This window comes from Arachis hypogaea, chromosome 17 (genome assembly GCF_003086295.3).
Source record: "Arachis hypogaea cultivar Tifrunner chromosome 17, arahy.Tifrunner.gnm2.J5K5, whole genome shotgun sequence".
In the NCBI taxonomy this organism is placed as follows: Eukaryota; Viridiplantae; Streptophyta; class Magnoliopsida; order Fabales; family Fabaceae; genus Arachis; species Arachis hypogaea.
In genome coordinates, this window is record NC_092052.1 from 31,949,851 (window position 1) to 32,021,939 (window position 72,089).

Here is a 72,089-nt window from a genome sequence, read left to right on the forward strand (position 1 = left end):
GCTGCTACACTTTGTCCCATCGTCGCGCACAACCTATATTGCATTGATATGGATACAAGTATTAGATTCAATACATAATTTGATAAATTTATCTTTACTTCAACTATTAAAACACTGAGTATGTGTTGGCAATTTTGAAGTATGGATGGATGAAAGCGTACAACCTTACTTGCAGGCAAAATAGCCAAAGACAAGAGTGTCCCCAATGACATGAAGCACATGAAGGCTATGTAGGTTCCATCATTGACAGAAGCAGCTTCACTGCGATGGTAGTTCAATATAAAAGGAATCAAGCCACCAATTACACCCCCCATGTTGAATATGCTCCAGAAAATTGATATGTAAGTCCCTTTTCTGTTTGATGGAGGGTAAGATGTCATTATAGCACCTGTTTCATCACACACCCACAATAACTATCATATACAATATGATATGATGTGATATACACAATTTGATGAACAAATAATCACAAATTTAAGTTGTCACTGAAGGCATCAATATTTGATGGATATACGCAAACAGTATGGCAACTGTATGGAAAATGAATTGTCACAAATTTTAAAAAGGGCAAGGCAACAATATTTGAAACTAACCAAACAAGAATTTAATTTTGATGATGGTACATCCAATTACCTAATGTCATGTTAGTCAAAATAACTACTTGGTGAATGATTATACAACAGAAATTCTATGACTATGTTAAACACGTTTACCACTCCGAGTGCATAAAAAATAAACTCGATTAAGTACAAATAGTAGGACAGTTTTACGGGAAATTTAGTCACAAATGTAAGAAGTTTAAGGCAACTTCATTCGTGCATATACACAAACAGTACAACAATTCTGTGCAAAAAAAAATAAAATACAAAAAAATTGCCACAAATTTAAGTTCAAGGTAGAAGAAATATGCAACGCTTGAACCAATTAACTTATTTTAAATAAAACGACGTCATATTTACCCTTTTATCTCCAATTAGTTGTCACCCAACATTAACTACTTTCTCCACTAAAACAAACAAATCAAAAATTCAAAATTGATAAAAAAAAAAAAACAAAAAAAAAAACAAAAAGATTGGGGACCAACTTGATTTAAGTTCGAAATTGGCGGTGTACCTTGTGCAGCCCAAAGAAGACCAGCACCAATACCAAGGAGTGCACCAGCAACAACCGCAAAAGCTTGGTGCTTGTGATGGTTATAGTAGAGGAACGAACCCGCGTAAACAACATAGGTGGAACAACCTGCGAAGAGCGTAAGGTGAGGTCCAAGGATGTTGTAGATGCCACCGCCGAGGACGCCGAAGACGGCGAAGGCGGTGTAGAGTGCCGTGAGGGAGTTGTTGGAGGCAGTGTGGTCAACTTGGCCTCCACCACCCATCCCTGATAGTGCATTGAACATTCCAGGGCAACAGAAGCATACTACCCCAATCATCATTATCTGACCCAATGCTGAGTTGTACCTTACCATTGATGACGCTTTTGATTTTCTGCTTGATTCTTCATCAACATTGTTGAGAACCATCTTGCAGTTGGGATGAGAGGCTGTGCAACAACAAGGTTTGTGGAATTGTTTTGAGAAATCGGACGGTGATGATGATTATGATGGTGATCGTGATTGGGGAATTTAAGATAAGGAAGAGTGCAAGTGTGAAGACTACTACGGGTGTAGATTCTTTGATGCTATTGTTTTTTAATTTTGGTAAAAGGTTTTGCAATTATGGGAACATTGTAAGAGAGGGAATTAATATTCTTAATAATTAATTAATATATAGCCTAGAAATAAGGAATTCATTACCAAGTTTTCAAGTGCGGACCACCCAGCTGGATGCTGTTGGATTTGTAAACCTTAGATGCTTTTTTTTAGTGAAGAAAGAAGAAAGAAGAGAGAAGAAAATGTTAATAATTAGTCATGCATATCCTTTACCGAGTAAAAATTGGACTTTTAAATTTTAATCAGAGTTTCATGCATTTTTTATCTCTTTCTTAGTTTTATAATTGTTTTTATTAAAAATAAATAAATTAATTTATAATTAATATTATACGATATTAGTTAGAAAATACAACTTTAACACAAAATATATTATTTTTTTGAATGTTAATATAAGAGAAGTTCTAAATTTCCAACAATATTTTATATGATAAAATTTACTTAAAAAAATATAATAAATATCAACTAAATTCTAAAATTAAAACATAATCATAAATCAATACTAATAACACTAAATATGTATTAGTCTGAAAAATAAGGTTAAAGATATGGCTGAAAATAGGGTTGTTTGGGATTTGACTGTCGAATCAGGAGCTACTTTATATGACGAGGATAAGGACATTATAGTTATTCTCCAAACTCAAAATGAAGTATTGGCACAAAAAAGAAAGCAAGCAAAACAGAAAGAGAAAGCAAGAAAGAGTTGCCCAAAAAATTGAAATAAGGTGTGTAATAAAGTTTTTAAATGATTTTAGTTCGTGGAATACGAGGTGTTTAGGGGGTGTTGGAAAGTGAAAAATGGTAAAAAAATTTAAGCGTAAAAATAATGTAAATATATTAGGATTGATAGAGACAAAGAAGGAGGTGATTACTAAGTTTGATGTAGTGCAATTTTGGGTAATGATGCGGTGGGTTTAGAATTTGTGGGATCGGAAGGTGTGCTTGTGGAGGTTTATTAATAATGTGAGATGGTATGATGTTTAGGTTGAGTAATTGTTACAAAGGAGAGAGATTGTTGTGTATAGAAGGAGAATTGACAAATAATAATTTTCATTTGTGCGATTTGCTTAGTGTATGGTGTGCATACAAGGGAAGAGAAGCTTGCTGTGTGGGAATAGTTGAATTTTTTATCGGAAATATGTCAAGTTCCTCGTTGCTGCATGGGTGTCTTCAATGAGGTTGTGCAGTTGGAAGAAAGGAAAGGCGCTAGTGTGTCAGCATTATGGGATTCGTGGATATAGAGCTGAATGACTGTAAGTTTACGTGGTTCAGGGGTCAATTGTGCAGTCGAATTGATAGAATATTGGTGAGTTTGGTCTCATTGTTATCATTTGGAGCACTTGGTTGAAAAGGAATGACAGAATCTTCAGGAATCAAGAATCAGGTATTGCAATGGTAGTCAATAGGTCGATTAAGAGTTACAAAAAATGGAGTGATATTTGATCTTTTGGGTTGTTGATGACTTTTGTCGAAGATGATTAGGAATTAGTTTATTTTATCTATTTAGTACTTTTCTGTTGATGCTCCACCTTGTTGTGTTGAGCTTTTTGTTTAAAAAAAAAAACACTAAATATGTAAGTTACGTACAAATAGCACAAAATATTATGTATTAATCTAAAGTCTTATACTTCTTAAATACAAAATAATAATTTTGCAATATGTATCCTTATTGGGCTAGGTCGGGTGACCCGAGTTATGATCCAGATCCGATTAAGGTATTCTTTCGAGTATTTTTTTTTGTCCCCAGATCAAACTCGGCCCACTTCGAATCTGGGCCAACATGTGCAAAAATACTTCGGGTCCGAATGGGGTCTTTGAGACTGGCCCATGTACACCCTACATAAAAGATAAAGTTTCATAGGCAAAACTATCTAAATCCTACAAATCTATCAAAATTTCTTAAATTGTCCTCTAATCTAACCTAATTCCTCTCAAATTCTAATTGCACCTCATCTCTATTTTCCAATCCTCTTCACCAACACTCCTATCTTCGACAAACCCCTTTCTCTCCCTACAATCGTCGCCGCCTACCGTACCTCCTCCGAGAAGCCTCTGAGCTCCGCTACAATGTCCCGAATTCTAACAACAGCCGCAGCAACAACGGCTACTATTCATCATCTTCTACTGAATCGCCGAATCACACTCGCCAAATACGCCAATGGCGCAGAATTTTTTCACTTCCACTGCCGTTAGCAAAATGAAGAAGGCGTTAGGTTTTAAATCGTCGGGTTCGGAGTCCAGAAAGCGTTGTCTCTGATCTGGGTTTGAGTTCGCCTTCGATCATGTTCGAGACATGGGAAGCTAAGCTGAAGAGACTGTTAATAGAGTTAGATTTACCATGATGGTCTTCATGTGTTTCGGTGACAAGATTGAAGACCACAAATTCAAGAAAAGGAAAAGTTTCATTCTTATGTTGGCACTCACACTAAATAACATAGTTTTGTTTGTATTTCGGTCCCCACAAATTCAAACTCCTTCATCTTTGCCTATCATACCTTCTTTTCTTCTTTCATGGGTCATAGTTTTGTTTTGTGGCTTCATTATTTGGATGACTTTGACCTTTCCAAGGAATCCATTAAAAACTTGTTTACTTCCCTTTATAAGGAACACTAAATAACTCTTTCTCACTACCTCAAATGCTCCTGTCACTTGCAACTATAATAAACTCTGAAATTGATAGAAAATTGAAATGGCAGTAGTAGTGAAAAGGAAGAGAAGAGAAGAAATAAAAGATTGGGACATAAAAAATTTGGGGTGGTGAAGAAAATTGGAGAATAAAAATGAGGTGGGATTAAACTTTGAAAATAATTAGGTTAGATTAGAGGATAATTTAAGGATCTTTGATAGATTTTTAAGATTTGAATAGTTTCGTCTATAAAATTCTATCTTTTATGGTCACAAATTAATTTTAATTCTCCTATAATTAAATTTGTCAAAGTTATAATCTTTTACGATTAATTTTAATACCTTATTCAAAAATTTTTTTGTTTCTCACTGTATTTAAACTACACCCCCTCCAATTGAATATGGCGCCTTTTTTATTTTTTAATTTTTAATTGTGACTTTTGCTAAATCAATATATTGAAAAATAAAGACAATTGTATTCATTATTATTTATTTGGTTAAATTGTATCTCTTTAATATGCATGCAATTAACTACTTTAAAAATTAGTCACTCGTGATAAAATATATATTAAAAATATATAAAATAATTTATATATTTATACACAAATATATAATTAATAGTTAATTAAAAATTAATTTTTTGTGTTTACATGCTATTTTAAAAAACATAATAAACTAAAATTGTATATTTAATAAAAATATAATTTTATTATTCAAAATCAATATTAAGAATATATTTTTAAAACGGACAAACTAAACACATTTTTTTGTTTCATGCATTAGAAATGAAATATACTTTACATACCAATCATGTTTTGAAACATATGAAAATTTGGAAATGAAAATTATTTACAAAAATAAAAATAAAAATATTTTCACAAACAAATCAATTCTTCATATTTATTTATTGAAAACTGAAAAATCTTTATTATAAATATATAAGAAATATTTAAACATATGCATTTGATGTTGAGATAAGAGTAAACATTTAAATTTGGTCCCAAAGTAATTTAAGATCGGATATTTTGGTTTCTAATAAATTTTTATTATCTTAAATATTTTTGCTAATTATTTTCTTTAGATAAATTAATTTTACTGTCAATTTCAATCATATTTTTTATTTTTCAATATGAGAATTGAACAAATAAGTCATAATAAATTTTATTATAAGATAAATAAGTCTAAAAAATATCATTATAAAATAAATTAATCTTATTAAAAATAGCCGAAGACTAATTTATATATGAGGAAAATAATTTTTAAAGAATAAAATTTAATTTATTGAAAACAAAATATCCAATTTGAAATTATTTAGGAACTCTGAAAATAATTTCTTTATATCATTGTCACTTGATTCCATTACTTTGTCGACAGTGAGATTCCATAAATGATTGGCAAGTGATCAATCTCAATTTGAAGTGGTGAAGCATCAACAAGGGACCTATAACTCTCATTTTCACATCTTACTTTGCCTCAATCAAAGTAATGATGGTTTAAAGCGATTCCAGCCTGCTATAATTGAGCTGCTATTAACTCTATTATTATTATTATTATTATTATTATTATTATTATTATTATTATTATTATTATTATTGCTGCTATAATTGAGCTGCTATTAACTCTATTATTATTATTATTATTATTATTATTAGAAAAAATGATGTTTTTTGTTCCTTTTTTTCTATATACTTTTTTCTATAATATAAAAACAAAATTTTTATTTTTTTTTATTTTTTATCAATTACTTTTAGTGTTAAAAGTAATACTAATAATTTAGGAATAATGTTGTGACAAGGATAGGATAAAAATGGATGTCCACTTATATATGGACAACCTATTTTTTCTGTTCAAAGGAACAAATTCTTAGGATGAAACAAAATAAATGTGGTTTAAAAAATAAACTTCTGTATGCCTATAAAAGTATGATCTGAGACAAAAAATATACACAATAAAAATATAAAATATTCTTTCTCTCTCTTTCTGTACAAAATTTTTCTTCCTTCATATACTACAACATATAATATTAGTAGATATATTAATCATCATTATTATATTAAGATAGTAATCGTGGTGAATATTATTATTACAGCTATCTAACTATATTTCATTATTTTATATTATTACATCTTCCTTATTTATTTATTTTACAACACGGTATCAGAACGAGACTCTGATCAAATTTTAGAAAGACTCCAGGTAACAATTTTTATTATGTCGAAACTCTCTCATCTTGAATTTAATACTTTTGATATATCTGGAAATAACTATTTATCATGAATACTAGATGCTAAAATCCCTCTTGATTCAATGGATCTTGGAGATACCATTAAGGCTGAAAATAATACATCCCAAAAAGATAAAGTCAAAGCCATGATTTTCCTTCGTCGTCATCTTGACGAAGGATTGAAAAATGAATATCTCACATTAAAAGATCATGCAGATCTGTGGAAAGACCTTGAAGAAAGGTATAATCATCAAAAGACGGTGATACTTCCTCAAGCCCGATATGAATGGATGCACTTGCGTCTACAAGATTTTAAATCCATAAATGAATATAATTCAGCAATATTTCAAATCACCTCACGAATGAAATTATGTGGGAAAAAGATAACTGATAATGATATGTCAGAGAAAACTTTCTCGACCTTCCATGCCTCGAATGTGCTCATGCAACAGCAGTATCGAGAAAAAGGATATAAAAAATATTCCGAGTTAATTTCTTGCCTTCTTGTTGCTGAACACAACAATGAATTACTTTTAAGGAATTATGAAGTGCGCCCAGCTCGCGCCACCCTATTTCCTGAAGCAAATACGACAAGTCATTACCCTAGAAGAGGTAAATGGCAAGGTTTTAGTAACAAAAAAATATGGAAGGAAGAAGAATTATGTTCACAAGAAAGAATCTCACCAGAAATGGGATAAAGAAAGAAATTTTGGGCAAAATAAATCAACAGAGGATAAGTATTTCTGTTGTGGTAGAAAGGGCCATTGGTTGCATACCTGTCGTACCCCAAGGCACCTAGTCGATCTTTATCAAGCATCTTTGAAAAAGGATAACAAAGGAAAGGAAACAAATTTTGTTTCAAATGATGCTGAAAATCCCACCACTCATTATGATGTATCTGATTTCTTTGAAGATCCTGAAGGAAATATTGGCCATTTGATTAATGATGGAATAGTTTAATATGTGAGATTGTTAAGTATTTGTGTAAATAAATAATGTAAGAAACCTATTGTTAAGTTTCATTTTCTATGTATTTAAGTTTCAAGTATAATGTATATAAATAATGTTTAATAAAATATTTATGAATTTTAAAATTATTGAATGTGTAAAGATAATAATAATACAATTTTTAGTATATACTGTACTTTTTAGAAAAATATTTTCAATCAGGGAAATAATTTTACTGCGTAAATATTTCTACTCATTTTATAATTATTTGTCTTTGAAGAGAATGGTAAGGACATATAATGAAGATGTTTGTCTTGCGGATAGTGCAAGTTCGCACACCATTCTCAAAAGTAATATATATTTTATCCATCTTGTGCCAAAAGAAGAATATGTTAATACTATTATTGGCTCGGACAATGTGATGGAAAGCTCCGGAAGAGCTATAATTTTGTTTCCTAGAGGAACAAAATGGGTAATACTAAGTAGACAAAAAAAGCAGCCATAACTGCCATAATCATCATGGGGGAGAGATGGCCGAGTGGTTCAAGGCTTAGCATTGGAACTGCTATGTAGGCTGTTTGTTTACCAAGGGTTCGAAAGTAACTAGAAAAAACAAACGTATATTTGTAAAATACTCCTTTTCTATAGGGATCATCTAAAAAGCAAGGCGTTTTGACAATTAATTAATGCTAAATAAGGCAAGTTATGACTGTTTTTGGCTGATTTCTTTGGTTACCAAACATTTCCGTTCGGCAAAATGGATATCATATTGAAACAATGAACGAGAAAAATCATGAGTACTTATGTATCACAACTCATGATTTAAATAAAAAGGTTATATTAGAAAAGTTACCCTCACTTTCATCTGGATTATATTATACCAAAATTAGTGCAATTGAATCACATGCCATTGTAAACCAGAAGTTTACTAACCCAAATGAATTCATAACTTGGCATGATCGATTGAGTCATCCGGAAATAACCATAATACGGAGAATTATTGAAAACTCACATGAACATTCACTAAAGAACCAGAAGATTCTTAAATCTAGTGAATTTTGTTGTGCTGCATGTTCTCAGGAAAAATTAATTTTAAGGCAATCACCAGTAAAGATTGGATTTGAGTCCCCTGAATTCCTAGAAGGGATTCAAGGCGATATATGTGGACCTATTCATCCACCTTGTGGATCTTTTAGATATTTGATAGTCTTAATAGATGCATCTTCGAGATGGTCACATGTGTGCTTATTGTCTTCTCGCAACCTGGCGTTTGCGAGATTACTTGCTCAAATTATTCGATTAAAAGAACAATTTCTAGAAAATCTAATCAAAGCAATTCGTCTTGATAATGCTGGTGAATTTACTTTCCAAGCTTTTCATACTTATTGTATGGCTAATGGAATAAGTGTTAAACATCTAGTAGCTCATGTTCACACACAAAATGGGTTAGCAGAATCACTTATTAAACGCCTCCAATTAATTGCTAGACCCTTACTAATGAGAACAAATCTCCCAACCTCGGCTTGGGGGCATGCTATTTTACATGCCGTAGCACTTATTCGTTTGAGGCCAACGAGTTACCATTAGTTCTCTCCTATGCAATTAAATTTTGGCCAGCAGCCAAATGTTTCCCATTTAAGGATATTTGGGTGTGTGATATATGTTCCTATTGCACCACCTTCTCGCACCAAAATGGGACCCCAAAGAAAATTGGAGATATATGTTGGATATAATTCTCTCTCTATAGTGAGATATCTTGAGATACAAACTGGAGATGTGTTTAAAACCCGGTTTGCGGATTGTCATTTTGATGAATCAAAATTTCCAACGTTAGGGGGAGAGGATAAGCTTCTTGAAAAGGAACTTAATTGGAATGCATCATTCTTGATGCATTTAGATCCTCGATCAGGGCAATGTGAACTAGAAGTTCAAAAGATTATACATTTGCAAAAAATAGCAAATGAATTTCCTGATGCATTTTCTGATATGAAAAAGATTACTAAATCCAATATACCGGCTGAAAATGCTCCGATTCGAGTTGATGTCCTAGTCGGACAAATTGCCACCGAAGCAAATTCACGCCAGAAGCATGGCAGGCTTGTCGGTTCTAAAGACAAAAATCTTCATAAAAGAAAATAGGTAAATACTATTCCTGTTGAAAAAGACATAGTAAAGATACCTGCAGTTGTCCAAAATTCTGATATAGTTTTAACGTCAGAATATGTTCGGGTACCTGAAAATTGAGAAAATGACGAGATCTCGATAAATTATGTCTTTACAGGAGAGAAATAGGACCGAAATAAGATATTTGTCAATGAAATATTTGTATATAATGTGGCATTAAATATCATGCATGAAAGTAAGGATCTTGAGCCAAGATCAGTCGAAAAATGTCGACAAAGAAATTATTAGCCAAAATGGAAAGAAGCCATGAAGGCTGCGTTAGACTCACTTGCAAAACGTGAAGTCTTTAGACGTGTAGTCTGTACACCAGAAGATGTAAAACCTATTGGATACCGATGGGTATTTGTGAGAAAACGAAATGAGAAAAATGAAGTTGTACGCTACAAAGCCCGACTTGTGGCACAAGGTTTCTCACAAAGGCCTGGTATAGATTATGAAGAAATATATTCTCCTGTAGTGGATGCAATAACACGTTATTTGGTCAGTTTATCCGCATATCATAAATTACATATGCACCTAATGGATGTGGTAACAGCCTACTTATACGGCTCATTAGATCGTGATATCTATATGAAAGTCTCTAAAGGACTGAAGATGTCTAAACCATCCAATGAATATTTGCGGGGGTTATACTCAGTTAAATTGCAAAGATCTTTATATAGTCTATAGCAATCTAGACGAATGTGGTATAATCGTCTTACTGAGTATCTGGCCAAAAACAAATTCAAGAATGATGATATTTGTCTATGTGTTTTCATAAAGAAATCTGCATCTGAATTCATTATAATTACTGTGTATGTTGATGATTTAAATATCATTGGTATAATTGAAGTACCATATCTTAGTGCCATTGGAGCGCTAATGTATTTTGCTAACAATACACGACCCGATATTGCTGTGAATTTACTAGCAAGATATAGTTCCTCTCCAACCAGAAGACATTGGAATGGAATCAAACAAATCTTTTAATATCTTCATGGAACGGTTGATATGGGATTGTTTCATCCCTATAGATCCAAGTCACAAGTAGTTGGCTATGCAGATGTTGGATACTTGTCTGATCCACACAAAGGGAGATCTCAAACAGGATACCTGTTCACATATGGTGGTACATCTATATCATGAAAGTCCACGAAACAAACGATAGCAGCAACCTCCTCTAATCATGTTGAAATACTAGCGATACATGAAGCTAGTCGCGAGTATTTTTGACTTAGGAGTTTGGTCTAATATATTCTGTCATCATGTGGACTGATTAATCAGAAGATAGCTCCAACTATCCTATTTGAAGATAATACATCATGCATTGCTCAACTTAAAGGCAGATATATCAAACGCGATAGAACAAAGCATATTTCTCCCAAATTCTTCTTCACTCATGATCTTCAAAATTAAAGAACAATTGATATCCAACAGATCCGCTCAAGTGGCAATCTGGCAGATTTATTTACAAAGTCATTTCCAAAATACTCCTTTGAAAGATTGGTACATCAGATTGGGATGCGCCGATTTCGAGATATTAAATGATGTAACTTTTTTCTTGGTCAGATTTTTTTCCATTGGGTTTTTCTTTAGTAAGGTTTTAATGAGGTATAATCCTAAATGGACATCCAAGGGGGAATGTTGTGATAAGGATAGGATAAGAATGGATGTCCATTTATGGGCAACCCATTTTCTATGTTGAAAGGAACAAGTCCTTAAGATGAAGCAAAATAAATGTGGTTTGAAAAATAAACTTCTATACGCCTATAAAAGCATGATCTGAGACAAGGGAATATACACAATAAAAATACAAAATATTTCTCCTCTCTCTCTCCGTACAAAGTTCTTCTTCCTTCATATACTACAACATATAATATATTAGTAGATATATTAATCATTATTATTATATTGAGATAGTAATTGTGGTAAAAATTATTATTAGAGCTATCTAACTATATTTTATTATTTTATATTATTACATCTTCTTTATTTATTTATTTTACAACAAGGAAGAGTATATTTAGACTTTAGATTGTGAATAAGAAAGAGAGTAAGAGACTATAGAATTTGGGATAGAAAATTGAAAAAACTCCTAAATAACTCCTGATAATTATTTTAAAAGACAATGAGACGTTCAATAAAAAAAATATTTTTTGGTTCTTAATCTTTATTTTTATGAGATTGATTAACATTTCTGTTAATATTTTTTATCATTGATACATGAGCTAATTAATCTCATAAAAATAAAAATCAAAAATCAAAAATAATATTTTTTAAAAAAAATCTCATTGTCTCTTAAAAAAAAATTAAAAAACCGGATTGAATATTCACTCTAAAAAATTTCACCACTTATTAATTTTAATTTCATCGTAATTTTATAATCATTCAATAGAAACACAATATAGGAGACTGAGTTTTTTTTATCTTCTATTATCCATTCCTATTATAAAAAGGATCTCCATTCCCTCACTTCTCCAATCCTATCACGGTCCTCATTTGTATAGAAATGTGGATAATAGCAAACATCTTTGGCTATTTAGAAAACAACTCCAAAAAGTTAACGTAAGAATAAGAAAGATAATGCAAATATAATTTGATATATACTACTTTAAAAGATAAAGATTCATAATTCATTCATTAAAAATACAACATAAAATTAAAATACATCATAAAAATTTATCCGTGTCATTTCAAAATCAAACTATTTTAAATATATCTGTTTTATCGATTTTTAGCAAATCGACGATGGTTCAATTCTAATGATTTGGAAACGAAACTTACTCCTTTTTTTTGTGAGTACCAATTTTTTAGAAGTACATCAAAGTTCCTCAAATTAGACAAAAATTAAAGAAAAAGACTGAAGAAATGAAAGATAAATATTTTGAAAATAAAATTGACTAAAATCGAAATAATTTGCATTGAATTTAAATAAAGCGGTGAATTGCTTTCCATTGAGTCAAAGGACTTTTGATATGAAAATTAAAGATGCTGAAATGGAAATTTGGCAAAGAAATTAAATGATGTTCGAAAGGTAAATTTGCACGAAAAATAAAGTTTGTAGAAATTGTAAATTGAAAAGATAAAAAACAGTAGAAGGAACCCTATACAAAAGAAACTCGAACGCAGACTCAGAAAGTCGCTAAGATATGAGTGTGCTTGAGTGTTTTCTGAAGCAAAGTTCTAACCCTTGTGACTTCGAGCCTTCTAGTATTTATAGCCATTTCCTTAACCGATCATTTCGAAATAAAAATCCCACGTGTGCGAAAACACAAGTAACCGTTCCCGCTCTTTTGCCTGACCATATAACGACTGTTGAATAACCTTCAATTCTAAGAATCTTCGACCTTCTTAACTCGAGTAACTGCTCGATTTGCTGAGCTAATCGAACTCTTACTCAATGCCCCCAAATACATCTTCTTCAACACTAACTCCTCTTCTGAAAGCTTGCTTAATAATTCAAATAACCTTCTTCTTCGAATCCAATTATTTTTTACCAACAAATTGCCCCCTTGAATTAATGTGTTTGTTCTCAAAATCATTCTTTAGAAGGTGAAACACTTAATCCTAATTTTATCATTAACGAGGATCGTCATGATTAGCCATAAATGACATTTACTTTCCCCATTAACTTTTCAGCCGTTTGACAGATCTCCCACGATTCACAATCTCTCTCTTCAACCACTTCACCTTCTTCGCGAAGTTGCCTCCTTCTTTTTGAATTCTCCTCTGTAACAACGGTTAAGAAACAAATCTTCTTCTTTTAAATTAAAATTTCTTACCGTCATTTTCCTTGCCGAATCCTTATTTTCCAAAATGTCAATTCTTTCTTCATCTCTGAACTTCTTTCTGCTCTGCAACTGCAATTTCCTTCTCATTTCTTACCTTAAACAACAATGGCTACCTCTTCAACCCACGTTGTTGCACAAGATAAAGGCAAAGGCCCTATGACTCAAGACCAAGCTCCTTCAGCCTTACAGATACTTAACTAGATTAATGACAAAATCATTGAGGACCCTCGACCTCAAATTAATGACCCCAAGATTCTTATCCCCTTCACCATTGGTGGAGAGACCCACTGTTTTGTTGGCCCTGTTAAGGACTTGGAACGGGTGAACAAATGTCTTCACTACTTTCCTAATGCATAAGGGGAAGATTTGCTTATTGGCCAGAACCTGGCTATTTCTCCTTTCATTAATCCTCAAAACTCCTTCAGGAACAACCCTAAAATTACTCTTCGAGGGGCTGACTTCAGGACTTGGCACAGGCATTTTGAATCGGAGAAAAGCATTGTCTAGAGGACTCTTGGCATCCAGGACCTTTTACGACTCTCCCACTTCACACCCATAACTCACCATTGGATAATTGGGGCGGTGGTCAACTTCTGGAACAGGACCACAAATAACTTTCACCTCCCTTGTAGGATGATTGGCCCCTCACTCCTTGACGTGGCTGCCATCACTGGCAAACTTTTCTGAGTTGACTTCTGATGCGCAACCGAATCGGAAGTACAAGATCAACCACATGACTTCTTATAGTGAGTTTATCGTTCAAAACATGGGTAAGGAGAATGAACCCGTGACTGATGACGAACATGTTGCATTCCTATTTTACTGGCTGAATGCTATTTTTTTTGCTCTCGAAGTGTCCAAATGCAAAAGCTTTTCCTCCCTCTAGCTGCCCTCTTACATGAGGGAAATAATTTCAATCTAGCCAAGTTAATCCTGGGACATCTATTCGAAGAACTTGGCCTTTTAGTCAAATGCCTTTGAACCCATTCTTTGATCAGTACAGGAGGTCCCCTCTGGGTTCTCCAGCTCTGGTTAAACTCTATTTTAAAAAATTTTATGCAAAAAGATGGCCATAGCTCATCTGATAAACAGCACATCGAAGGATTTCAATTAACCTCCTTCCAACCAAACTTCCCAAATGCCCAGTCGACTAAAGACCATTTCTGGGCTGTTCTTTCTCTTTTTTCATTCTTGCAAGAATTTTAACAATGATGACCTCAATTTCACTTCTTTTTTGCGTCGAAATTGTGGTCCCGCATGGCTTGAACGCCTCTTCTTCCCTAATGATGATCAAGAGGATGAAATTGCGAACAGAAATTGGGCAAATTACTGGCTGTCCAAGTGATCCCAACGGGGTTACCTCAATACAAAAAGGAATGATTCAAGGCAACTCTCTATGCTCCTCACTATTCTACTAGGCAATTGGGTTTTTCCCAAACTATTCCGACTCCACTTCTTTGAAACAACAAACCTTTCTGCCATGTTGAATTTGTTTCGAAGGAAGCGCTTGATATCTGTCTCTCTTCAAATCAAAAGCAAAAGATGAACTATAATCACCTTTTTTACAAGCGTAGTTCATTCATCACCAAATCCTGTTTTGACTGGTGGACCACATATTTTTCTAAGCATGGTCGCACTTTCGAGGAAATAAAAAATTCAGCCATTCAAACCACTCTTGCTGCTGAAGATTCTCCAAGGAGGACTTCGAAAAGGAAGGTCGAAACTGCAGCACCTTCAAAACAACCACAAAAGAAAATTCGACAAGCCCATGCAAGAGCTTCTAGAAAGCTAATCTTTCGATCAAATTCTTCGAAACCTTTCTCAATTGTATTCACTTGAACCTGTCTTGACCTCGATCCGTTTTTTAGTATCAGGTTCAATCATCGAATGAGAGCTCTTCCGAAGAAAGCAAACCATGAGTACAAAATCTCCTCGCTGCTTCTTTAGACTCAGATGATGATTCAGAAACTGAACCAGTTTCTCAACTGATTCGAAAAAGACCAATTCTGGTAACTTTATATTGATCTCGAATATGTCAAATCAATTGCAACAAACTTAAACTGCTGTATGTTTTGTTTCAGACTGAAGCCACCATTCAATCAACTTCTTCTTCATTTGCCCCCAGCTGATCGACACAACAAAATCAACCAGAAACAGAGCAATAGGAATCCTACTCACCATCTTAAACTGTCATATCTGCTGAACCCATACAAGTGATTCCACCAGTTTCGATTGGAACACAAGTTGTTGATCTGACACAAGAAAAACCTTCACCATCGCAAACTCAAAACATTGACAATCCTCCTTCTCCAACCCAGGTCGAAAATCTAAACGATTCTCTTATTGCCCCTGACTCCGATTCGCCTACTCACGTCCAGAAACCATTCTTTCTCCTCAGAAATATCCAAGCCCACATAAAAACACTGAGCCTTCGACCCCTTATGGTCCAGAACCACCTTCTGAAATCCCTGATATGCCTTTTGACACTGATTTAGCTGGACTAGTCGCCTTCTTAAATCAGGTTGTTCAAGGGGATAAAGTGCCAATTTCAATTCCAGCTCCTACAGACCCTTCTACATCCAGTCTCCCATCAGAGCTAATTCGAAGCACACACGAACAATTAATCACTCTTCTCAAACTTCTGTCACATCCACCTCCTAAATGGACCAATAAATTGGACCTGAATCCACTTCTTCCGATATGTTAAGTTCTTCCCTCGAGTTACAGGTTCCTCCCCAATTTTCTGCTATAGTCAAGAAATTTATAAAAGTCTCCAATAATTGCATCACTGTCCAGGACAAATTACAAGAAGTCAAGGAAAAAGTAGCTGATAGAAAGGATCACGATGGTTCGAAAATTTAGCAAAATAATTTCTTCGTTGATAGCATAATTCAAACCAACAAATAATCCTCTCAATAAAAGTTTAAAATTTCTAATTCAAATTAACCGAGAGTAATCAAACCTCGGGTCGTCTTCCCTAGGAACTAATGCCTAAGAGCGCACAATTTTGGTTGTGGAAAGCAAAGGGTGTTTTCAATAAAGAAGCAAGCAATTAAAGGAATTAAAGAACGCTCAAAATTGTAATTAATAAATTAATAAAAGAATAAAAGAACTATGCATGTAATATGAACAAGTAATGCTTTAAAGTGATGGAAATGTGGTTCAAAACATAAATAAAATATTGACTTGGGATAAGTTATGGAATTCCTTCCTTGCCATAACCACAACTATGATAATTATGATGGATTAATCTCACTTAGTCTACCCTTAACATCGAAGAGTAAGTCAAGTGAGCATAATTGTTATTAATCCACAAATCCTAGCTAACTTACTAATTATCTTAGTAAAAAGCTAGCGTTAGTGGAAACAATAACAACTAACAACCCAAGAATTATCACTAAATGTTGGACATTATGACTCTAGTAATCCATATACTCCTTTCCCCAAGCCAAGGGGTAGACATTTACCCCATAATCAAAATTGGCATTTCATCAAACACATAGTGGGCATAATCATAAAATATGACAAAATTAGGAAAATGATAAAAACTATGAACCACAAATGATCAAAATCAACAAAAGCAACTCAATAAACATATAAAAACCATCAAACATCAAATTCATGAACTAGAACTCAAAATTACAAAAGTAAATATGTATTGACAAAGTGACTTAAAATATAAGAAAGTGTAGAACAAGTAGTATAATAAAAGAGAAAATTAAAGAAATACTTACAATAGAAATAAGCCAGAGACCAAGATCAAAATTGAAAATTGGAAGCTTGTAGATGAACCCTAATTACAACCTAATGAAAATTGAGAGAAACCTAAGCTAAACTACCCTAAACTACTCTTAAGTGTGTAGTATAATGTATGGTAGTATATGGTATTGTGTTGTGTTGCTTGCCCCTCATATATGCTTCAGCACCTTCAGAAATGGGCCAAAAATCCCTTAAAATCGCAAGCCACGTGACTTTTTAATGAAGTCGCGCGCTGGTACCTGTGCGTACGCACAGATGTGTGCGTATGCACACTTGCTGGATTTCCTCTTGTGCATACGCACAGAAGTTGTGCATGGGCACACTTGCTGATTTTGACCCTTGTGCGTAGGCACACTTTGAAATGCTTCTCTCCATTGATTTTTTCATGTTTTCTCCTAATTCCATGCTTTTCTTCCACTCTTATCAAGCCATTCCAACCTATTACACCTGAAATCACTCATCAAAACCATCAAGGCATTGAACGAAATGAAAGTGGAATAAAATTGATTAAATTAAGCATAAAATAGCATGTTTTCACAATTGGATATAATTTAGAGAGAAAACACAAAAGCATGCTATTTAGGTGAATAAATGTGGGTTTATATGATGAAATCCACTCAAATCAATCCAAAATTTATCATCAAATGTGAACTCATCAGTAGCCAAGATCAAAACCAAATCAGAAGGATATGGCACAGCTCTTCAACCAATAAAGGCCTCTTGTAAAGAATTCGATCTGAGAATTTCTCAAGCTTTCACTGCTCGAGCTCATTATGACAAAGAAGAAGAAGAACTTGAAGCAGAATCGGTTCGAATCAATGAAAAGCTAGCCAAGGTTCGAAAGAGAAAAGCTGACATGGAAATACCCTTGGCTACAGCCCAAAACAAACAACAAAAGCTCTTCAAGGAACTTTGTACTATCGAATCCAAGCAAGAAAAATGTGAAAAACAACTTGACAAAGCCCAGAATGAAGAGTATGAGCAAAATGAAGCACTGTCTGCCCTAGACAATGAGAGAGTTCAACTTTATTCAGACTTAGCAGAACTTTTAGCACCACATGTTTTACCTCTTGAGAACATTGATATGTTGTAATGACTCTTTTGTGTCCTGACTTATTCACATATATTATTAATCTTGATTTGGCATGCATCGATATTGCTTCAAATACTTTCCATTTATTGAATTAATCACGTTCCCAGAATCAATATCTTTAATTCGATATGCATTTCCAGAGTACAACTCGATTACTTGAAAATGTCCTTCCCAAGTAGGGGACCATTTGCCAAGGAATCTTGACTTCTTTTCCATTGGCAATACAACTTTCAAAACCAACTCTCCTATACTGAAACATTTCTCTTTTACTCGACGATTATAACTTCGAACAACGTTTTTCTTTTGTCGAATCATATTCTCAAGAGTCGAAACACGCTCGGAGTCTAAATCATTTAATTCGTCATACATTGCATTCCAATAATCATCAACTGGCAACTCATCTTGCCTCAAAATCCTCAATGTTTTGAGATTAATTTCTAAAGGCAAAACTACATCATGACCATATACTAATTTATAAGGAGAAGTACCTGTTGATCCTCTTGGTGAGTTTCGATAAGCCCACAAAACTTGACTTAAAGTCTCATGCCAAGTTCAAGGTTTGTTTCTGATGCGTGAGCATCTTTTCTATCTTTTCCTAGTAAATTTGCATCTAATTTATTGAGTTTAATTAAGAATTAATTATATTTTAGCCAATATGAATGCTATTTTGAGTTTTGTGCGATTTTATTCATTTTAGGTAGCATTCGGATGGATTTGATGAAGTTTCTGCAGAGAAAGAGAAGAAACCAAGGAGATGACCAGCGAATACCGACGCGCATGCATGGCTTACGCGACCGTGCGGAATGGAGGAAATCGCAATGACGCGATCACGTGTCTGACGCGATCGCGTGTCTGACGCGAACGCGTGGACTGGAATATGCACAAATGACGCGAACGCGTGACCGACGCATACGCGTGACATGCGCCACGTGCAGAAAACGCAGAAAAATGCTGGGGGCGATTTCTGGGCTGTTTTGACCCAGTTCTTAGCCCAGAAATCACATATTAGAAGCTGCAGAAGGGACAAATCAAGTGGTCTCCACCCATCAGCTGAAGACTTGTTAATTAATTCGAATTTAAATTCAAATCTTATTTTAGGAAAAGATATTATTTTAATTTTAATTTTAGAAATTTGATTTTTAAATTATTAGGATTAGTTATAAAAGGGATCCCAATAGGGTGGTTCCAAAACAACATTCGAGAAGAACATTCCACAACATTATTCCATACAAATTTACATTCCATATTCCATGAGCAACTAATCCTCCATTGTTAAGGTTAGGAGCTCTGTCTATTGTATGGATTGATAATATTATTTTTCTATTTTAATTCATGTTTTGATTTATATTTCAATAATTGTTTTCGTTCTTTATTTTATGAATTTGGGTGGAACGAAAGTATGACCCATGTTCTATTTGAGTTCTTGTATAACTTGGAAAAGCTCTTTACTTGAACAATAGCTTGAAAACATATTATCCTGAATTTCTAATTATTTGTATTTAACGGGATACGTGACATATAATCCCTTTATTTTTGGATAATTAGGATTCTTGTGGCATATAAACTAGAATTTGATCATCACCCTCTAATTGGAATTAATTGACCAAGGAATTGGCAGTTGATGAATTTTAGAGGAGACTAGGAAGGTCTAAGGAATTAGGGTCTCGTCACAAATAGTTTGCCATGAATTAAATCTTACATGATTAAAATTAGTTAATAAGAAAAGTCAATCCAGAAAATAGATAACTCTAAAGCCTTAACTGCTTTCTCAATATTTTATTCCTCACCTATTCACCTACCTTTCTTCAAAATCTTCTTTATTGTTTAATACTTTTGAACTCTCAATTACTCTTTTCTGTTTGTCTAACTAAGCCTATCAAATACTATTGTTGCTTAATCCATCAATTCTCGTGGGATCGATCCTTACTCACGTAAGGTATTACTTGGTACGACCCGGTGCACTTGCCGGTAAGTTAGTGGGTTATAAAATACCGCACCAAGTTTTTGGTGCCGTTGCCGGAGATTGACTGTGATTAACAACTATTAGTTGTTTGATTGTTTAAATTAGGCGTTCTAATTTTAATTTTATTTAAAAAAATTTATTTAAATAAATAAAAAAAATAGCACTAATATTTTTCTTTAATTTCTGAAATTAAGTTTGGTGTCCTCTATTTATTTTTATTTTTATTTTTATTTTTATTTTTATTTTTATTTTTCCTGTTTATTTTTATCTTTAAAATTTTCAAATTTTTATTTATTTATTTATTTAGTATTTTTATTTTATTATTTTATACAGGTTACCTCACAGGGACTTCTCTACACTCTGACGTAGAGAGTCCCATATTTTCTTGTCTTCTGGTTGTTTATGCGTAGGAACAGAGATAAAGAACATCTCTTAGACTTTGATCCTGAACCTGAAAGAACTTTCAGGCGACGTTTACAACAAGCAAGACTTTGCAAGGCTGCAGAATCCACTATGGCAAATAATAATGCTAATGCCAATGTGGTAAATCCGAATGGGGATGATCAACAGAGGAGAGTGCTTGGCTCTTATTCTGCCCCTACTGCGGATCTTTATAGAAAAAGTATTGTGGTGCCTCCTATAAATGCAAACAACTTTGAGTTGAAGCCACAATTGGTCACCTTGGTACAACAAAATTACCAGTATCATGGACTTCCTCATGAAGATCCAAATCAGTTCATATCTGATTTTCTGCAGATATGTGATACTGTGAAGACAAATGGAGTGAATCCAGAGGTGTACAGACTCATGCTTTTCTTGTTTGATCTGAGGGATAAAGCAAAGCTATGGCTAGATTTCCAACCAAAGAAAAGTCTGAATACTTGGGAAAAGGTCGTTACTGAATTTCTCACTAAATTTTTCCCACCAAAGAAGCTGACTAAGCTTAGATTGGAGGTTCAGACTTTCAAACAGAAGGAAAGTGAAACACTTTATGAAGCTTGGGAGAGATACAAGCTACTGACTAGGCAATGCCCTCCAGACATGTTCTCCAAATGGACACAACTGGATATCTTTTATGAAGGCATGGGTGAGATGTCCAAAATGAGCTTAGATACTTCTGTAGGTGGCTCATTGCACAAGAAGAAGACACCAGAGGAGACTATTGAGCTTATTGAATTGGTTGTAAGCAACCAATATCTGTACTCATCTAACAGGAATCCTGTGAACTCTGAAACCTCTCAGAAGAGAGGCGTGTTGGAAGTGAAAGCTGTTAATGCTCTTCTTGCTCAGAATAAGCTTATGTCTTAGCAAATAAATCTACTTACTCAACAGATGGGTGGCATACAAGTCTCAGCTATCAACACTCAAAATCCACCCCAAGAAATCTCCTATGACATGGCAGGTAATTTTGTTCAAAATGATAATCATGATTATGCTCAACCTTCTTATCAACAGGTGAATTACATGGGGAGTGGTCCTAGAAATCCCAACAATGATCCATATTCTAAGACATACAATCAGGGATGGAGGAATCACCCAAATTTTGGGTGGAGAGATCAACCTCAGAGACCTCAGAACTTCAACAATAATTCTCAGGGTGGTTTTCAACAGAACAATCATAATAACCGCCAATTTCAGTCTCAGCAACAACAACCACCTCAGCAGGCAAATTCTAAATCCCAAGAAGATTCTAAATGGGAGATGATGATGAGTTTCATACAAGAAACCAGAGCCTCCATTAGAAACTTGGAGGTGCAAATGGATCAAATGAGCAAGCAATTACCTGAAAGGTCTTCAAATACATTCCCTGGTGATATAGTGGTGAACCCATGAGAAGATTGCAAGGCTATTCAATTGAGAAGTGGTAAGGTGGCTGGTTCTAAGACCAAGGTCAACGAAGATCTAGTTGAAAAGGAAGCTCCAGAGGAGAAGAAGGAAGAAGTGGAGCATGCCCCTTCTAAGCGGGCAGACAACCCGTTTCCTGACTCTCTTGACACTTATCCCACCTTACCAAAGGCCCCTGAATACAAGCCAAAAATGCCATATCCTCAGAGAATTCAGAAGGCGTCCAAAGAAAAACAATTCTCTAAATTTTTAGATGTCTTCAAGAAACTGCAGATCAACATTCCTTTTGCAGAGGCTCTGGAGCAAATGCCTCTCTACGTTAAATTTATGAAAGAGTTGTTGACCCACAAGAGGAATTAGAAGGAGCAAGAAACCGTGGTATTAACCAAGGAATGCAATGCTATTATTCAACACACCCTTCCTGAGAAGATGCCAGACCCAGGAAGCTTTGTCATTCCTTGCACCATTGGAGAAGTCGGCATTCAGAGAGCTTTATGTGATCTTGGAGCTAGCATCAACCTCATGCCACTTCAGTGATGAAAGAGCTTCAAATTGAGGAGGTAAAACCCACTCGTATTTCTCTGCAACTTGCTGATCTTTCTATTAAATTACCTGTGGGTGTGGTCGAGGATTTACTTGTTAAAATAGGACCATTTATTTTTCCTGTTGATTTTGTTATATTAGACAAGGAAGAGGAGGTAAAACCCTCTATTATACTTGGTAGACCCTTTTTAGCTACAGGTAGAGCTCTGATTGATGTACAAAAGGGTGAATTAACCCTGAGGGTCAATGAAGAAGAGGTGGTCCTAAATGTTTTTGAAGCTCTCAAGCACCCTAATGATTCTGAGGGGTGTATGAAAATAGATGTTATTGAACCACTTGTTCAAGAAGTACTGGAAGCTGAGGTACTTGATGATGTTCTGGATCCTATTTCTGAGTGTGAATTAGTTAAAGTTGACGATTTACCACCCCAAAAGGAGCTGATGAACACGCCAATCAAGGAGGAGGAAGCCCCCAAACTTGAGCTCAAACCCTTATCCCCTTCTCTGAAATATGTGTTCTTAGGTGGAAATGATTCATATCCAGTGATTATTAGCTCTTCTCTGAAGCCTGAAGAAGAGAAGACGCTTATGTCAGTGCTCAAGAGCCATAAAACAGCTCTTGGGTGGACCATTAGTGACTTGAAAGGGATTAGTCCAACCAAGTGTATGCACAAGATCCTCCTTGAAGATGATGGCAAACCAGTTGTGCAACCACAAAGGAGATTCAATCCAACTATGAAAGAGATGATCCAAAAAGAGGTAATGAAGTTATGGGAAGCAGGTGTTATTTACCCTATTTCTGACAGTCCTTGGGTAAGTCCTGTACAGGTAGTTCCCAAGAAAGGAGGGATGACAGTGATCAAGAATGAAAAGAATGAGCTTATTCCTACAAGAACAGTCACAGGATGGAGGAAGTGCATAGATTACAGGAGGCTCAACACTGCTACAAGGAAGGATCATTTCCCTCTCCCTTTCATTGATCAGATGCTTGAGAGGTTAGCTGGTCATACTTTTTATTGTTTTCTAGATGGATATTCTGGATATAATCAAATTGCAGTGGACCCTCAAGATCAAGAGAAGACAACATTCACATGCCCCTTTGGAGTATTTGCCTACAGGAGAATGCCATTTAGACTTTACAATGCTCCAGCAACTTTTTAGAGGTGTATGCTTTCAATTTTCTCTGATATGGTTGAAAAGTTTATTGAGATATTTATGGATGAGTTTTCTGTTTTTGGTAATTCTTTTTAATCATGCCTTAAACATTTATCTCTTGTCTTGAAACGGTGTCAAGAATCAAACCTTGTTTTAAATTGGGAAAAATGCCATTTTATGGTTACAGAAGGCATTGTTCTTGGACACCGGATTTCAAGTAAGGAAATTGAGGTTGACAGAGCAAAGGTGGAGGTAATTGAAAAATTACCACCACCAACTAATGTTAAGGAAATTAGGAGTTTCTTGGGTCATGCAGAATTTTATAGAAGATTTATAAAGGATTTTTCTAAAATTGCTAAACCATTGAGCAACCTGTTGGTTGTTGATTTTCCTTTTGTCTTTGATTCCGATTGTCTGCATGCTTTTGAAACTCTGAAAGCAAACCTTACCTCTGCTCCCATTATAGCTCCCCTCTGACTGGGATTTACCATTTGAATTAATGTGTGATGCTAGTGATTTTGCTATAGGAGCTATTTTAGGACAGAGGCATGGTAAGCTTGTACATGTCATTTATTATGCCAGTCGTGTGTTAAATGATGCTCAAAAGAATTACACAACTACAGAAAAGGAATTATTAGATGTTGTGTATGTTGTTGATAAGTTTAGGTCCTATTTACTTTGTTCTAAGGTTATTGTTTATACTGACCATGCTGCTTTGAAGTACCTTCTAACCAAGCAGGATTCTAAACCAAGATTAATTAGATGGGTGTTGCTCCTTCAGGAGTTTGATATTGAGATAAAAGACAGGAAATGGTCAGAAAATCAAGTAGCTGACCATCTCTCCAGAATTGAGCCTGAAGCAGGAGTGCAACCACCCACAGCTGTAACTGAGACATTTCCGGATGAGCAATTATTCCTCATTCAGTAAGCTCCATGGTTTGCAGACATTGCAAATTATAAGGCCATGAATTTTATCCCAAGGGAGTACAGTAGGCAACAAGTGAAGAAGCTATTGACTGATGCAAAGTACTACATTTGGGAGGAACCATACCTTTTTAAAAGGTGTTCAGATGGAATTATCCGGAGGTGTGTCTCAGATGAAGAAAAACAGCAGATTCTTTGGCACTGTCATGGTTCTGAGTATGGAGTCCACTTTGGTGGTGAAAGGACAGCTACAAAGGTCCTTTAGAGCAGATTTTACTGGCCGACTCTCTTCAGAGACTCAAGAGCATTTGTAAATCATTGTGACAGATGTGAAAAAGCCACAAATCTCCCTGCCAACCATGAAATGCCACAGCAGGAGATTCTTGAGGTTGAGTTGTTTGATGTATGGGGTATTGATTTCATGGGACCTTTCCCACCCTCACATTTAAACAACTATATTCTAGTGGCAGTCGACTATGTGTCCAAGTGGGTGGAAGCTGTGGCTTTGCCCACTAATGATGCCAAGGTGGTAATGAGCTTTCTTCAGAGATATATCTTCAGCCGGTTTGGTATCCCAAGGACACTCATTAGTGATGGAGGAAGTCACTTCTGTAACAGACAGCTAGACTCTCTTCTGCATAGATATGGAGTCCGTCATAAAGTGGCAACCCCCTATCACCCTCAGACAAGTGGACAGATTGAAGTTTCCAACAGGGAACTTAAGAGAATTTTAGAGAAGGCCGTCAGTATTTCAAGAAAGGACTGGTCTAGGAAGCTTGATGATGCTCTCTGGGCATACCGGACAGCGTACAAGACTCCTATTGGCATGTCCCCTTATCAGTTGGTCTCTGGAAAAGCCTGTCACTTGCTAGTCGAACTGGAGCATAAAGCTTACTGGGCAATCAGGTACCTGAACCTTAATTCAGAAGCTGCAGGAATTAAGCGAATGCTTCAGTTGAATGAGCTTGATGAATTCAGATACTCAGCCTATGAGAATGCCAAGCTCTATAAGGAGAGAACTAAGCCATTGCATGACAAGAAGATAGCCATCAGAGTCTTTGAGCCAGGACAGAGAGTGCTTCTATACAATTCAAGGCTCAAATTCTTTCCTGGGAAGCTGAAATCCCGGTTGTCAAGACCATTTGTGGTTACCAGAGCTTCACCGTACGGCCATGTGGAAATACAGGAAGAGAATTCTGACAGGAAGTTTACAGTGAATGGCCAGAGGCTGAAGCACTACCTTGGAGGCGAGATCGATCGCTAGAGGTCCACTCATCTGCTGAACTAGCAGAACTGACCATCAAGCTAGTGACGTTAAAGAAGCGCTTGTCGGGAGGCAACCCGATAATTTCGTATCCTTAGTTATTTTTCGTAGTAGTAGTTTTCTTACTTGTTTGGTTTTTATTAAGTTCTTACTAATTTTCTGATCATGCAGCTATTTTATCATAGGAACCGAACACCTCAAGCTATTTGAAAAAAAAAAGGGGACACACGACGCGCAAGCATCATTGACGCGAACGCATCAATCATGTGTGCGTGAACAATGAAAATTGACAGAGAGTTGTGCGGGAGTGGCGCTGGACTCATGCCTTTCGCACGCAAACGCGTACCCCACACGTTCGCGTCGTTTGTGATGTTTGCTATTCACGCGGGCGCGTCACCGACGCGAACGCGTGACCTGCAAATTCGACGTAAAAGAGCGTTTGGGCAGAGAGTTGTGCCGGCTTGGGGAAAGAAGTGTGCTAAAAGCACAAATTTGGTCACGCGGACGCGTGACTGACGTGTTCGCGTCAGTTGCACATATGGCCATCCACGCGAGCGCGTGCATGACGCAAACGCGTCGTATGCAAATTTGGCTCCCAAGCCATGCGAACAGAAAGTCACGCAGGCGCACGACTGGCTTCGCGCGAATCGCACAAAATCCAGGGCATGCGGATGCGTGCCTGACGCTAACGCGTCATTATGAAGAGTGCGCGACCCATGCGTACGCAGCCGTACGCGAACGCGTCGCTTGCGCCGCCCAGTTTTCTTTCTCTCTCTCTTCTCCCAATCCTAATTCTCTCTTATTCTCTTATCCTTTTATTTTTCTTTCATCTTAATATTTGTCTCTTCTATTTTCAGACCTTATTTGCTTGAGGACAAGCAAACATTTAAGTTTGGTGTTGACGCTTCGCTTAAGGGTTTTCTGTTTATTCCTATGGCACCGAAAGGGAGGCGAATCATCTTCACAAAGGAGCACAACCTAAAGAATAAAATGACCGCTCAGATAACTAAGGTGGTTGAGTTCCTTTCATTTTTTTTCCTTCCCGCTTTTATTATGTATGTTCTGGTTTTCTGCTAGTTTGCTTTGTTTGCTGCATGATCCTTTATTAGTAGATTCATAGGTTATAGTTTAATTTTTCTGTTAAGTGCTTTAATTTTGAAAGATGTCTCATGTATTGCCCACTAAGCTTGAAATCAAAAAGAAAGAAGAACAAATGTAGTGCATGAGAATTTGAATTTAATTTTTAGAGTAGTCTCATTTACTTAGATGTGGTGGTATTTTCTGTAATTCTGAATGAATGCATGAACAGTGCATATTTTTTATAGTGAAGTTTATGAATGTTAAAATTGTTGGCTCTTGAAAGAATGATGAAAAAGAGAAATGTTATTGATAATCTGAAAAATCATAAAATTGATTCTTGAAGCAAGAAAAAGCAGTAAAAAACACAAAGCTTGCGAAAAAAAAAACAAGCAGAAAAAGCCAATAACCCTTTAAACTAAAAGGCAAAGGATAAAAAGGATCCAAGGCTTTGAGCATTAATGGATAGGAGGGCCCAAAGGAATAAAATCATGGCCTAAGCGGCTAAATCAAGCTGTCCCTAACCATGTGCTTGTGGCGTGAAGGTGTCAAGTGAAAAGCTTGAGACTGAGCGGTTAATGTCGTGATCAAAAGCAAAAAAAGTGTGCTTAAGAACTCTGGGCACCTCTAACTGGGGACTCTAGCAAAGCTGAGTCACAATCTGAAAAGGTTCACCCGGTTATGTGTCTGTGGCATTTATGTATCCGGTGGTAATACTGGAAAACAAAATGCTTAGGGTCACAGCCAAGACTCATAAAGTAGCCGTGTTCAAGAATCAACATACTGAACTAGGAGAATCAATAACACTATCTGAATTCTGAGTTCCTATGGATGCCAATCATTCTAAACTTCAAAGGATAAAGTGAGATGCTAAAACTGTTCAGGATTGCAGTTGTAAACCCCACTATAAGAGAAGACATGGGCTTAATCGAACTCTCATTCTCATGCAAATTCACATCCTAAGCTTATATTAGTTTTGGTTGCTTGAGGACAAGCAACAGTTTAAGTTTGGTGTTGTGATGCGTGAGCATCTTTCCTATCTTTTCCTAGTGAATTTGCATCTAATTTGTTGAGTTTAATTAAGAATTAATTATATTTTAGCCACTATGGATGCTATTTTGAGTTTTTTGCAATTTTATTCATTTTAGGTAGCATTCGGATGGATTTGATGAAGTTTCTGCAGAGAAAGAGAAGAAACCAAGGAGATGATCAGCGAATACCGACGCGGACGCATGGCTCACGCGACCGCGCGGAATGGAGGAAATCGCAATGACGTGATCGCGTGCCTGACGCGAATGCATGGACTGGAATCTGCATAAATGACGCGAACGCGTGACCGACGCGTACGCGTGACATGCGCCACGTGCAGAAAACACAGAAAAACGCTGGGGCGATTTCTGGGCTGTTTTGACCCAGTTCTTAGCCCAGAAATCACAGATTAGAAGCTGCAGAAGGGACAAATCAAGTGGTCCCCACCCATCAGCTGAAGACTTGTTAATTAATACGAATTTAAATTCAAATCTTATTTTAGGAAAAGATATTATTTTAATTTTAATTTTAGAAATTTGATTTTTAAATTATTAGGATTAGTTATAAAAGGGATCCCAATAGGGTGGTTCCAGAACAACATTCGAGAAGAACATTCCACAACATTATTCCATACAAATTTACATTCCATATTCCATGAGCAACTAATCCTCCATTGTTAAGGTTAGGAGCTCTGTCTATTGTATGGATTGATCATATTATTTTTCTATTTTAATTCATGTTTTGATTTATATTTCAATAATTGTTTTCGTTCTTTATTTTATGAATTTGGGTGGAACGGAAGTATGACCCTTGTTCTATTTGAGTTCTTGTATAACTTGGAAAAGCTCTTTACTTGAACAATAGCTTGAAAACATATTATCCTGAATTTCTAATTGTTTGTATTTAACGGGATACGTGACATATAATCCCTTTATTTTTGGATACTTAGGATTCTTGTGGCATATAAACTAGAATTTGATCATCACCCTCTAATTGGAATTAATTGACCAAGGAATTGGCAGTTGATGAATTTTAGAGGAGACTAGGAAGGTCTAAGGAATTAGGGTCTAGTCACAAATAGTTTGCCATGAATTAAATCTTACATGATTAAAATTAGTTAATAAGAAAAGTCAATCCAGAAAATAGATAACTCTGAAGCCTTAACTACTTTCTCAATATTTTATTCCTCACCTATTCACCTACCTGTCTTCAAACTCTTCTTTATTGTTTAATGCTTTTGAACTCTCAATTACTCTTTTCTGTTTGTCTAACTAAGCCTATCAAATACTATTGTTGCTTAATCCATCAATCCTCGTGGGATCGACCCTTACTCACGTAAGGTATTACTTGGTACGACCCGGTGCACTTACCGGTAAGTTAGTGGGTTATAAAATATCGCACCAGCTTCCAATCTGTTTTTAATCAAACTAATTAAAATTTTGTTTGCCGCTTCGACTTGCCCGTTGGCCTGTGCATAATAAGGGGTTGAAGTAACCATGTTAATATTTCTCGAAGCTGCAAAATTATTAATTCGCTGACGAGTGAAAATAGTCCCTTGATCGGTACTTAACGTTTGAGGAATTCCAAATCGATGGATTATATATTCCTCAATAAAATCTATTATTTCATTTTGCCCAGCCTCTATAAGAGGAATAGCTTCGACCCACTTCGTGAAATAATCAATGGCCACCAAGATAAATTTATGATTCTTCGACGAAGAAGGGTGTATTAACCCGATTTGGTCTAAAATCCAATCTCGAAATGGCCATGGCTTAATGATCGTATGCAACTCAGATGCTGGGATCTGTTGCACTACTCCATGGCGTTGACACTCTTGACACGCCTTTGCATAATCGATGCAATCTTTAACCATCGAAAGCCAATAAACATGATTTCATCGTAAAACCCATTTTATTTTTATCCCAGCCTGATGGGCACCACATATACCTCTATGGACTTCCCCTAAAGCAATATCTTTATCGGCTTGACTTAAACATCTCGAAAGACTTCCATCGATTCCTTTCTTGTATAACTCATCAGTCATTACTACAAAATTTATTACTTTCAACTTTATCTTTCTGTCCACTTGAATACTGGGATTCTTTAAATACTCAGCAATAGGTTTTCTCCAATCATCATCTTCCCATTCATCCAAATACAAAGCTTCTCTTTCATCCACTGGCACTAATATTTGGCAAATTTTTGTCAATTTTCTTAGCGTTTCAGGGCCTATTTTATATCTCGAAGTAATCTGAGCTAACTCATTAGCAATTTCATTCTGAATTCTCGGAATATGGACTAATGAAACCTTTCAAAAGGAAGTTAACAATTCCCATGCCATTGCTAAATATTTTTGTAACTTCTCATTGTTACATTTGAATACCTTCAACAACTGTTTCAAAACTAACTGAGAATCCCCAAGGATTTGAACTTCTAAAGCCCCTTTTCCGATCAAAATTTCAAGGCCCAAAATTAAAGCTTCGTATTCATCCATATTATTCGAGCAAGAATATTTTAACTCACAAAAATTCCGATGGAATTTCCTCTAGTGAGATAATTAAAATTTCCACTCATGCACCATCCTTATGCTTCGAACCATCAAAATATAACTTCCAATAATCGACATGGATGTCAATTATATTTGCCCCCTGGTCATTCAAATTATTCGAATGGTCAACTAAAAAATCTGCAATGACCTGTCCTTTCACAGCCTTGGCTGGAACATATTGCAAGTCGAACTCTGTTAATGCCAACATCCATTTCTCTAGTCGACCTCGCAACATCGGAGAAGTCAACATATATTTAACGAGGTCGGTTTGTGTAATGATTTTCACAGGTTTGGCAACTATATAGCACTTTAACTTTGTGCAAGCGTAATAGAAAGACAAGCACAATTTTTCAATAGGTGAATACCTTGTCTCGATATCAGTCAAAACTCGACTAAGGTAATAAACGGCTCGTTCATGGCCATTCTCATCATCCTGAGCCAACATACACCCAATCATGTTCCAAGATGCGGTAATATATAGTTTCAAAGGTTCACGAGGGCGAACATTCGCCATTGTTGGCGCTTTGGACAAATAAGCTTTAATTGACTCGAAAGCTTCTTGATGTTCTTCCGTCCATTCAAATTGTGATTCATTTTTTAGTTTTACTAAAGGTGCAAATATTTGAGTTCGACCTGAAAGATTCAATATGAACCTTCGGAGATAATTAACCTTTCCAAGAAAAGATTGTACTGCTTTTTTTGACTTAGGAGGGGATAATGCCAGGATTGCATCAGTTTTATTCTTATCGATAGCAATCCTTTTTTTATGGACAACAAATCCTAAAAAGTTTTCTGCTAACACACCAAACGCACATTTTAAAGGATTCAGTTTTAACCCTTTCTTCCGTATAGTAATAAATGCTCTTCTCAAATGATCGATGTGTTGAGTTGCCGAATTCGACTTAACCATAACATCATCAATATATGCCTCTATAAATTTCCCAATGTACTCATGGAAAATGGTATTCATAGCATGTTGGTATGTTGCACCAGCATTTTTCAAACCGAATGGCATAACTACCCACTCATAAGTGCCCAACGCCCCGAGACATCGAAAAACAGTTTTGGACACATCATCTTCAGCAATGAAGATCTGATTATACCCTGAATAACCGTCTATAAAACTTAGAATTTCATTTCCTGCAGCAGAGTCAATTAACATATCTGGTATAGGCATAATATACTCATCTTTCGGAGTGGCATTATTCAAATCTCTAAAATCAATACACACTCTTAATTTTCCATTCTTTTTCATCATAGGCACTATATTCGAAACCCATTTAACATAATGAGCAGTTCGAATGAATTTTGCTTTAATCAAGTGTTCAATCTCTTCTTTAATCTTTTGATTAATTTCAGGAGCAAATCGTTGAGGCGTTTGCTTTACAGATCGAGTGTCTGGTTTCAGCGCTAATCAATGTTCCACAAGAGAACGATCGAGACCAGGCATCTCATGATAATCCCAAGCAAAATAATCTCTAAACTCATGTAAAAGATGGTATAATTCAGTTCGAAACGAGGCCACAGGACCTTTGCATATATAAGTAATTCTAACATCATCAATAGATCCCAAATTAATTTCTTCTAAGGGATTCTGTGATTTGAACCCTTTTGCATGTTCATTATCTTTTACTGAGTATTTTTCAAAACCTAAAGGTTCTAAATCATAGATGCAATCAAAAGAAAAATCAATTGATTCATTAGGATTAAAACAAACTTGATTATTTGCTGGATTAACAACAGCTTCATTTTCAATACAATGAACTTCTGCTATTTCAACAACAGTTTGACTAACAATATCATCAGAATTATGTAAATAAGAAGAGCTTAAACCATGACTAAATTTGATATAAGAGATCGAATCTTTAGTATGAGAAGAAAAAGAAATTACATTCCTAAATGATTCAACTTCATCAGAAGAATCACCTTTATTTTCTACTAAAAGGAAATTACTTAGATACTTATTTAAAGTTACCAGATAATCCGAGACGTCTTGCTCATTTGCCATCGAAGAGCGTCATCGAATCACCACTTATGTGGAACAATCCCACCCAGTTGGAGGAACGCTAAGTTGTGGATAACAAAGCTTCACACTTAAACCCTCTAAAGTCAGATAGCACCTTCACAATTGTACGAATTGAGTACCCTGTCAACATTCAAAGGCTTTAGTTTTGGACTATACACCTTGAAATCGACATGCAATTGTTTGACATATAAATTTGAATCAGCCTTAACTACTTCAGGTTTTCTATCATCTGTCCAAAGAAGGACGCTCTGATGTACAGTAGATGGTACAGCCCCAACTCCATGAATCCAATCTCGACCCAGTAAGGCATTATAACTTGCCTTCGAAGACACCACCACAAAGACAGTGTTTTGATCAGAAGATCCAACCTTCACCCTAAGAGTAACTAACCCTTTAGCAGGGGTCGATGCACCACTAAAGTCCGTTACTGAAATATATTGGTTGGGATCAAATCATCAGGATACTTTCCTACCTTCACTAGCATCCTCTCAGGCAATAAGGTTATAACGGCCCCTCCATCTATCAGAACTTTGTTTACCTTAATCCCACTCATAGTTGCAGTAATATAAAGTGGGTGCAGATGGGATTCTCGTTTCTCAGAAGGCCTCCGAAAATAACTTGGTTCATCCTCATATCGAATGAACGAGAAGGCTTCCTCATCATCCATGTCATAATCATCCTCAGGATCACCTTCATATTCTCCCAAATACTCAGTTGGGATAATCAAAATGGTACCGACCATTTTCTCGTCTCCTTCTTTGAAATATTCTTCATCCAGGTTAGCATCTTTGTCTTTATCAATGAATGGAATATTAACCACTGCTTTACCTTTGTCCAATTTCACAGGGGAAAGGAATTCCTTTCGGATATGTCTCTCTATCAGCCGAAAAGACTATTCGAGAATGCACCGATAGAGTTGCCCCTTTGCCCTTATCAGCATGAGCCACTTTAGACTGCTGTTGCCCCCTTCTTCCTCTACCCCTTGGATTTTCCCTGGCTCAGCCATGGAAATAGGGATATCAACTTCGAGGAGGCCCCATATGCTCCCACTGTGGGTTACGCCTGTAATGAGCATCTCTGTTTTGGAACTCCTGACAATTTCGAATCCATTGCACACCTACAGCTTGAGAACGGCTTATTGGAGCCATAGTACTTTTCTGAGGGTCACTAGAACTTTGACCCTCTACTCATTGAATAGGATGCTTTTGATGAGCTTGCTCCTCTCGATGAGCCAGTTCCTTCTTCATTCTTTCTTTTTTAAAAATTGCTGCAACTTCAGCATCGAATACTGCATTGCATCGGGGACACAGAGATACGTCCCGATCCTTGAGTTTTTGCTGCATCAAAAACTCCAACAACCCATCTCCTACATCGGGATAGACAGCATAGACATCTGACTCAAAATTCTCCATAGCCATATCAAAATCATAAGACATTCTAACCATATTCACACCAAAATATGGTTAAGCAAAACTGGCTTCAGTATCAAAAGGATCAGAATAAACTTTTATTTCCTTTTTTCCATCATTGAAAGGACTGTTAGAAGACGCTAACAGCAGGCTAGATATAGAGCTGCTAAAAGTCTCAAGTAGAATTCTGAGGTAAAAATTGAAGACATCACTATGGAGCCAAACAACAACAATATTGCTATTCCTTATACTCCTAATGCTCCTGAGCAACCTAGGAGAACTCTTGGTTCTTAAACTACTCCAAATCCTTTCTATGGCAGTAGCATTGTTGTGTCCCCTGTAAATGCTAATAATTTGAGTTGAAGCCTCAACTCATCACTTTGGTACAACAAAACTGTCAATTTCATAGACTCCCACAAGAAGATTCAAACTTGTTCATTTCTAACTTCCTGTAAATTTGTGATACAGTCAAGACTAATAGAGTCCATCTTGATGTTTTTTGGTTGTTGCTCTTTCTGTTTGTTGTATGAAACCGAGCCAAGTAGTGGCTCAACACACAATCCAAGGAGAGCCTGGATATATGGAACAATGTGGTCAGCAGATTCAGCACACAACCCAATCTTTGATGGTGTTATTCTTCAATAAAATATAATTTTTTTAGTATAATCTTTTATTTGTCTAAAATATTAATGGTTAACCACCAAAAACGTCTCCAAAATATTCTAATGCTGACAAAAATAATTCTAATTTTTATTATCGATAAAAATACCCTTAATTAATTTAAAAATATGTTAAAACTGTCCATCTATAAAGATAGATGTGGTCCATTGACATTTTAGTGTGATGTGACAAATAGAACGATGACGTGGACCTCATCTTCTTCTCTTATCTCTTCCCAATATTCTTTTCTCTCCATTCTTCTCTTCTCTCACTTATCAACCCTCTAATTCAATATCCACAGCACTTCTATCAGTCGTGACAGAACCGTCAGCGAACCAACACCTCTTTTTTTTTTTTCCATTTTTCTACACTTACTTTTTCTCTCTCACATTCTAACCATCAACATAACCATTAATACAGGCATCTATTGTCCTCTTTAAAATCACAAAAATAAAAAAAAAAAGAAATTAAAAATTATTTAAAGATAGTATAACAAATTGACTCAAAATAATTTATCTAGAATTATTTTAACAACAACAGAATAAAGGAGAGATCATATTAAAAAATAAATCATACATAACTTCAAGTTGAAATTATAATTTTTTTAAATTTTAATAAAATCAAATCCCATTTTTTAAATAATTTATGATGGTAATTCCCAAATTTCTCAGATCCTCAACACCACTCTCATCCTCACTTTATAAAACCTTCTTCTTAAACAAAAAATCTCTATTTCTCATATTCCAAATCACTATATTTTGTTGAAATTCTTGCACAGAATACTGATTCAATTCCAGTAATATTAAGAGGGAAAAGATGAAAAAGATGCAGTGTGGAAAGAAAAGAAGAGGACAGTGATACTAGGACTACAAAAATAGAAGAATCAGCGCTATTATCTCCTGAAGCTACAAAACTTCATGAAGAAGAAGAAGAAAAAAGAGAGAGGAGGAGAAGAAGGAGCTCGCAACGACAAGCAAGGAGCAGTCATTGATGGTCAAAAGAGAGAGAGACGAACGATGGAAAAGACGGTTTGCAAGCGGCTGCTGGTGGCATCACAAGCGGTGACACCACCATAGCCTTTCAATGCCTTTCAGAAGCTCTTTGCCTCCAAAAATTATTTTTTAAGAAGATGAAGAGGACGAAGAACAAAACAATGATGAAGAAGACACTTTAGAGTAAGAGGAAAAATGAGAGTGGGAGAGAGAGAATGAGAAGTAATAAAAATGATAATGGTGATGAAGAAGATACTGTGAGAAAAAGGAAGAAATGAGAGAGAGGAGACGGGTAATTTCTAAGGTTAGAGTGTGTCATATACCAATTTCGTTTGCTACATCACTCTTTTTTGTTAACGAAAATTTTTTTTACAAGGGTTTCTTTTGGCACATTTTTAAGTTAATTAAGGGTATTTTTGTTGATAATAAAAATGAGAGTCATTTTTGTCAGTGTTAGAATATTTCGAGAGTATTTTTGGTAGTTAACCCAAATATTAATTACTAATAATATACTAAACTAGATCATTTTTATTTAAAATATATAAAATCTACTCTTAAATTATTTTAAAAGACATACAAATATAACTCTAATTAAAAAAAAGAGTAAACTACTAAAATGGTATTTGAAAGTTCGCATGTTGACAAAACGAACCTCAAAAGATCATAATACAATTTTTTTCTGCATCTTCTAAATATTTATTCAAATGTTATCACAAAAATTTAGATATAATAGATAAGCCGTTTATTAAATATGAAATTTTTTTGTTACTTACAAAAAATATAATATTTATTGGTTCTTTTTATCGTATTTTCAAATCATTCAGAGACTATTTTATCGATAATATCTTTTAGAAACCTTTTTATCAGTAGCTGAATTTTTCAAATGAAGATCTTTGTTACATCAATAATTTTCATTTATCCAAAACTACCTTTTTAAAAAAATAATAACCCACAAATGCATAAAATTCTATTTAAGAATAAAATTGACAAACTAGTACTTGTGTGTTGTGACCTGCTTTATTGAGTAATTACCCAAATTAGTTCTGGAAGTTTTTGAAATTTAGTTTCTCAAGTTTCAAAATAATACACAAAATAATCTCTAACATTTGTTTCTGTTAGACAATACAATCTATCTTTGTCAGTTACTAACGGTAGCTACAGATGTCGAACATTAACTTGCACACTTTTATGGTTATTAAGTGTTTATGTATGTGAGCTGGACAAATTAATCCCCAAGATAAAGTAATAAAGTACAAAAATAATTCACACATTGAAGTACAAAACAAGTTCCAAAAAATTTTAAAATAATTCCTAAAAAAATTTTAAAATTTTAAAATAGTCCTTTCAAATTATTTATATATAATTATTTTTAAATTAATAAATTTTTAATTTATTTATCTCAAATTTAATTTTTATTTACAAAAATTTTCTATGTATTTTCAAAATAAATTATAAATTAATTTTAAAAAGACACTATTTTTCAAAAAATAATTTAAAATAAATAAATTCATATTTATTTTTTACAATGGAAGATATTAATTTAAGTCAATTTATACGTATTATATTCTATGATCATTTTTTAATGACAAAGAAGAGAATGAATTAGTGTTGTTTGAAAAAATAGAAAAACTTTCATTTAGTATAATTTTTTTTACATAAATAATTGAAAATATTTGTGCAAATGTTTATGAAGGCAACATTTTAAAACTTGCATGGAATACGAACTAAATCATCTATGAAATTAAATTTGTAAGTTTTGGTCAACCACGAGGTTAATGTGGATGATTCATAATTCCAATATGAAATTTTTAATACTTTGCAACACTTGAAGAAGAAATGTATCGGTAAATCTAAGTGTTTTATTCATGTTTCTTAGACATGACACAAGACAGAGCACAATTACGTCGTTTGATTCATGTAGTCGACCTCACTTAGTGGGACAAGGCTTTGTTGTTGTTATTGTTGTTCATGTTTCTTAGAAAATTTTAGGATTCCTTGATTATAATATATAAAATAGGTTTTCAGCTAAAGTTATTTGTGCTACAACTATTAGCAATTATGTTAAGAAAAAATAGATTTTTTTTAGGAATATTTTTTTTAAATTTATTTAGTATCAATATTTTGAGAGATATAATGACCTTCATAATATAATGACCTCTTAAATTTAGTTATTATTATAATTTCTACTTCACCTCGATATAGGTATCATAATATGTAAAAGTAATAAGTGAATGATTAAATAATATTATTTTTTTTATGAAATTTTAGTGTTAATAAATAAAATTATTTTTTAGTATCTATTTTGTTATTTTTGTATTTTTTTATTATTATATTTTTTAATAATATTTTATTATTTTAATTAATAAAAATATTATATAATGTTGACTTTTTAAAAAGATTAAAAAAAATTCAAAGAAACTGTTTTAAACTTTTTAAAATTTTTAAGAACTATTTTGAAATTTTTTTAATTTTTTAAAAATTATTTTATATTTTATTCTATAGACTGATTTATCTAACTTATATACGTAAATACTTAACGGCTAAGTGTGTAAATTAACATTCGACATTAATAATTATAGTTAGAATTTAATAAAAAACAAAAAATTATATTATCTAACAAAAATATACATTTAAAAATTATTTTATATATTTTAAAATTTAAAGCTCTAAAATATTCCATTTTAAAAATGTCAAGACTGATTTGAATAATTAATCCTTTATTTTGCAACAAAACTTCAACTCCATCTCCATTTTCTTTTCATTTAATTTTTTCAACTCCACTCCTTTCCTTTGCCAAAAGAAGCCTAACTTAGATGAATCCGGTGCATGGTGCACCATAATTAGCTCGGTGCACCACAGCAGTGGCCCCCAAATTCTTTTCCTTCAACTCTTCAACGGCCATCCAAATTCCAAATCCATGGTGTTGTGGCACAACCATCACTTCACAATTTCTTCTTCTTCTTTTTCTTCCCCGCTAAACCCCATATCAACACAACCATGTTGCATAACCTTTTCTACCCTTTTGACTCCATTGTTGTAACACCAACAAAACCCATAAAGATGTTACCTTTACCTTGTTCCACAACCACTTCATCGTTCTCTGCTTTCCCATGTACCCTTAACATCATCAACAAATTCAACTACAATAAACTGATAATCATGGCAGTCCCACCTTCTTCTTCTTCTTCTTCCATTCACTATGATAGCCTCAGGGTGCTTGAATGGGACAAGCTTTCTGACTTGGTTGCTTCCTTTGCTACAACTTCATTGGGTCGTGAAGCTCTCAAGGTACCCCCTTTCTATGGTTTTCATTCAATTTTTGGTTTTTTGGTTAGATAGATGTTGCAATGTTAAAGGGTGTTGATTTGATAGGCCCAGTTATGGTCCTTGAATAGAACGTACGAGGAAAGTCTCAGGCTTCTCGGTGAAACCAATGCAGCAGTTGAGATGAACAAGCATGGAAGCTGTAGATTGCGATTTGGACATGTTGATGTTATGCTGGTTAGTTGATTTATATAGTTATGAGCAAGTTTCCAAAGGACTCACTTTGCATCGAATACCAGGCCAACTCACATCTTCATTGCCATTGGACGTGATGTGAGTCAGCTCGGTATGCCATGCAAAGCTAGTACATTTATCATTTCTCGATTCGATAGTTATATACAGATATGGGTTTGTAACAATATGATTCGATTGCAACAATACCAAGTTAACTTTGCCTGCAATGTCAATTATCAAATATTCAACCATTTCTGATTAGTATTCAATTTAGGAAGAAGGCTTTACCTAAAGATTGCATATGGCCCAAAATTGAGTAAGCATTGGGAAACTATAGCTGTGGACTGTATTATTGTGTGAAGTGATCATACAAGTAAATCTTTCAATGTAGTGATGTTATAACTGCTTCGTTGATTATAGCTCTTTAAATTTGGATACACTTTTCGTAAGTTCTGCTTTCTTTTCTGTGAAGTTGTTGATTTAAGATTCTTCTAGGTGAAAGCTGCTATTCGGCAAGGCAGGAGAAGTATGCCGGTTAATGGATATGAGGCAAGGGCTGTCATGGCTCTTTTGCAATGTGCTGAGACGTTGCAGGGTGATCTAAAAGTGGCCATAAAGGAAGACAAGGACTGGTATAGTCGTTTCATGCCTCTTACAGAAGTGGTAAATGGTGAAAGAAGTTCTTGGATCTATAAATTATGAATATTATTGAGTCTCTGATTGCTTTTTCTTACCTAAATGTGCTTGCAGATCATGGAATTTGTCGTTAATCGATCTCTAGTTAAAATGATAGAACAAGTTATCGATGAAGATGGCTCTGTTAAGGACTCTGCGGTTTGTTCTATATCTTTTGCAAGTTTCCATTTCCATCAATTACGCATCATTAAAATATTTAAAATGATAAGATGCAAACTTCTTTTAAAAAGTGGAGATGGCTTATCTTGCATCTCTTATTTCCTGCTTCTTTAATTGAATCTGACCATCATTACTTCTCCTTGTTGCAGAGTCCAGCCCTTAAACAATCACGGCAGCAAGTCAGAGTACTAGAGGGAAAGGTAATTCCATCTTACTTTTACTATGTTCTATAATGTTGGTGCTTGAGCTTGCAGTAACGGAGCAACCAATAAATTGAATGACATATTTGTAGTAGACCTTTTATGCTTTGACTTGGAGGATTGTTTCTTGTGGTTAGCGATAGCTCGTGATGGCCAAACATACTACTAAAGTCATTATTTTTAATTTAAAGAAGTCCATTTAATACATGCCCATTATTGTAAGATAGTTTGTTTCTTTTGTCCAGATACAACAGTTAATGGAGAATTTAATCAGGAACGAAAGGAGTGAATCATCAATTCTTGTAAGATTCACTAAACTGTAGTTGTACTTCTTTTCCTCCTGCTCAATTGTTTTCCTATTAATTTTATAATAATTTGAATAGGAAGTGAACAAAGTTGATGGAAGGTGGTGCATAAAAGTGAATTCTGGACAGAAGACAAGTTTTAATGGTCTATTGTTGTCCAGGTGCATAAAATTTGTCAGCATGTCTTCATCTATTCATTGCTTGCGAAATAACCTGTTTGTCAATAAAGATAATAGGCAGCCATAAAGTTCCATTCCTTACAGATTGTATCTTTGACAGTGGTTCAGGAGTAGGGAGTACTATAGAGCCACTTTCCGCTGTTCCCTTAAATGATGAGTTGCAGAGAACAAGAACTTTGGTGGCTAAGGCTGAGTCAGATGTGCTTTTGGCATTAACCAAAAAGGTTGTGAACATGATCCGATAGAGATTCTTCTGGTTGTTTTCTTTATTTTTCTTATGTTGTTATAATTTTTTTTGCAGATGCATCCGGACCTTGATGATATTGAAAAGATATTGAAGAGTTTGGTTCATCTGGATGTGGTAAATAATACCCTGTAATCTTGTAAGAGAAGTGGATCACCATTTTCTTGCTTCCGCTCTATGTTTCCTCTACTATATGCTTGTTCACATTTGAGAGATGCTCGTATTTTGCTTACTGATTTTCGACGTAATTTCAAATTCATGAACAAAATCTAATTCATAGAACAAGTCCCCTTTTAGTGAAAACACTAATAATAGCTGTATATCTATAAATTTGAAATTTGTAACATTGCTTTATTAAAGCATTATAACTTCATAATGACATGACAATATAAGTTGAAGACAAATCTTCCACAACATCATGTGTGAGTGTATGTATGGCCAGTTTATACATCTAGCTTAAAAGGTAATTAAATGGAGATAAGTCAATTGACTATATGCATAATAACCCTTTAAATTTACAATTTTCCACCATATAAGACATGAGCGATCATTTCAACGTAAACTCAGGATTTAGTGCCTCTACAAGGCTAGTGACCAGCTTAATTGTACAAATAGAAGACCTTACTACACTTGCTTTGGCAGGTGACTTCAGTTAATATCTTTGAAAATACAGTATAGACATGCTTACTATGTAAAAGATATTCAATCATGAAATTCATATTATGCAGATTAATGCTCGAGCGACTTATGGTCTTTCATTTGGAGGGTCAAGTCCTAATATGTTTCTTCCGGATTTCAATAGCCCTTCTAAATCTGAAGGCAATAACAAGGAATGGACATTGTATTTGCCAAAAGCATATCATCCTTTATTACTTCAAAGGCATAAGGAGAATTTGCAGAAGGCCAAAAAGGATGTAAACGTTTCTTCTTCAGTTAAGTCACAGAGAATTTTATTGTGTTTTCTTCTTTATTTGTGATGGAGAGGGGAGTGGCTTCCATTACTTGGTTCGGCCCTTCTGCCTTTTAGTAAACGGTCTTCCTTTTTGATTCAGTAATACTATCCTCTTTTCATTTTACACATACAAGTAAGACTAGAAAGAAATAATATATCACGGAGGGGAGAAACATAGGCTTCTTTCACTATACTTGACCCTTGGATGTAAGGACAAAATCATAGCCTTTTGTCAGGGGTTAACTAAATGAAGTGGGAAAATGGGAATTTGTTTGATAGATATGTTGCTTAACAGTGTTGTTCAAATTTTTCGTGTTATATGTATATAATTTATGTCCTTGTTATGCATCCGAAAATCGTTTTGGAGGTTGAGTCATGATAAATGCACTTCTATTTAACAGGCTGCCGCAGTGGAGAATGCCTCACCAGTACCAGTTGATTTTTTGGTATCTCGTAAAACTCGTGTTATAGTTATAACTGGTCCGAATACTGGTGGTAAAACCATATGTCTGAAGACTGTCGGATTGGCTGCTATGATGGCAAAATCAGGTATATGTTCTCCCCCGGCCGCTGTCTATCTCTCTTGTTTAGCATTCTTGTGTGCACATGAATAGAATCATTGCTATATCCTGTCAAATTAAACTTTGTACTATTGTTGTTATTTTGTTATTGCTATTTTCGTGAGCACTTAAACGGTTAACTGTTTGGATATGAGTTCTATCATATCTTTCCATAGCACTTACATCCTGTTCCAACTACCCGAACCAGACATGAGTAAACAGCGTGATTTAATGAGAAAGTTGCTTAAACCTTAGGCTATGCTATGTAAACAATATTCAATTGTGAAAATTATAATGCACTAAAAGTATTATGTTGGGATTTGTAATTAAAAGAAAAAAGGAAATGAAAATAAAAGCTTGCATTTTCTTTTACTTTTTTGTACTCATTTCATGATTTTGCAAAAGAAATATTGAAAACAATCACAAAATGTTGAAAATAGAAAACAAATTGAAAATAGGGTGGTATATTTTTAGTTAAAACTGAACAGGAACCAAACAAGCCACAATATGAGTGAGCTTATGAAACTAGACCAACCACTACTCTAACAATATGCAATCTGCAAGTATCTTGCTACCTTACATGGAACTAGCAAATTGGTATATGCTATAATATATAGAGATAGAAAGTGAGATTCAGAGATTGACATGTGTGCTAGGCTAAGTCATTCTCATCATCAAGTAATGTTAGCTGAAATAGATAAGTTGTCGAGTATTAGACAGTTATACTGGAACTGTAATCATGAGTGTCAGAGAAAGATTAAGCGAGAATTAAATACTACAAACTAGTTTCTTATGTTTTGTGTCCCTTTGTGGGTTTCAAAATTCTATAGGCATCTTGCTTCGCATCAAGCATGAGTAATTTGTTATTATACAATAACCTATTCATGATGATAGAATCTTCATTTTGTTCTCAATATCGTACTGTGATTCATGAATAACCTAATTTGTATTGACAATTGAAGCAGGATATTAAATGGAAATGATTTTTATGCTCACTCTGTTTGAATATTCATTGTAGCTTTTCATGATCTGAACCCAATCATGCCACAGGTCTTTATGTTCTTGCTTCTGAATCTGCACGAATTCCTTGGTTTGATTCAGTTTTTGCCGACATTGGTGATGAGCAGTCCTTATCACAGTCTTTGTCTACCTTCTCTGGCCACCTAAGACAAATAAGTGTAAGGAAAATGTTTTAATTTTGTAGAACTGAAATACCAAAGGCACATCCATGATTCAATTATCTATTTATTTATAAATTCACCTTTTGCATTTCTAAATAAATCTCTGTTTCAATCCATAATAAATCTCCTTAGCAAAATGAGAGAAACATTTGAGTTTAGGCTTGTCATCATTGTATTCATCAATCACATATAATTTACTTTAACATTTTTATAAGGAATTTTTGTTTTGGTTTTCTAATTTATCTTGCAGAATATTAGATTGCAGTCAACAAACCAATCTTTGGTGCTACTAGACGAGGCATGTGTTTTATGAGTTCAATTCAAAGTTCAAAATGAAATATCATATATGTGTCTGACAAATTTTATGACTGTTTGCAATTGTTAGGTTGGTGCAGGAACAAACCCCCTTGAAGGAGCAGCATTAGGCATGTCATTATTGGAATCTTTTGCTCAAGATGGTTCTTTGCTGACCATAGCTACAACTCATCATGGTGAACTGAAAACTCTGAAATACAGGTATTCATTACAAATGAAGACAAACTTTAAAACTTTGAATTGGTATATTCTGGATGATATTATCACTTGTAAAAGGAAAGGAAAAAAGAAAAGAAAAAAGATTGCAGGAGAACATAGCAATTCATAGCAACTCTCAATTATAAGTTATTATTAGTTCTTTATGCGTACTCGGTAGTCGATGCATTGCTGTTTTGTAATTTAAATTTAATACATTGTTGCTTTCAAAATTTTATGTTATCTACAAATAAAGAAAGATCCACATGAACCAAACATCAGTCTTTTGTTTGTATGATAGGTGCTCCTTCTCTTAACTAAATAACTTTGGTACACCTTCTGAGATCCCAACTTGAATTAAATGGATCTAGATATGGGATTATTTATGCAATCAAACAATAAAGGGAAAAGTTCTGGTTTTTCACTTGTAATAAAAGTTTGGTTGTTTCTAAACAAATGGCATAATATCATTCACTAATGATTTGAAACTTTTTACACAATCAATGAATTGAAATCCATTCTTTTGATTTACAGTTTCTGAGTATCTCTACTCTTCTTTCTTTTCTTATGAAGCACTAAAAGTGCATGTTATCCTTTGATATTTTCCCTCTCTTCTAATGTGGGGGAAAAAAAGAAAAGGGTTCTTATCTAAATTAAAAAAAAGTCTCAAGTTGTGTTAACATTTCTGAATGTTATTTCATGAGCAGTAATGAAGCATTCGAAAATGCATGTATGGAGTTTGATGAGGTGAATTTGAAGCCAACTTACAAGGTTCTCTGGGGTGTACCAGGTAAGCACTCCCTCAGCTCATGAATAACAAGAATGATTTCAAGTATTATTTTAAAATCTCAATTCAGGCTTTTAAATATATATATTTTTTTTCTTGATTTTATTTCAATTCCTCCTTCCGTTCTGTGTGTTTATGTTCATTTGAAGCATCCTAAACCTAGAGACTAATCTCGGAGGATTGTGATCCCAAAAGAGGGTTGAGATAATAAGTTTAAGCCAAAAAAAACAATAATGCTCCTTTCTAAGGTTTCTAATGTCTAAGGAATACGGGTATCGTTTTCACGAGGAATGATCTCGTTACATTTTTGCACTGATACCGGTGGTAATTCCAAATAGTCTTCTCACAGAATTGAGAAATACAAATTAAATAATCAAAGGCTATGTTGGTGCTAACTGCTTATAAATTACGTCATAATTTGGATCTGTTTGTTATTAAAAACTTGGTTTATTTTAATCTACATAAATCAAGACTATATGGTTCTGGTTATGTTAGTGGCAAATTTTCAGGCTAAGGAATTCCTTGATGTATGTTGCTTGTAAGAAGAAATTTATTAATTTTTGTCACCATAGGATGAAAATTTATGTTTTAGGTCAATTCTAAATGATACTCTAATGTAATACGTAGTAAATTAATCATCTAACTCAAGATGATGTCTTCATTGCAGGGCGCTCAAATGCAATCAATATAGCAGAGAGATTGGGACTACCTTCTGTTGTTGTGGATACCACCCGTAAGTTATATGGTTCTGCCAGTGCAGAGATTGATGAGGTATTTGTAATCGTAATATATAACATAATTGTAACACTAAACACATACTAATTTTCGCTATATATATATATATATATATATATATGGATTCAAGGGTTATAATGCATAATTGCATATTCATGGGGATTTGGCGGTTCCCTGTGCGGTGGGTATCCCCACCGCGTCCGAGATTATGAATAGGTGTGGTGTCTATTTTTATGAGCCCTTAGCGGGTCTCCATTTTGGTCCCCGTGTCAGGTAATCTCCGCAGGTACCCATCACGGTGTGTTTTTTTGCCATCCCTATTATCAGTGACCGCTATCTCCTTGCTTTAGTTATTCAATAACTAATATCTTTTCTGTTAATGTTATTTTAGTAATGTATACACCATTGATTTTGTTCCTTAAAACTTGATGCTAGAGCAGCTACATGTATCTGACATCAAGTTTTTGGGATTGATTCAATGTCCTACTGAAGTTTTGCCCTTCAGTGTAGCTTATTGTTTTTATGTAGGTAATAACTGATATGGAAAAGTTGAAACAAGATTACCAAGAGCTATTGGACGGTTCACGTCATCATCTGATGTGAGATTCTTTGCTATCCAAAAGTTAAATTAATTGCATGCCTTATCCCTCCACATACTTTGCATTTCATATGATGTAGTAGACAGCCGTTAATGGAGTAAGCTCATTCAATTGATATTGCATTCAATCATAAGTGAACCAGGCAGTCATATTTACATCTTTCTTTTTCTGGCATTGTTTCCTTTGATCATTGTCAAAATACTAAATTCTTGGAACAAGTCTTTCAGGGAGCATTCTTGTTTTGCATAATTGGAGAATTAGCCATGTTGTGTTTTGTGCAATGAATACCTTGCTTAATGAGGGACGATTCGTTAGAGCATTATACCATAATATTTAGAGATTAAACTATGGCTTATAATAAATAAAAGAATCTCTACTGCATTATACTAATAGATAAGTCATAACTAAATTTTATTGTGAAATATAATATTATTTATGAAAAATGTTATAACCAGAATCTATGCCTAAATTAATGGGACTAAGGATGATATCTTTTCATTCTAGCAACAAAATTCGTTTAAAAATTCTAGTTCTTTAGTATTTTCCATTATAGATCTTGTAGTAAGGTCTAGCCAAAAGCAAGAATGATGAGAGTAGAGAGAAAAAAGAAGAAGAAAAAGCCATATTTCCATTTAGACATGATGTCTAATAATTCAAAAATTTCATAGTAATTAGTTTTTAACTAAGTTACTCATCTCATAGCCACTAGCTACCACAAATCTTTCCTTGGCTGGTAACAATTAATCTCTGCAAAAGGAATTAACAAATTTTGCCATAGAATTGTAGCAAAAAGGAAACATATGAAAGTATATAATTAGAGCGTTATTTTCATTTGTAATTGTAGGCGCTCCAGAGAACTTTACAATAGTCTGTTGGACACGAAAAGGAAGATAACGGAACATGGTATTAATCTAAGATACAAAAAGATGAGAGATGTATCTGAGGCTGCAGCATCAGCGAGGTCCATCCTTCACAAGAAAGTAAGGCAGCTGAGTGCATCAGCTAAGCTACAGCCGCACAATAAAACCGGCAAGAGCTCTCAGTTGTCAGCAACCAGCAGCAGCCCTATTACCATAGATAAAAAGGAACCTACCATCACTGATAGAAAGGCTCCTGCTGTAAAAAATATTAACCAATCATCATCAGGTATATTCAAAGATAATGAAACATTATAGAAAGAAGAGGAAATTAAACTCTGATGAGCTATTTTATTTCAGGTTTGATTTCTTTGGATGTTCCTTTAGTTTCATTCAATTTTTAATTAGGTCTTTATTTTTAAAGTTTATAATTAAGTCCCTGTATTTACAAAAATTTTCAATTGACTCTGGCTTGGATATTTCAATTAAATCCCTACACTGCAAAGTTTTTCCAATCAGGTACTTCTAACTTAAAACTAAAGATCAAGACCATATTCTATACAAAAAACTTAGCAAAAAAAAAACGATATATCATCTAATATAGGGGTTTGATTGCTAAATCTTAAATTAGAGTAACTCGGTATAATTAGGAATAGTTTCATATGAATATTTACATAGTTGCTATTTTATCTATTGATGTTTCAGATAGGTCAAAGCTTCCCAAGGTTGGTGATATGGTACATGTCTCTTCGCTTGGTAAAAAAGTGTCTGTTTTAAAAGTCGATTCGTCCAAAGGAGAGGTGGTGGTTCAAGCTGGAAACATGAAGTTGAAACTAAATGTAATGGACATTCAAAGATCCTAGATGTTTGGCAATTACATGATCCGAGATAAGTAAGTATTGCCTTTATACGCAATATCACATATTGTGCCTTCTTGCTTTCTAGTTTCTAACCACATAATATAGTTTGTTAGCTAGTTACAACTTCACTGTTGCGGCGTAATTTGACTTCCCTGATGCTTGACAGTAATTTATTTTCACAGAAACTGTAAACCTCCAAGAAATTTATTTATATGCTTTGGTATCTGCTGAAACGGAGGTGAGTGACTTTCAGAAACTTCAGTTCCTTGATTTAGATGCATGCATCAGGAATTCCGGTTTTAAAATACTGTAAGCAGTGCCAAAAGTTGGTGTGTTAATTGTGCAAGGTACACTTTTGTTTTATATGAGTGTATACAATGAACTAAAAAGTAAACAAAAAATAACTACTCAAATTGGTCCTGTTTTCTTTTCAGAATGAACTGAAGCTGCAAGAATAGTAAACAAAGTATTATTTTTTTAAGAAAAATGATGGGCAACTGATGGTGTGTGCTTTCTTAGTGGAAAGAACAATGACAAGTATTCAGAATCATGGTAAGCTGAAAAAGGGTGTAGGTAATACCCTTTATTCGCTTATTTTGCTTTCACTTTTATTGAGAAATGCACCCTTCTTGGAGGGTTTGTTAGGGTCCTTTATTTTTGTTACACTTTGGATTTATATGATTACTAAGCTAAGCTAAGCTAGTTTGTTTGTATTGTTTATTTTTAGGCCTTTTTTGTAGAATGTAGATGGAATGTTTTTGCACCCTCTCCAAGACACTAACGGATTCCTGTTATGTGCTTTGGTTCCTTTATTCAAGAAAACTGCTCCATACTCCAATGGGAAGGTCGGTTGAGTCCATTTGAGTGGTAAAATATTATGACAATTGAAGAATGCTGTGTTCATGGGTTTTTGTAATTAGACATGTGATGAGACAAATCTATTGTACTTTTTAAGGTATAAAAAACTAAAGAAAAAAAGTTATAAAAGTGTGACCGAGTTCTACTTTCTAGACTTCATGGATGGCTGATACATATTTACAATACAAAAGCATGTTGAATTTTAAGATTTCCACAGTTCCACCAAGTTAGTGGAATAATTATTAATCCTTGAGCACAAATGGGTTGTTGAAAAGGGAAAAGCACCAGTGGCGGAGCTTGGAGCTTGAAATAAAATTTTGGAGGGACAAAAAATTTAACATAAAAATTTAATAATAATATTTATATTAAAATAAAATTTATAAATATAATTATTCTCTAAATTTGTTACTATAATAATATAATAAATAAATAATTCTACAGATAAAAAATATAAAATAGTTTATAATAGTATTCTTCGAATCTTTAGTGACTTAAAATTTTTAATAATTGAATTAGAACTAAATTTTTTATCAATTTATAATATTTATTGAATTTTTTATCAATTTATATAAATACAATAATATCAATATTTATTGAATATTTAATATTTTTTATTATATAAAAAATTAAATTAAATAAACAGTAAAATATAAAATAATATTAAATTAAAAATAAAAAATACCTAATTTTTTATATTTAAACTCAAAGGTAAAGTGTTTCTTGTTGAATAGAGAATTGCGAGATATGAATATCTTTTTTTATACTTATCTTCTTTAAGTCATAGTAAAATATTTGAGTCAATTAAACTATTTTTTTATAAAAAATTTAGAAGGGTCATGACTCCCCATTATCTTAACTAAACTCCGCCCCTAAAAAGCACGATAAGTATGTCCAAGTAATAGTACTAATTGCTTCTTTGTCTTCCACAAGTCTTGAACTCGTTTAGTATTCCATGCATACTTTTTTACGAGTGATTTCTTCTATTATTCATTATCTTATATCATATAAAGAATGTGAGACATAACTTGGTGGAAATAGTAGCATTTTCATTTCCTTCTGCATTATAGTTTGTTTGATTTTGTTTAATGCTCAATATCACGCAAAATTAGGTGCGCACACTTTCCAATCTCATGACATTAATGTACTTTGGTTTTTAAAGTATTTATTGTTGTGCTATGTCTCCCCCAATCCCACATATATATTATTCAACTGGATAACTTTATTGTTTTTTAGGTGTTGAATTCGTGTACATATAGGGTGTGTTCGTGAAATATGTTGGAGAAGATAAAAGTGCGTTTTAATGTTTTGAATGCTGTTCTTTGATGTTTGACAATTTTTTTACGTGATTCTGTATCCCAAAAGCTCATTCACTAGAAGTAAGACCTTCTACGTTTATTCAACTTACGTTTAGGTTTGTTGCTAGTTATTTATTATTTTAATTTTTTATAATATGTATTATTGTTCCTATTAAAAATGATAAATTAAATAAAAAAATTAATTATAAATAATAATAAAATATAACTTTTAAAAAATTAGAACCTAAAATAATAATAAAAATAAGATTATTAAGAATACTTAAAAAGGTACTAAAATATGTTATTTTATATATTTTTTAATTTCATAAATAAATATTAATTTTTACTATAAAAAATATTTAAAAATTTATCCATTTTTATATGTTATTTTTTATTTTATAAATAAATATTAATTTTTATTATAATAATAAAAAATCATAATATACTAAAATAGAGTACTATAAAAAAATACTATATAAAAAATATTAAAAAATATAAAAAAATTAAATATACTTAAAAAAATAATATTATAATTCAATATTATATTTTTTTAGTAATTAATTAATTATTTATCTAGAAGTGATTTTAACTAATATTATTCAAATAATATTTATTTTATTAAAATCAATTTTAGTAAAAATTGCCAAACATAAATTATGTTAGCACAAATTCACTTCTACTCAAAATCAATTCTACAAAATCACTTTCATTCAAACTCCAGTTTGTCCAACGTAAATCCAAACACACACCTAATGTTTCAACATCAATCAATAACAACCCTTATATCTTTGTACCAGATGTACATAAATTAATTTAAGTTGGTCAAATGATTAATTTACTCGTTTGTTTAAATAAGTATTAGAAATTTAAATTTCGTTTTATATATACAATAATTCATTAGTCGACAGACCTATAAATAAAACTCAAATCTACAAAAGACTAGTTTTTGATTTGCTGAACTGAACTAAAAGATACTGTGACAAATTAAAAAAAAAACACTATTTTTCTGTAAGGGAACATTTTCTATTTTTAACTCATCTAGTGCATCGATTGTGGATTTTCACAATTATATAAGGTAATTCGTAAGTGTAATTTAGTTTTTTGGTAGGTAGAGAATAAAGATGCATGTGCAGATGAGTAATGGCATTTTGCTATGAATATTCTGTTGTTCGCCATGTTAGCGGAAAGCTGCTTTAATTCGTCTTGGTTGATGAAAAGTCCACGCTAACAAATAAAGAAGCTATGATAACAGAGTGAAGTAGTGAACTATCAGTTTTAACAATAAAATTTTAAGGAAAAGTTTAGGCTAACAGTTCTATTGAAATCTGCTCAACACTTAATCAATAAAAGTAAAGTAAGTAATTTTATATTTTTGAATAAAATCTCATACCATTAAATAGGGGTGAGTACAGGTAACGGATACCCGATTATCCGTGTGAACTTAAACTGAACCAATTAAATTGGTTCTGGAACTAACGGGTAATCGGGTCCAACTCAAACTAAATCGATGATCTTTGTTAGTGATTAGTTCGGGTATCAATTATGAGAGTGCGGAATCCGAACCAACTTGCGAACCCGATCATATATTAATTAAATAAAAAAATAAAAAATATATATATAACTTTTTCATTAGACAAAAATTATCACTATTAATATGTTTGAATTTTAATGAGTTTACTTTTTAATGTATTTGGTATTTAACATGTTTGGATTATTTGTTGAATTTTTAAGATAAAAATTTGGTTTTTTTTTTATGAATTTCACCGTCATTGGGTACCCAATCATCCGAAACGAACCAATCCATTTTTAATCGGTTTGGTTTGGTTTGGCTACATGTAAAAAAAAATACAAATCTGAACCAAACCAAACTAATTACATTTTGATCAGTTCGGTTCTAATTTTACCATAAACCCGAACCAAATCTACCCGTGTTCACCCGTACCATTGAAATCACCAATGATGACTAATTGATGGCTACAAATCACAAAACTTACTAGTCCTAGCACTCCTCAAATTTTAAAATACTGATAAATTTAATTTTAAATAAATGAAATTAGTTTTATATTTATAAAAAAATAATTTTTTTGTGACAAAAATAATCAAATGTTACTTTTATTCTGCTAGATTTATCAATATTCTAAACTTTTATAATTAATTTTATTTTCTTATAAATAAATTTGTTTACATTTTGAACTTTTATGAATAAAAATAATAATTTACTAAACGATGATGGTTAAACATTATTTTATAGGTGTAAGGGCACGTATTAAAGTTATTATTAATATAAGTTTTAAGAAAAATATAATAAATATATTAAAAATTTAAAATTTACATATTTTATAAAAAAAATCTATTAATAATCTTATTATTTGTAATCTTTAAATCATATTAGCTAAACTCAAATAATTCTATCTATTTAATTTCTTGCTTGCCTCTATCTCCTCATTTAGTAATTTATAGCACACTCGTGTGTATGTGTAACGCACTCCACCGCTAAATAGTTCATAACACTCCATTAATGGCAAATTTTAGTTTCTAGCAAAGTAGCAATGCTGTCTTTTATATATAAAAGCCACTTCATTTGAATCTGTACGCATCAAGTCAAGTGTTTCTACTTTCTACTTAAAAAAAGGTCTTATCAATTAATGCATTAAATAATCATAAAAAATGGTTTTGGCATTCAAAAATCTTTTAAATACAAAAAATTAGTCATAATATAAATATACATATTTTATATGTTGCTTCCCATATTTTTCATCAAAATCATTATTAGAATAATTAAATTTAACGTAGCTGAATAATCAGAATAGTCAATTTTTTTGCATCATTATAATGATTAAATAGTTGTTAATTCTTTTGCCTTATCCTACCAACCATCACTAGAGGACAATGGTGGAGTTGCGTCATTTGATTTTTGTTCCTTTTGGATTTTCCCTATTGTCATTCTCAGCACGAAAGCTAAACCCTCATTGAGTTATCAACACAAATATAGACAATATAGCACAGCTCAGATAAATATTGTTGCTAACAACAAAGAGCAGCTAGTACTACTCATATTTCTCAAGTGTTCTTAACTATAACATACATACATGGGCTCATTTCAAGAGAATAGTTTACATGATGCAATATTGAAGACAAAGGCAACACAATTCAACTTATGTTGAACTCGAATTCCATACTTTCCTAGCAAACCTATTATGGTTACTATTATTCCAAATTTCTAACACACTATAAGTTGGCCACGTTACAATTTCTCTTCACTGCTAGACTATATAAGAAACTAATCAACATAAGAAATCTAATAAGTAATTTGGTAGTAGATATCCTTTTTAGTTTCTCACTAATTTGGTAGTACATATACTTGGCCTCCACAGCTTGATAATTCTTAATCGGTTTCTAACCATTCAAGTAATTGATATAAGTAATTTCTGTTACTAGTCTAAGCAGTTCTTGAAACCTCAACAAGTCTCTGTTTACAGAATCCGCTTAAACTAATTATTTGAATAGTTAAAAATCAATTAAAAATTTTCGAATTGTGAATGAGTGTTTTGTCCTTTTGATTAAATAATCAGAAACTTAAAAGGCCATTTACTCATAATTTGAAAACTAACTTTTTAAGACAGTGAAGAAACTTGAAAACATATCTTAATCCTAATAAACTAGCACAAATAACTGAACTAAGTAAAACTTTAATTTGTAATGTAACATGTAAACACCTTGATAGAAACTGGGTTCCCTAGTTAGGCTTTCCAATTTCTATATCACCATTGTGATTATGATCTCCATTTTCAACATCATCACAAGAATGATCAGATATCCCTGTCCATCCACACTCAAAGGTAAAATCCAAGAAATACAGAATGAAAATGAGAACAAAAGTTGAAACAAACATGGGAATAGGTCCAAAGATCCACATGAAGAGAGGAAAGGAGAAGTAGAAGGCGCGCAAGCCGAGGGACCAGAAGTAGCTCCCCCGGTTGACGGTGGTGGCAACATACTCCGCCGTGAGCATCTGGTGGCGAAGGCTGGTGGATAGTTTCTTGAATGGGACGTTGATGAGGATGCTTGCATGGCTATAGTACCTTATGGATTGAACGTTGAGCAAGAATGCAAGCAAGAAACATACCAATATTGAGAAGAACTTTAAGGAGAGGCATAATTCACTTCTATCACCAAAAACCTCAGAGATAACCGTCATGGTTGCTGGATTTCTGCCGTTGAAGCCGCCGCCGTGGTAGCTGCCGTCAAAGCCGGCTGCTCCTCCGCCGCTGGTCATTAAGACTCCGCCGCTGGTCATTAAGACGGCGATTAGTGAAGAAAGCATTATGGCGGTGGAGGCCAAAAGTGTTGACGCCATTATGTTGTTCCTTAAAGATTGCACTGCAAGAACCCCATTCTTCATCCCATCCTAAATTAAATTATTAATTTCAATATCATGAAGAAAGTAATATAAATAATCCAAAATTGAAAAAATGTTTAAATTCCAAAACCACGTAGGTACCTCCATCATAGCTTGAACCCATAAACGGCGATTGAATGCATTGACACCAATTACAGTTTTGGTGGGTTGCCTCACAACTTTCTGAAGAAGCCATAAATGGTATGCTACCATTGCAAGGAGACCACACGGAACGAGAACGAGATCAAGAACCTTCTTTTCCATTTTCAAGATTTAAAACTCAAATTAAGATTCTGAGATTGAATCTGATGCACGCTAGCTCTCTTCTTTTGCGTAGCCTAATTGGGGAAGATGATGAGAAGTGAGATTAATAAATTGAATGGAAAGAGATTAGAAGAGAACAAATTGGACACGGATGTGAATAGAAGAGTGAAACGTGCGGATCGGATTCAAGAGAAGAACGTGAGAGGGTTTTGTATATATAATGCATTCATACACCAAACTATGTAACTCACATGCCACTCCAATGTAACCTTTTCCTGAACTCGTTTCCTTTTATGACCCTTTTTCCCTTATATAGGATCACGAGAATTTTTTAAAAAAAAAAAAATCTATAAATATAAAAAAATTAGCTTCTTCAGCTCTACATATTTACGTGTATAAACATGTTTTGGTATATTTTTCAATCAAAGAAATAATCAAATATTTTTATAATAGGCATAATCAAATTGTTTTTCTATAACATCAAATATGTGTTTTTATATGGTAGTTGATTTTTAATAGTTATGTTGTATGATTATAAATTTTCACAGCATATATGTATATAAAACGGTAATTGTTATTATAAAATTTTATTTTCATATTTTATGATAAAGTATGACTAAAAATCATTGAAAGAGAATTAACAAGTAGAATGTTATTTTTTAATTGATTAAGCTTGAACTAAAGATCATTTCTTTTATCGGTCAAATTGTAACACTTTATCATAAAGTAATAAAAAATGTCATGTTAACACTAAAAATCAGCTATTAAATTTGTGTATAAATATATATATATATATTATTTAATTTATTTTTATATATATTTTATATTTTAATTTATATTTTAAATAAATAACTAATTTAATAATTAATTTTTTGTATATACGTAATATGATTGTAAAGTAGTATACTACTTTACTTTGTATGAGAATTTATCTTGTGAAATTTAAAATAGAGTAATATACTAAATTATTCTCCAAAAATTTTTAGTCACACAATTTAGTTTTCAATAAATTTTATCACTAAATCAGTCTTTAACTTTTTATTTTGTTAAATATACTAATTTTTAGGTCAAATTTTACTAAAAAGTTAGACAAATTAATATCTGTTATAAAAATATTTTTTTCCTAAAATTTTTTAAAATTCTCATATCAGTTTCTTCATATATACCAACAATTAATGTGTGGACTAATTCGTCTAAGGAAATAAAAGTTTGAGAACTGATTTAATGATTAAAATTTATTAAAAAAATAAAATATTCGACTAAATTTTGCTAAGTAAATATAAGCACTAGGCTCATCATAGTTAGTTAGCTCGCTAGCTAACTTCTTGAACTTCTTACATCTTTGGTGAGAAGTTTGGTCTCTTTTTTTTTAATGGAAGATAAATTATCTTTTAAAGAAATAGTCAAGCGATACTTACAATTTGTAAATTACACATTAAATCTAAAACCAAGTAAGAAAATAGATAAATTTTATGTTGAACTGTAGTCTGAGAGGAGACACAAAATTCGATTATAAAGAATCTTATAAGACAGAAACAGAAGTAAATCACAATTTTTTTTATTTCTGATTCCACACTAAAAGTGCTGCAACACAGAAAAGTACCATCTCTTCTTCGAATAGGTCTAAATGCTTTCTAAATCTAAAAATATTTTTCTAGACAAAAAAATTTTTTCGTTCGATCTTTATCCTAGATCTGTAAAATCATATCTAAAACATTCATAAAAGAGATCAATACACTACAAAGAAAAAAGAACAACTACAGATGGGTTATTTTAGATTTAGATCTCTAAAAAACAAACAAACAGAAAAATCGAGAAAGAGAGTACAAAAGAAAGGAAAAAGGCGGGTTAAACAAGGGGTGGTGGAAAGGTGTAGACGGCGAAAAGGAATGGCGGTGATGGTAAAAATGTGTTTGGCGATAGTGAGAGTAAGATAGTGAAAAGGGAGAATGATGGATGGTTAGGGAGGAGGAAAAAAAAAGGGAAAGAGAAGAGACAGAAGAATGTTTGAGGGGAAGGGGGGGGGGAGGGAGCTGATGAGGAGAGGAGTCGAGGAGGAGAGGATGGCCACCGAAGTCTAAAATTGAGACGGCGACGACGGCAACCCTTAAGAAGATTTATTTATGATTTTCTTTTTGCAGAGAGAGAGCATTTTCTTCGAATATAAAACTCTCGATGAAAAGTTTGGTCTCTGATCTAATATGTCTAAGAAATTAAGGATTATTATCATAAATAATCCTGTGCATCACCATATGTATGAATATCTAAATATAAAATATTTTATATATTAAAAATATATGAAATGATTAAATTAATTAATATGTATTTTATTTAAATGGTATATGAAAGAAAATTTTATAATTTTTTAAGAAATAAAAAATTAAAAGGTAATAAACTAGGATAAATAATATTTTTATTGTGAAAAAACATTCAAACATAATGTATTATAGACAATTAATTGACCTGATCAATGAAAATTATATTATTTAACCACAAAAAAAGAAAAGCTTTTAAATGGTTTTTAATTAAAATAAATGTGCAGAAACAAATGTTGGTTTAGTAATGAATACACCGCTGATGATTTTGTGCCATAAACTTGATGCGAGAGCAGATATTATAACAAGCTAATTAGCTGTATCTGACTTCAGTTCTGGGATCAATTCAATGTCCTACAGAAGTTTCGCCCTTCGATGTAGCTTATTGTTGCTTTCATGTAGGTAATATATAACTGATATGGAAAGTTGAAACAAGATTAACAAGAGCAATTGGACGGATTAGGTCATCATGTGATATGAGATTCTTTGCTATCCTTAAATCAATTGCATGGCTTATCCCTCCACATACTTTGCAACACATATGATGTAGCAGACAGCAGTTAATGGTTGGAGTAAGCTCATTCAATTGGTATCGCATTCCATGATAAAGGGACCATAGAGTCATATTTACATCTTGTTTCTCTTAATGGCACTGTTTCCTTTGGTCATTGTCAAAATACTGAATTCTTGGAGCAAGTTTTTCAGGGACCATTCTTGTTTTTCATAATTGGAGCATTAGCCCTCGTGTTTTGTGCAATGGATATCGTATCTTTAGGAATTAAACTATGACTGATGGGTAAAATAGATTCATATAACCATATAACCAAGTTAGTCAAAGTTCAAATAGAATCAAGCGCATTAAATGGAGAGTGAAAAACACGCGCCAGACACGAAAGAAATCCCTCCTTTTCTATTTGCGCTTCATTATGAAAAAACGTTACATCTTCAACACGAAACCAATACACCAAAACATTCATTCGCTTCGAATCTCTCTGAACATCACTCAAACTTCAATCACATTATCTGCGAAAACCACTACTGCAAAAAAATCGGAAGAAGATTTCGCAAGCAACAAGCAGAAACAAACGAAAACAGCAACAAAGACTACCAAAGGTATGAGAAAACTACTGTTCATTTAAAATCTTGCAATATCACGTTTTGCCTACTTGCATTTTAGTTTTACTGGTTTGATTTGCTTCGTTTAGTAGATTGAACTATTATGAACGCTTTTTACAGTATAACTAGGGTTTGGAATGAAATTTGTTATTATTTTTGTTCAATTCAGTGGATAGTGTAACTAGGGCTTTAAGATATACGTGCTTGTTCTTATTGGTGTGGATAGTTTAACTAGAGCTTTGTTACTATCTTCAATACTTTTTTTGCATGGAAGAATACTATTCTTGTTGATTGAAAGTTGATCATCATTTATTAACCACATAAACGTTTTTCGGTTCGGTGGCCTTTGTGATTTTGGTTCTGTGCATGTGAATGTTTTTTGGTTCGGTGGCCTTTGTGATTTTAGTTCTGTGCATGAATGATTTTCGGTTCGGTGGGTTGTGGCATTTTAATTAACTTGATTAAGATATACATGCTTGTGCTTGATGATGTATTGAATGAGTTTTGTTTAGGACAATTGACATTAGAGATAACTCTTTCACTTTGATAAGCCATACTACTGTAAAATTGTCTCATTATATTGGATAGATTTAAGCACAAATGGTAGTTGACCTTGACACTGAAAGAAAGATATCAAGTTTCAGTAAGAGTTTTTAAAGAAGACAATTTGCAAATGTCATTTTGAAAGAACACCTAATTCATGAAATTTGAAAAACTTTTCTTTTGGAAGATGTTGATTTGATTAAGATATGCGTGCTTGTTCTTATTTGTGTGGATAGTTTAACTAGAACTTTAAAAATAATTGTTACTATCTTCAGTACTTTTTTTGCATGGAGGAATAGTATTCTTGTTGATTGAAAGTTGATTATCATTTATTAAGCACATGAACATTTTTCGGTTTGGTACCCTTTGTGATTTTGGTTCTGTGAATGAACTATTTTCGGTTCGGTGGGTTGTGGCATTTTAATTGACTTGATTAAGTTATACATGCTTGTGCTTGTTGATATATTCAATGAAGTATTGACCAAAATTTTTCATTACAGCAAAACACAACAAGAAAATGGTAACAATGAAGGAGAAGGCACATTATAACATAAGCAAATTAAATATATTTATTCGCTTTCATTCGAATAATATCTATTTTGTATTATAAATATATCCTCACATTCTGTTTCAAAACTTGCAGAAAACTCACTATTGCAGATGCCAAACAAAGGCAATAGCAATAGTGTACAGGGAAATGAGTCAAGAAAAGAAAGATATTGTGGAAGAAATGGGATTTGGTGCCATTACAATATTTTGGGTCTATGGCCACGGTTTTTTTGGCCACGGTAAAAAACCGTGACCATAGACCCTCTATGGTCACGGTTTTTTAGGGTGACAAAAAAAAAAGCTATGGTCACGGTTTTTTTGGAAAGGGTGACCATAGAGTACCTATGGTCATTGTTTTTTAAAAAAGGGTGGCCTAAAAGAGCCTATGGTCACGGTTTTGAGGGGTGACCTAAAGGGGGTCTATGGTCACGGTTTTTTACAGTGACCAAAAAGGGTCTATGGTCACGGTTTTTCAAAAAAGGGTGACCTAAAAGGGTCTATGGTCACGGTTTTGGGGGGTGGCCTAAAGGGGTCTATGGTCACGGTTTTGGGGGTGGCCTAAAAGGATCTATGGTCACAGTTTTTGGGGTGACCTAAAGGGGTCTATGGTCACGGTTTTTTACAGTGACCAAAAAGGGGCTATGGTCACGGTTTTTCAAAAAAGGGTGACCTAAAAGGGTCTATTGTCACGGTTTTGGGGGATGACCTAAAGGGGTCTATGGTCACGGTTTTTGGGGTGGCCTAAAAGTGTCTATGGTTACAGTTTTGGGGGTGGCCTAAAGGGTCTATGGTCACGGTTTTTGGGGGTGGCCTAAAAGGGTCTATGGTCACGGTTTTTTACAGTGACCAAAAAGGGACTATGGTCACGGTTTTTCAAAAAAGGGTGACCTAAAAGGTCTATGGTCACGGTTTTGGGGGTGACCTAAAGGGGTCTATGGTCACGGTTTTGGGGGTGGCTTAAAAGGGTCTATGGTCACGGTTTTGGAGCGTGGCCTAAAGGGGTCTTTAGTCACGGTTTTTGGGAGTGGCCTAAAAGGGTCTATAATCACGGTTTTAGGGGTGTCCTAAAGGGGTCTATGGTCACAATTTTTTACAGTGACAAAAAAGGGGCTATAGTCACGGTTTTTCAAAAAATGGTGACCTAAAAGGGTTTATGGTCACGATTTTGGGGGGTGACCTAAAGGGGTCTATGATCACGGTTTTGAAGGGTGACCTAAAAAGGTATATGGTCACAGTTTTACGAAAGGGTTACCTTAGTTCTAACCCTAACCTTAAGCCTAATTACTATTCAAGAATATTTTTGTACTTAAATTGAGTTTTGATAATTTGAATTTAAATTAATTAAAATTTAAAAATTTTAATAATTGAAAACTAATTCAAATTTTATATAATTTAATTTAAATATTAAAATTTTAAATTTAATTTTATAAATAAAAATATTAAATAAAATACTTTTAATTAAATGAGAGAGGGAGGAGCCGCGCTGCTGCCGCCATCCATCCCGCCTCGCCATTGTCGCCCTTGTCGTCGCCGTCGCAGCTCGTCGTCCTTTGTCTTGCTCTATCACCATCGTAAGCTCGTCTTTCTGCTTCGGCCATCAATACTTTCTTTGCTGTGAGTTGGTGTAATATTCCAAGTTTTTGAATAATTAAATTTGTTATATTTGTTGAAATTAAAATTCCGATGATAAAAAAATAAAGAAAAATTATATCATTTAATTTGAATAATTAATATTTTGATAATAAACTATATTTTATAAAATGTGATTAATATGTTTATTTTATAATTTAAATTAAAAATAATTAATTGAATTTAGTAATATGTTGATAAATAATGTTCTTAAATATTTTTGATAGAATATATTTGATTTTAAAATTACTCCATCCTCCAATTTTATTAAAATATCTATTCATATCTATTTTTATTCCTTTATAAAATATTAAAATTCCTAATTTTGTAACTTTAATTTTTAAATTGAATTAGAAACCTAATTCCCAAATTGAAGAACCCTAACCCTAATCCCTCCTCACCACACTCAGCCGCATCCCCTTTCCCTTTAATCCCTTTCAAACGTAACACAGCAGCAGAGAAGGAGAGCTGTGATCGAAAAAGAGGAAGAGCCACGCTGCCGCCGCTGTCCAGCCGCCTCGCCACCACCGTCGCGCCATCGTCGCTCCCAGCTCGCCGCCATCCTCCACGTCGTTGCCGCCACTGTTCGCAAAGAGGAGAGAGAGAGACGTTGAGACAGAGTAGCGCCGAGAGGGAGAGGAGCTTCCATCATCGTCAATTCGTGCTAGCCAGAGGAAGCCGCTGCCGCCGATGAGTTGTCGCCGCTGTGACGCGTCCGAGAGGAGAGGAGTCGTGCGTTAAAAGCCGTCGCGTCTTGCCGCCAAGGGTTCCATCGCAGCCAACCCGTCGCAGTTGGTGTCGCCGTCGTGCCTGTTGGATTCCACCGTGGAGAAGAGAACGACACGAGGGAGAGAGGGAGACAGAGCCGTGCGAGCCAGAGGAGGCACTGTCCTCGCTGTTGCTGCCACGGTCGCTGGTGAGTCGTGCACCGCCATCAGAGTCAGAAGACAGCATCAGCCTTCTTGTTCTGGTTCCGATTCCTCCATTTCTAAAATTGTAACACTCATTCTTGTTCTGCTTCAAACTTGTTCCTTTGCCATGTTCTTGTTCTAATCCTAGTCACATATTTTTATTTTAGTTCTGCCACTTTGCTTCAAAATTGCTGTTGTAACTCGTATTGGTTTTGGGACTGTTGTGGCTGCTGCTGGTTTTGTTCGAGGCTACTGCTGCTGTGAGAAAGGAAAAAGGAATTTGTCACGGTTAAGGAATTCTTCAAGTTTCGGTTATTTGAGGTAGGAAATTTATTTTAAAATTAACTGTTTTAATTTATGAATGCCAATGAAGTTTAGTGAGTAATTGCAAATAATTTATAAATGTCTTGTTTGGTTAATTGATGAAAATTGATGAAATTGAGATTGTTGGTGATTGTGAATATGGTTGAATGTGATGAAATTGTGATGAGATTGATTTGTAGTTGTGTTTGAGGATGATGATTTATGTTGGTTATGTGATTTGATGATGATGAGGGTATGCTTGAAATGCTGTTGGAAGTTGATGAACTATTATGAATATGTATGTGTAATTTTGTGAATTATTGATTCCGAATTCTTGGAACTATACTACTAATTCTAATAACTGTGTTTAATGAAATGGAAGTTGGAATTGTGATATTGGAAGAGTTCTAGGCTTAGATACAAAAGTGGGAGTGTAAGGTTGCTTAATTGTCATTAAATTGAAATATGATTAGTTAATTATTGAATGAAATATATTTGAGAAAAGTTAGTTGTTGTGATTACTCTGAATTATGATTGAAGCTGGATGTGGTTCTGAATTACTCTGAAAAGTTGGTTTGCTTACTTTTGAAAGGAAGAATGGAGATGTACCCCAAGTGAGTTAAATACTTCTGCAATAAATAATTCATGTCAATGCTATTACAAAGGAAGATTTCCTTGCTCGGTTGCTCCCAATGAACTTGAACCTTTTAAGAATTTTTCTTCTCAGGTAATAAATATTCATGTTAATAATTTTCAAATTCAGTTGAAGCATGATTACTAATACTTAACAATGAAGGTTTGATGTTAATGCAGCTTGCTGCTTTGGACTTTATTGCATGTGCAACTGCTGATGTATTTTCCATGACAGATTCTGGTACCAACTCTCAGCAATGGTGTCTGGATTCAGAAGCTACTATGGTGGCGATCATGCTCCCACTTTGAGGCCTAATTAACAAGAAGAGGCTGGCATGTGTAGACAACCTTAACACCATCAATCAACACATTCACGCACCCATTGTATAATATTAGACTAAGACCAGCCCAATGCACATGGAGCTGAATTACTTATACTAGTAGTATAGATCTAAAAATGTTATTACTTATAACTTAATTTATGTATAATTTTATTGATATGTTAGTTGGTTAATTTAATCACAACTTATCTTAATTGTTGATTATTATTTTTTATTTTTAGATTTATTTTGTGATTATCATCATTTTGGGATGTGATTATACTTTAAAAAATAAAATTAAATCTCATAAAACAAAATAGGCTATGGTCACGGTTTTAAGGAGTGGTGATAGAGGCTATGGTCACGGCCAAAACCGTGATCATAGATAAGGCTATGGTCACGGTTTTGAGGAGGGGTGACCATAGAGGCTATGGTCACAGCCAAAACCGTGACCATAGATAAGGCTATGGTCACGGTTTTAAGGAGGGGTGACCATAGAGGCTATGGTCACGGCCAAAACCGTGACCACAGATATGGCTATGGTCACGGTTTTGAGGAGGGGTGACCATAGGCTCTATGGTCACGGCTAAAACCGTGACCATAGATAAGGCTATGGTCACGGTTTTGAGGAGGGGTGACCATAGACGCTATGGTCATAGTTTTAAGGAAGGGTGACTATAGAGGCTATGGTCACGGCCAAAACCGTGACCATAGATATGGCTATGGTCACGGTTTTTATGCGTGACCATAGATTGCCCTATGGTCACGGTTAAAAACCGTGGCCTAAAGTGTCAGAATTTGAAAATTGTAACCGTGACCATAGAAACCGTGACCATAGGTAAAAAAACCGTGACCATAGACCTATGGCCACGACGGAATAGGCCACGGTAAAAAACCGTGACCATAGGTCCAAAACCGTGACCATAGATCTATGGTCACCCTTTTTACTAGCTATGGTCACGGTTTTTTACCGTGACCATAGGCCTTTTTTTTTGTAGTGTGCCCTGACAAATGTCCCAGAAATGAATGTCTCTAATACACTGTTGAAAGAATTGCTTGATCGGTTTGATGAAGAGAAAGGATGCTTGAAAACTCTCCAGGGGAAAATATACATCACTCCTCGGAAAGTAACAGCTGCCCTCGGCATAACCAACAGAGGTAATACATTTTCCACTTACTGCTTATTTTCAGTTCATTGGTGTCTAGAAAATTAAATTGACTGTTTTTGACTAATTTTTGCTATTAAAATATTGTAGGGAATCGTTTTTCTGAAAAGGTTGATTACAACAACTTGAATCTAGCAGACAAGGAATGTGCTGGACATGAGTGTAGAAGGGGAGGAGAACCAGAAAAATTCAAGAGGACTTTTGTTGTCTTCATACAAAAGTGCTTCTTGCCCCCCACAACGGTAAGTATGGCCTCCCCAATCCATAAGCCACCAATCTTTCATGTGAACAACATTCGAGAATGGGATTGGGCAATGCATGTGCTAAACTTCTTGATGAAATGAGTTGAAAACAAGAGAAAGGGGGGAAGAAACAGTCTGTTGATGGCTGCGTTTTTGTATTAATGTTGATATACTTCCACGAAACGAAGTTTCCCTGCCCGTTTGCACCTGATGCTCCCCCTGCACCATAGGTGGCCCATTGGACAAGGGAAATGATGATTGAACGGATTTCAACCGAAGCAACAGAACCATTGGTAAATACTCTACTAAAATTTTCCGAAAAATTTGCTTTCAAATGCTTTTAAAATACTCTATTAACTAAATAAACTTCTGTTTTAGGTTATAATTAATTTATTTGTCCTACTTGCAATTCTTAGTTTGTTGATTTGAATGTTTCTGCATTAAGAAATATTTTTCTTGATGATTAAATAGTTGTCATGTACTATTCACCATATGAATATTTTTCGGTTCGGTGGGATTGCTTCATTTGGTTCACCAGATTGTTAATGTGTTTTCTTGATGATTAAATAATTGAGTCTTTGTTTCTGTTGTAGGGACTTCTGTACAGAAAGAAAAAAAAACAAAAACAAGTAATTAACTTGGACAAGAAAGAAAAAGAAAAGAAAATAAAAAAGAAAACGATCGAGATGGATTCTTCTTCGGAAGAGGAAAGATTCTCTGAATCTGAATCCGAAAGCCAGTAAGTTTAATTTTGATATTGATTTCATTTAACTTTTATTTGCTTAAATTTGTTCTTATGCACTTGTTCATATGTATTGCAGCGAAGAAGAAATAAAAAAAAAACCGAAACAAAGAAAAGAAAACAACCACCGAAAGTGGTTAAAAAACAAACCAAAAAAACAAAGCATGTGCCAATAGATTCAGAGAACACAAGCGAATCTGAAAGCCAGTAAGTATTGCGTAATTTCTGTGAGACATTTTGTTGATTGCATATGTATCAATATTTGTTCAGCAAATGAATTAATTTCGATTTGGTGAGATTCTAACTTTCGGTTTAGCACTTTAGTTTAGTTCGGTTCGATAGTGTCTGTCAGTTTGGTTGACTTCATTGTTAGTGTCTTGTCTTCGGTATAAATTCAATGTGTTTGTTTGTATTCCAGAGAAAATGAAATCGAAAAAACACCCGTAATAAAAAGAAAACAACTGCAAAGGGTGTCAAAAACACAAGCCCAATCTAACAAGGAGTAAGTTTCTCGAATCATTTTTTATTGATACTTACATTTTAGGTTCCTTGATACTTATTTTATGAACTTTCAGAACTGAAAAAGCAAAAGACAATACTGCCGAAAGAAGAAAATGAGCATTGGAGATGATAAGGGAAAAAAGATCAAAGAAAAGAAATGATAGAGCTCAGTCAACAAACATTGCTCCGGATCACTTTGACTCAGCAGAGGCACAAAATGAATTCTCTCAAACGTAAGATTCAGTTTATTATTACCAAGTTCTTTTTCTTTCTTTGCTTACTTTTGCTACAACCTTTTCTAATTCCTCTAGAATGAATTACTGATATTTATTTATCTTGCTTAGAGTGCCGACTGTAAATCTGCATAGCGAGCAACTGTTACAGACTCAAGGAAGCTCTACACCTTCTGTAAATACCGTGAGCAATACCAGGTAAATTGGTTCACTGCATATTATACTTTTGGTTCAGTGGTTGCCCAAAAATGAATTTAACGTGTTTCTAGACCTCTGCTTTGAATCTTGGTTTCAAATTTTAATTTGTTATCTTTTTTTTAGGAAAAATACGCCTGAAAGCCCAGTAAAATATTTTAGAAAAAAGAAAATCTTCCCAAGAAAGACTTCTAAAACTCCACCAGTGTAAGTTAAAAATATTTATGTTACTCTTTTAGATTTAGGTAATAATTCTTGTTTAATTAATCACAATAAAAATGTGTTTAAATGCCACTAGAGCTACACTTGATTTTGAGCTACAAATCATTGAGTTTCGACAAGAAACTCGTTCTCAACCTTTGGAAGTGTGAATTTTTCAATGTGCAAATTCCTAAACATTCTTATACAGTATATCTCATAATGCCCAAAGAACAAGTGCATGCCTCGGTAAATTCTTTCCCAATTGCGTTAACAATAATAATTTTTCTAAACATTCTTATATAGTATATCTCATAACTTTTCTTTGTGTAGGTTGTCAGTATACATAGCATGATTCTCAACCAAATCAAAGTTCGGCGGTATCAGGAACAAATATACATTGTGCCTCTAGATATTGTGGTAAGCTAAATTTCTTATTCACTGCTGATTCGTTTTCGGTTCGGTCAGAATGTTAATATTGGTTCACCTGATTCTTATGTGTTCTGTTGAGTTCTTTTGCATGAAGAAAACTTCTCTCTTGATGATTGAATGTTTTTCACGTTTTATTCAGCATATGAATTGTGTTGGATTCTGTGGAAATGTTATTTAACTGATGTTCATTTTGTAGAATTTTATGTTGGGAACACATGGCATGGAGTGCACTGATAAGAGGACAAACAAGGCGTACAGGTTTGATATTGAGCAGTATGCCCACCACCGCCAGTTTCTTCACAAAAGGAAACTTGCATCGCATCCACTTGTAAGTTGTAATTTCTAAAAATTCTTTGATAATTCTCTTGTTTGCTATTGTTTCGACTGAAATATTCTATAATTTTTCAAAACTTCAGCTATTTGTCCCAATTTGCAATGGAGGGCATTGGTAGTCGTAGATTGCTGATGTCAACAAAAAAAAATTCTATGTCCTTGACCCTGTCAATAAGCTGCCAGAACATATACCTGATTCGAAGAAGCAACTGAACAAATTTGTTGTAAGTTATTTTCTTGTAAATTATTCAAATTATTCTTTACATGAGAGGAGTTTGGTTCACTATTGTCGGTTCTGTTTATTTACCTTTTTTGTCTCTTTAGGGTTTAATAATTTTCCCAGATGAGGGTGTACGCTGGGCGGAACCCCTAATGGAGGATGGACTGAGAGAGGAAGCAGCGTATATCCAATTGGATGGTTAACGTACAGAGTACGAATCTTTCTCTTCTATAGTGCTATTTTTAATATATTTTATTTTGTATACTATTGATCGTATTATACTCAATTCTTGCTTAGCTATGATTGTGAAATATACATGATGAAATGGCTCGAAACAATAGATCCACGAAAAATCAAAAGCGGGAAGAGATATAAATATAAAGCTTGGACACAAGTAAGTACTTTCTAAATTAATAAACTTCTTTCTTTTCTTATTTCATGCAGTTCAGTTGATAGTGTAACTAGGACTTTGAAGTTGGTTGTTACTCTATTGACTAGTTCTTTTCCATGCAGAAATACTATTTTTGTTGATTGAAATTTGATCACCATTTATTCACCACATAAACAATTTTTGGTTCGGTGGCTCTTATAATTTTGATTCACCAAGTGAATGTTTTTCGGTTTGGTGGCCTCCTTTTAATTTGTTCAGGGTTTAGGATTACTGTGATTGCATTTTTACAGTATAAATAGGGCTTTGAATGAAATTTGTTATTATTTAATGTGATTTTGATTTACTTGATATTTAATGTGTTCAGGGTTTAGGGTTATTGTGATTGCATTTTTACAATATGATTAGGGCTTTGAATGATATTATTCTTATTTCATTTGGGTTCATTTCTTATGTAACTAATTCATTTCACTTGAAATATAGAAAGAGATTGATGACTTCAGATACCAATATAGTCCAAATCTTCTGTTGCATGAAATGAACAAAATCAGAGACCAAGTGATTTGGGAATCTGAAGTAATAAGACTTTCCAAGCCATCTGATGTCCTCTCCAGCCCTTATTGTAAATTCACATATGAGGATTTAGATAGAGAATAGCATATACTAGTTGTAATTAACAATATTTTGTTTAATGTATGTATCAAACAATCCATATACTAGTTGTATATATTTTGTTTAACTTGTTAAAAACGCAAAAAATGCTTCTTTCAAATGTATATGTCAATGTTAATGTATATATCTATTCTTAATATCAATGTATGTATCAAATGTAAATATTTATATTTGATTCAAGATGAATTACTCATCTGTTGGAACTGTCTGGCTACTGTTTTATTCCAGGTTCTCAGTAATTGCAATCACTGTATTTAGTAATACATTACGAACTCCAAAAGAACACAGTGAACCGAAATTAATACACTGGGCGAACCGAAAGTTGGAAACACACTGAACCCCTAAACCCTGAACACTAAACCCTAAACCCTAAACACTAAAACCAGAACACTGAACACTGAACCCTGAACCCATAAACTCTAAATCACTAAAACCCTAAAACCATAACCCCAAAACCCTACACCCTAAATCCTAAATCCTAAACCCTAAACCCTAAACCCTAAACCCTAAACCCTAAACCCAAAACCCTAAACCCTAAATCCTGAACCCTGAACCCTAAACCCTAAACCCTAAAACTTGAACCCTAAACCCTGAACCCTAAATCCTAAACCCTAAACCCCTAACCCTAAACCCTCAACCATGAACACGGTGAACCAAAATTAATACACTGGGCGAACCGAAAGTTTGAAACACACTGAACTCTTAAACACTGAACCCTGAACCCATAAACCCTAAATTCCTAAAACCCTAAAACCATAACCCTAAACCCTAAACCCTAAACTCTAAACCCTGAACTCCGAACTCTAAACCCTGAACCGAAAAACAAATTCTAATTATTCAACTTAGAAATTAATACACTAGACGAATCGAAAAACTGCATATATCAATATAGAATTTCACAAAAAAAGTGACTATTCATTAAAGACTATCAACATTCAGAAATTAAACCTGCTATAACCATGGTGAACCGAAATTTGCTCATGGGTGAACAAAAAATTATATTAATAAAAACTAAAACTTGTACAATCCTCTCTTGGATAATTCATATCTGGTGCATTATAAAGAGTGGAGCTTGACTGAATCAATGATCCGCAGTCTAAAAGGTTCAACTACAATTGAAAAGACATAATTGTATATTAGCAAAATAAACAATTGAATTTTTAAATAATCAAAAGCAAGTCAATTTTACCTTATTTGGAGCTGTCTTTTTCTTTTTCTTCATGGCATTTGAGATATTTTTTTCCAGGTTTGATCCAAGTCTGTTCTCGGGCCGACCTCTTGTTTTGACAAGTGGTAGGCTTTGAAGGTCATTCACATTGCTTAATGTTGCTTCTTCGTGGGTTAAAAAACTTTTTCCTTTGCTTCTCCCTTGATATTCTTCCATCTCCGCCATGACCTTGTCAAATGCTCAGTGCAAAATTCCGGTCAACTCTTCAGACTCGGATGCAAATTCACATATATTGTGTGACCGAAACACCAATTCGTCAAATCTCTTACTTCTTGGCTCCAGTAGAGGTTCATCTTGGCTGCTTTTGATGTGTGTATGCCTCCTCTTTATGTTCTTTCTCCAATGTTCCAATATGTATTTCAGTGCCACGTTATCCACTCGCTCAAAGCTTAGGACACTTAGGGGATGGCGACACAATATGCCCCTAGACTCAAACAGCAAGCAATGGCACTTTACATCTCGTGATACTGCGTCGTAGGTGACGACAAACTTAGTGGAGTTAGAAACCTGCTCTATTACTTCATATGTTGTGAAACCTAGGGTGGAATGGATTGATCTTGTGATACAGTTCACTTTACCTCTGAGTTGAGCTTGAACTTCCCTGAACTTTTCATGGGTATATACATGCTGAAACTGTGCCTCTATTGCTGATTTTGTTGCACACGGTATCACGGTGTGAAAATCTGCAGCATCAAATTCTCTCTCTGCTTGCTAGGCAATTGTCGTATTGCTTCATGAATTATCTCAAGGAGCTATTCTGTGTGATGAACTTGTTGAAAAATAAATGCATGCTCTCTCTCCTTTGTGTGCTTCTCATCCCGGCCCAAAAGTGGTGATCCAAGTAAGCCAGAATCCATATATGGCGATCCTCGTACAGCTTTGCAAACCAAACTGAAACCATTAGGTCTGGTGAACCGAAAATAGTGCATGCTTTGGGAAAAAAGATATAAGCATAAAAGTAATTCGAATTAAAATCTCAACTACCTGAAAGCCACTTGTTACCTCCGAGGCTGTACTTTCTAAGGAAATCGATCCAATTTCTGTCAAATGCTTCTTTTGTGTACAAGTTCCAAATAACATGGCTCGTCTCTTGTTCAATTTCGTTGTGTCCCTTGTAGCTATTCAATTTGCTTGGAATTTTCTTCATAATGTGCCAGATGCACCAGCAGTGAATTGTTGTTGGCATGCACAGCTCAATTGCCCTTTGAATTGATGCGCATTGATCGGTAAGAATACCTTTTGGTGCCTTCCCTCCCATGCAACGTAGCCAACACTCAAATAGCCATTTGAATGATTGGATGTCCTCATTTTTTCATCAGCGCACATCCAAGAAGTGTCGACTGGCCATGGTGATTCACGCTAACAAAAGAACCTAAAACCAAATTGTACCTGCATAAATAACAAGCACAAGGTGGTGAACCGAAATATATACACTCACTGAACATCAAAAATATGTTTGAAAGAACCGAATACCTATTTGTGTTATAGGTGGTGTCAAACGAAACCACGTCTCCGAAATAATCAAATGCAGCTCTGCTTCTTGCATCAGCCCAGAATGCATGTTTAATGCAGTGATCGCCTTCAAGGTTGAGCTCAAAGAAGAAATTTTGGTTCTTCTCTTTCATTCTTACTAGGTACTTCCCAAATTCTTTGGCATCGTCTTCTTCGGAAATATTCCATACTTCCCTTGTGGTGTTATTCCTGACGTCTTTTCTATAAAACCTAGTTCACGGTGGCTGCCAGTTGCAGCCATAAATGGTTGGTAAGTTTTGCTCAGTCTGATTCCTGCTTCCTCGTGGGTTTCAATGGTGCGACGTACAAACATGCTAAGCTCCCTGTTTTGTTTGAGCATCTCAGCCTGGTCTGGACAACAAGGATGTTATGTGTATGTAAATTATGGCCAGACAATTTAACCCAGCTGAAGGGTTTGTCTTCAAAGTTTGAGATATCTTTGATTTCCACCTCCCCTCTCTAGAGCATACAATTAGTTGATTCTTAATATTGTCTCCGTCCCGAGTCGTGTTCCTTATTTTGGTAGAAAAACCGGCAAGTTTGGAATAATATTTGTAGAACTTTCCAGCTTCTTCTAGTGTCTTGAAAATCATTCCCACCTTTGGGACAAATTTTTCATCCACAACACAGCTCGTCTGCATGGTGAATCGAAATCTTAATTATGGTGAACCAAAATCTTAATTACGGTGAAACAATTATATAGTGCTTAGGGAACAAAACAGAATATATTCGTCTAATTTTTTTAGACTCCTTTCTGCATACCGAACCGAACACATGCACATGGTGAATCAACTCTTTAGTACTTACCGAACCACACATTTACTCACA

At 34.1% G+C, this 72,089-nt stretch overlaps 4 protein-coding genes across 10 annotated transcripts in view; 1 reads left to right on the top strand and 3 right to left on the bottom strand.

The window, feature by feature from the left end:
* LOC112766744 (UNC93-like protein 1) overlaps positions 1-1,889 on the bottom strand; it is a 3,485-nt gene extending 1,596 nt beyond the window's left edge. Inside the window, exons 1-3 of the mRNA XM_025812631.3 lie at positions 1,114-1,889; positions 165-388; positions 1-33 (exon numbers count right to left, since the gene is read on the bottom strand). The exon at positions 1-33 is cut by the window's left edge and continues 503 nt beyond it. Coding sequence (XP_025668416.1) covers positions 1-33; positions 165-388; positions 1,114-1,519 — 663 coding nt within the window. The 5' untranslated portion in view covers positions 1,520-1,889. The remainder of the gene's footprint in view (positions 34-164; positions 389-1,113) is intronic.
* A 16,455-nt stretch (positions 1,890-18,344) lies between these two features.
* LOC112763122 (uncharacterized) lies at positions 18,345-30,601 on the bottom strand. The gene is made up of 4 exons (XM_025808873.1): positions 30,491-30,601; positions 30,055-30,385; positions 29,509-29,970; positions 18,345-18,757 (listed from the first exon to the last, which is right to left on the bottom strand). Exons 1-4 carry the CDS (start codon positions 30,599-30,601, stop codon positions 18,345-18,347), a joined length of 1,317 nt encoding a protein of 438 aa, XP_025664658.1.
* Positions 30,602-38,645: 8,044 nt separating this feature from the next.
* On the top strand, positions 38,646-49,074 carry LOC112765208 (uncharacterized). Of its 7 annotated transcripts, none has more exons than XM_025811108.3 (22): positions 38,646-39,030; positions 39,115-39,243; positions 39,736-39,903; positions 39,991-40,074; positions 40,245-40,295; positions 40,541-40,597; positions 40,679-40,761; positions 40,880-41,003; positions 41,081-41,140; positions 41,752-41,955; positions 42,377-42,524; positions 43,586-43,713; positions 43,967-44,014; positions 44,102-44,232; positions 44,934-45,016; positions 45,681-45,784; positions 46,277-46,347; positions 47,192-47,564; positions 47,910-48,096; positions 48,247-48,411; positions 48,499-48,616; positions 48,792-49,074. In XM_025811108.3, the coding sequence occupies exons 1-18, from the start codon at positions 38,740-38,742 to the stop codon at positions 47,520-47,522; spliced, it is 2,295 nt and encodes a 764-aa protein (XP_025666893.1). In that variant the 5' UTR covers positions 38,646-38,739; the 3' UTR covers positions 47,523-47,564; positions 47,910-48,096; positions 48,247-48,411; positions 48,499-48,616; positions 48,792-49,074. The 7 variants fall into 7 exon arrangements, with proteins under 7 accessions (XP_025666893.1, XP_072078785.1, XP_025666890.1 ...); XM_072222684.1 differs by having other exon boundaries at positions 48,247-48,302; XM_025811105.3 differs by having other exon boundaries at positions 47,192-47,493; positions 48,499-48,637.
* Positions 49,075-53,206: 4,132 nt separating this feature from the next.
* On the bottom strand, positions 53,207-55,163 carry LOC112766588 (uncharacterized). The gene is made up of 2 exons (XM_025812488.3): positions 54,719-55,163; positions 53,207-54,625 (listed from the first exon to the last, which is right to left on the bottom strand). Exons 1-2 carry the CDS (start codon positions 54,878-54,880, stop codon positions 53,954-53,956), a joined length of 834 nt encoding a protein of 277 aa, XP_025668273.1. The 5' UTR covers positions 54,881-55,163; the 3' UTR covers positions 53,207-53,953.
* Between the last annotated feature and the right edge of the window lie 16,926 nt (positions 55,164-72,089).

Excerpts from the sequence above, each read along its gene's own strand:
- LOC112763122 (XM_025808873.1), bottom strand. The coding sequence starts at position 30,601 with ATGGATGAATACGAAGCTTTAATTTTGGGCCTTGAAATTTTGATCGGA. Across the intron at positions 30,386-30,490 it reads TTTTGAAACAGTTGTTGAAG|AATGAAATTGCTAATGAGTT; the intron begins GTATTCAAATGT and ends CCGAGAATTCAG. Across the intron at positions 18,758-29,508 it reads TAAAAACAGATTGGAAGCTG|TTTTGCCTTTAGAAATTAAT; the intron begins GTGCGATATTTT and ends GTCATGATGTAG.
- LOC112765208 (XM_025811105.3), top strand. The coding sequence starts at position 38,740 with ATGTTGCATAACCTTTTCTACCCTTTTGACTCCATTGTTGTAACACCA. Across the intron at positions 41,004-41,080 it reads TTTTGGCATTAACCAAAAAG|ATGCATCCGGACCTTGATGA; the intron begins GTTGTGAACATG and ends TTTTTTTTGCAG. Across the intron at positions 45,017-45,680 it reads GGTTCTCTGGGGTGTACCAG|GGCGCTCAAATGCAATCAAT; the intron begins GTAAGCACTCCC and ends TCTTCATTGCAG.
- LOC112766588 (XM_025812488.3), bottom strand. The coding sequence starts at position 54,880 with ATGGAAAAGAAGGTTCTTGATCTCGTTCTCGTTCCGTGTGGTCTCCTT. Across the intron at positions 54,626-54,718 it reads GGGTTCAAGCTATGATGGAG|GATGGGATGAAGAATGGGGT; the intron begins GTACCTACGTGG and ends AATTTAATTTAG.